This window comes from Lactuca serriola, chromosome 5 (genome assembly GCF_051521515.1).
Source record: "Lactuca serriola cultivar US96UC23 chromosome 5, Lser_US96UC23_V15, whole genome shotgun sequence".
NCBI classification, from domain to species: domain Eukaryota; kingdom Viridiplantae; phylum Streptophyta; class Magnoliopsida; order Asterales; family Asteraceae; genus Lactuca; species Lactuca serriola.
The window spans coordinates 198,143,157-198,215,245 of NC_136412.1; positions in this window are offsets into that span (position 1 = coordinate 198,143,157).

Below are 72,089 nucleotides of genomic sequence, written 5' to 3' on the forward strand. Positions count from 1 at the left end.
AAATTTCGGGCACACTCAGATGATGGAAAACATGGCTCGCAAGTACTTTAATTTTCTACTTTTGAACTGTTATGCCTAACTGTTAAGGCAAACTCGTATTATTATCTTATTACTATCTGTAAGAACTTTGTATGAAAACATAAATATGTAATGAAATGTTGTTTTGTTTATTGTTGTACTTGTGTTGTATATTCAATTTATCTATGACCCATGAACTTAGTCGCACAGCCCGGCATGTTCCGCCGCCTCGGCCGGGGGTGTGACAGATTGGTATCAGAGCTAAATTGGCTATAGAGAACTTGTATCCTCGAAAGAGGAATACAACTATAGCAACTAGCTTCTTATAAAAGTATTATCAATAATAAAACTACTTCTCGACTACATACGATATGGTAGTTGGGAAGTACAAAACAAAGATTAATAATACTACAAACCCCACCAACCTTAATATATAAGAGTTGATATATATACTCTGACCCACGATGAGAACAATTAATAAAAATTCTAAACATCCCTTCAACTAAAACTACCAACTCAACCCTTTAGGTCAAACGCCTCAATTAAAGGTTAGTATCGTACATAAGCCATACCACAAATAAACCTGGAACGCGCACCTATGTTATTTATGGTCGGGTCGGTGCACAACCAACCTTGAGCAAGGAGTTTGACAAGCTACAACGGTTGAGAGTTTTAGAAGTTGAAGAATGTCCACCAGATTCGTTGCTGAAGCTTAGTACCTTAGAATCCTTTTATCAACCTTAAAACACTTACGAAAAACTTATAAAAATTTACTAACCCGGTTGAAACCCTTTTATGTAGATGGTTGGACTACCGGATAACCCTGATGACTGGTTTCGACTTGAGGATCCTGATGAGCCATTTGGAGTTCCTTTGCATCCACATCCACTACACTTAGCTGGGGATCCGTACTTTCCCCAGGACGCTCTTGAGGAGGAGGATCCCGAAGAGGATCCTGAGGAAGATCCCGAAGAGGATCCTAACGAGGATCTCGATGAGGAGGAGCTCGAGGATGAGGGCATATTGCAGGATGCCCAAGAGATTGATGATGATGGTCCTGCAGAGGATGAGGGAGACCTCTCCGAAGAGGAACCTACTCTCCTTACCCCACCAGACTCACCACCGAGACCCTACTACCAGCCGTACCTTCTGCGCGGCATGGGGCCTTGAATGATGAGGACCCCAGGAACTACTATATCTCCTATTTACCACTTGGACCCAGCTACTCAGGTTTCCCGACCCACTAGTGGTCTATTAGGGAAACGGACTTGACCCAGTGAGCCATCTTGTCTCACAGACCTCCTTAGCAGGAGGGATGCTACTGATCTACCACCACAGTTTGAGGTTGGTGAATCTTCACGAGCACCACTCATGTTTAATCCTGAGGATGATCCGATACCTCGCTTGATGACTCGAACTGATCAGACCAAGGATAGGATCAGATCCTTAGAGCAGTTTGTGAGAGGTCCAGGCTCTACTTCCCTCGACCATCGAGTTGAAACACTTGAGGAAAAGGAGAAGGAGAATTCTGATGCGATCCAGATATTATATCATCTCTCGGGTGCTGATCATGATGCAGTGAATGCCTTGAGTGCTCAGGTTAGAGCACAAAACTAGCAGATTCAGATCATGGAGAGCGAGCTTGTTGCGCAGCGAAATCAGCTGGTTATCTCTGCGCAGGAACGACGCTACATCTTGGACCAGTTCGAGGACTTTGTCCTCTATGTGATGACTCGATTTGGGAGGTAGATATCTAGGACAGCTTGTGTCGTAGGATAAGGTTAGGAATTTTGAGGAATAGCTTTTGTGTTGCAAGTGTTTATCACTTCCTGGTTTGTAATAGCTCTTTTGAAAAGCTTTTCTATTTCTAACCTTATATGGTTAATACATTGTAACCAAAACAAGCAGTTCTTATGACAATGTTTTAGTGTTTTGTTAAATGTTTGTATTTATTATGTGTTGCTTGCAAAAATCTATATCAGGTAAAGCTTTCATTTTCTGATTTAAAATCTGTATGATTTCGGAAGAAAAACAAACTGAACTAGTACACACCTATTGTAACTATATGGTTTAAAAACAACTTAACTTACTTATCTAACGTATTAGGATAATGCCTCGACGAAAAGAACCACGAGTTCGTCCGCCACCGACTCCCCGAACTAACAGGAGAAGTGCTCCTGAGATAACTCAAACAACAGAAGAAACTCCAGACCCTGATGAAGCCCCAAGTGCTACAAATAACCACCAAAATTTCTAGATGGATCCCACTATGATGCAAAACATGCTTGCACAAGGGATTGCTACTGCCTTGGCGACTTATGAGGCTGCTCGAAAGGGGATACTGGAAATAGCGAAAGTGGTACTCCTGTAGTTGCCCAAAGAAATCCCAAACACTGATCATACAAAGAATTCATGGGTTGTAAACCCCGATCCTTCTACGGAACTGAAGGAGTTGTTGGCTTATTCCGTTGGATAGAAAAGGTTCAGGTTGTCTTCCACGTCAGCTCTTGCCTCGATGACTGTAGGGTTAAGTACGCTACTTGCACACTGACGAATGCTGCCTTAACTTGGTGGAACAACCATACCAAGACCGTGGGAATTGCGGAAGCCTATGCCATGGGATTGTAACAGCTGAAACTAATGATGGCTAAAGTGTATTGCCCATGGCAGGAGATTCAGGCATTAGAACAAGAACTCTGGAACCTAACCATGCAAGGATCAGAGGTAGCTGCTTATACCTCCCGATTCGAAGACCTTGCAACTCTTTGTCCCGGAATGGTGCCTTCAGAAGACAAGAAGACGGAGAGATACATTTGGGGATTAGCATCGCCAGTCCAAGGTCTGGTTATTGCATCCAGACCCTCAACTTTTGACAGTGCCAAGCAACTGGCTTATGAGTTGACTGAACAATGTATCCGACGAGGCACCATGGCCCCCGCAAAAGAAAAGAACCAAACTGGGAATTCTAAGAGAAGGTTCCAGGGGAAGCCAAAAGGGAACTTCAAACACCGTAAGCGAAACCCAGAGCCTATAACGGTGTATGCTGCAGTCACAACCACTCCCACTCCAGTAAAGCCCTATGCTGGAACTCTACCTCGACGCCCTAAGTGCAATTATCATCATGTTGGAGACTGCATGATCTGTAGCAACTGCAAATTAAGCGGTCATACCGCTAAATTTTGCAAAAAGAACCCAAGCAACACAGCCTCAACTACTACCGCAAGAGAAAGTCGAACCTGCTTCGAGTGCAACCAACCGGGACATTTCAGGAAAGATTGTCCTAAGCTGAAGAGACAGGGTGGTCAAGGAAGGGCGTTTGTGATAGGTGCGGGAGACGCATGCTAGGAACCAATTGTGGTTACTGGTACGTTTCCTATCGACAATATTTATGCCTCTGTATTATTTGACACCGGTGCTGATAAGAGTTTTATTTCCCACAAATTTAGAAAAATGATTAATCATTTATCATGCAAACTCAATAATGCTTACACGGTAGAAGTAGCCAATGGTTAAATAGAAAGCACCTTAGAAATACTCACCAACTGCCTTCTCACCCTAAATAATCATGTGTTCCATGTCGACTTAATGCCCATAACCATTGGAAGTTTCGATGTAATCATCGGAATGGATTGGTTATCAGCCCATCGAGTGGAGATTCTATGTTATGAAGAAGCTGTACGATTACCCTTACCAAACGATGAAGTCCTTGTGATTTATGGAGACAAGGAAGGGAAGAACCTACGAGTCATTACTTGCATGAAGGCAAGGAAGTATTTGCAGAAGAGATGCTACGCTTTCTTGGCCCACATGGTGGATACGCAAGGCAAGGGTAAGGAAATCAAAGACATACCACAAGTGTGTGACTACCCAGACGTATTTCCAGAAGACCTACCTGGAGTACCTCCTATCAGACAGGTTGAATTTCGAATCGACCTTATCCCGGGTGCAGCACCAGTGGCACGGTCTCCTTATCGCCTGGCTCCATCGGAAATGCAAGAATTATCCAGTCAACTTCAAGAACTTCTCGACAAAGGCTTTATCCGGCCAAGCATCTCTCCATGGGGAGCCCCGATATTGTTTGTCAAAAAGAAGGATGGTTCGTTTAGGATGTGCATCGACTATCGAGAGTTGAACAAGCTCACTATCAAAAACCGGTATCCACTCCCGAGGATCAATGACCTGTTTGACCAACTACAAGGATCCTGTTAGTACTCAAAGATCGACCTACGATCCGGCTATCATCAACTTAGAGTTCAAGAAGCAGATATTCCAAAGACGGCATTCCGAACTAGATACAGTCACTATGAGTTTCAAGTGATGCCATTTGGACTAACCAACGCACCTGCCGTATTCATGGACCTTATGAATCGGGTGTGTAAACCCTACTTGGACAAATTCGTGATTGTCTTCATCGATGACATATTAATATACTCACGAACCAAGGAAGAACAAGGCCAGCACTTACGTTTAATTCTAGAACTGCTAAGAAAAGAAAAACTTTATGCAAAGTTTTCTAAGTGTGAGTTCTGGATTAACGAAGTTCATTTCCTCAGTCATGTGTTCAGCAGTAAAGGGATTCATGTCGATCCTGCAAAGATTGAAGCTATCAAGAATTGGAAAGCACCAACAACACCAACCGAAGTACGCCAGTTCTTAGGGCTTGCAGGATATTATCGAAGATTTATCGAGAACTTCTCCAAAATAGCCAAGCCTTTCACCGCACTAACCCAGAAAGACAAAAAGTTCGACTGTGGAGACAGTCAAGAGTTTGCCTTCTAAAAATTGAAGTAATTATTATGCAGTGCACCGATTTTGTCTCTTCCCGAGGGAACATAAGTCTTTGTAGTATACTGTGATGCCTCACGTCAAGGGTTAGGGTGTCTACTGATGCAGAGGAATAAGGTTATTGCACATGCATCCCGAGAACTGAAGCCAAATGAGACGAACTACACTACCCATGACTTAGAGTTGGGAGCCGTAGTATTTGCTCTGAAGATTTGGAGACACTATCTATACGGGACAAAGTGCATTGTATTCACAGACCACAAGAGCCTCCAACACATTTTTGATAAAAAAGAGCTCAATATGAGACAACGGAGATGGGTCGAATTACTAAATGATTATGAATGTGAAATTCGTTATCATCCTGGTAAAGCAAATGTTGTGGCAGACGCTTTAAGCAGGAAGGAACGAGCAAAACCTCTTCGTGTAAAGGCTCTAACCCTAACCATCCACTCGAACCTCACGATTCAAATTCGTGATGCTCAGCTAGAAGCACTTAAACCTGAAAACATCATGGAAGAAAACCTACGAGGCATGGATAGACAGTTCGACCTCAGAGATGATGGAACACGATACTTCATGAACCGAATTTGGACTCCAAGATTTGGAGAAGTCATAGATTTGGTTTTAAATGAAGCTCACAAGTCAAGATACTTCATACATCCTGGATCAGACAAGATGTATCTCGATCTCAAGAAGGATTATTGGTGGCCCAATATGAAGGCATAAATTGTCACCTATGACGGTAAGTGTTTGACCTGCTCCAAGGTCAAGGCGGAGTACCAGAAGCCGTCTGGCCTGCTACAACAACCATCAATTCCATAATGGAAGTGGGAACAAATAACAATGGACTTTATAACAAAGTTGCCCAAGACATCAAGCGGTTACGATACCATATGGGTAGTAGTTGACCGTTTGACCAAGTCCGCTCACTTCTTAGCCATCAAGGAAATTGATAAGATGGAAAAACTCACCAGAACTTATCTCAAGGAGATAGTCAGACTACACGGTGTGCCAATAACTATCATCTCGGATCGACATAGTAGATTCACTTCCAGATTTTAGCAATCACTGCAAAGATCCCTAGGCAAAAAACTTGACATGAGTACAGCATATCATCCTCAAACAGATGGCCAGAGCGAAAGGACAATACAAACTCTGGAAGATATGCTCCGCGCTTGTGTGATAGCCTTTGGTAACGCATGGGATACTCACTTGCCACTAGTTGAGTTCTCTTACAACAACAGCTATCACACTAGTATAAAGGCCGCTCCATTCGAGGCCTTGTATGGGCGCAAATGTTGTTCACCATTATGTTGGGTAGAGGTTGGAGATACCCAACTAGCAGGAAAACATATTGGAGATACACTATTCACTGGACCTGAAATCATTCAGGAGACAACAGAAAAGATTGTTCATATAAAAGAATAGCTAAAAGTTGCACGTAGTCGGCAAAAGAGTTATGCTGACAACAGACGCAAACCATTGGAATTCAAAGTAGGAGACCGAGTCCTACTAAAAGTTGCCGCATGGAAGGGTGTCATTAGATTCAGAAAAAGAGGAAAGCTATACCCACGTTACATTGGACCCTTTGAGATCTTAGCAAGATTTGGTCCGGTAGCTTATAAGCTCAAGCTACCTCAATAGCTCAACAAGGTTCACGATACCTTCCACGTGTGTAATGTCAAAAAGTGCCTAGCTGATGAAAATTTAGTCGTACCACTCGACGAAATCCAGGTCTTCACTTCATGGAGGAACCAGTGGAGATTATGGATCGGGAAATTAAAAGTCTCAAACAAAACTGCATACCTATAGTAAAAGTCCGGTGGGACTCTCGTAGAGGGCCCAAATTTACTTGGGAACGCGAGGACCAAATGAAGCAAAAGTACCCACACTTATTCAACGATGCCCCATCCACTAGTGAAAGAACTAACTACTAGTGTAATGTAGCCGAGAGTGTAATAATTTCGGGACGAAATTCCCTTAACGGGGAGGTAATGTGACATCCTAGAATTTAGGGCATAGATTTCAAACGCCTAAATTACGGCAAATCTATTTCTAATTAACTAGTAACCAAATCAAATCGCTCAATTGCAGCGCTGATTAATGCGTCTGAAAAACTGGAGTTTAGCATTAATCATTTTCGAGCAAAACAAACATTAAAATATGATAGAACATGTTCCCCTGTTTCCGAAAATATAAAGATCGTCAAAAACAGAGTCCATATGCATAAGATACAACCGTTATAAGAAAAACGGACGGTAAAACACTGTTTTCTTTAATCGCGTAAACCAAAACAATCCGTTGAAGCACTTACGCTTTTCCGACGAGATTTCCAAGAGCATTTTTGGAATTAGGATATAGTATATTATTTAAATTCAAACTTGAAATAATTTTTACGAAAATATTTACAAAAGTCGCGAAAACGGAAACCGCGAGCCGTTAAGACGCGAAACTTCAAACGTAAATTCCCGGAGATCCGTAACTCCAAAAATTAATCCGTTTGAAGTTCTGGAATCCTTGAATTATACTCTATAATGATGTTTTTTTAAAAAAAATATTCGATGCATGAATCCCGAGGCATCCGGTTTTTGCATGTTTTGGACATAAAATGGAGACCCCATGTGGGGCCCACATGGAGTGAAGGACTCCAAAAATCTTATCTCTTCCAGCTGGTATAAACCCACGTGCTCTCCTTCCACCTCTCCTTCTTTGTGTACAAGTTTCACCAACATAGTACAACAGATAGGTGTAGGAGTATGGCTTCTCTATATGTGAGTATGCATTTTTAGTATAAATACATGCATAAGCAGCCTCCAAAATCACACAACTCATCAGCCATCTCTTCTTTTCACTCTCTCACTCAATATCTATCTCTCGGGTACCCTCTAAACAACAAAGAAGCCACCACCCTACACCACCACTTAACCATCCAAAACACCTTTCTTATAACCCCCTTAACCACCACCACCCTCCTCAACCTTCAATTTGGCCAGAAAAACAAGAAGAAACCAGCAGCAGGAGGCTGCCGGCCACCACCAAACTCCACTGAAACCTCCACTGCCATCACCCAAGAACTTCATCCCTAAGCTGTCATTGCTATTAATTTTGATCCCCAAAAGCTTCTCCACAATTAATTTGGTGAGTTCATAAGTGATTTAGAAACATTGTATGCCATTCCAAAATGAGTGTATATTTTCCAAGAAAATCCCTTATTTTCTTATAAAAGTATGTAGTGCATGAGAGTATTTGTGTTGAAAAATGTAGATAGTTGAACCAAGAAAATCCCTTATTTTCCTAATAGTTGTTTGTTTAATGTCCAAGACTAAAAATTGGAAGCAATCCACATGCTTTAGAAGATTTTAAACATAGATTTATATAATAAACCTATCAGAAGATTTCAGTTTGTTAGATAAGGAATAACTTTAGTAGCTACTCATTCATCAATCAGAAGTACTATAATAATTGTATTTCCGATGATTTTTATAACCATACTGAACATAATATGCCTGTAGCGACGTTCTTCAGGTGTCGTAGCGTTATGACAAACTATCACCCCAAAGGAAGGACTATAGCTAACAGTCAGGGCGCGGGATCATGACTTCCCGTATAGATCTATACACATTTGACACGTTCTCCGAACGGGAGACTCTGGTTATAGACATGACATGTAGCGATACCTTCTAATAAAAAAGCAGTATTTGAAGATGTACACATATCATGGATTCTCAACTAAGTCTGTATTAAAGTAATAGTTTTGTATGCAAAGTTTATCCTTTTTCACAATGTTTGACAAAGCATAAATCATAAGTTTTTAGAATGTATAAAACAGTTTAGCAACGAAGGATACTTTGGAATTACTAAATACTTTGTATAAATCTAGTGCATGCAAAGTATGACAAGAGTTTTCACATAGTAGTACTAAATCATAAGTGATTCATTTGATAAAAACGAGTAAAGTGAAATTTTATGAAATACACGATAATAACCGTATGTTTACTTGTATTCCTCCCCTAAAAGAGTATAAAAGCATTTAAAATGTATTTAAAGTGTGTTTGAAGGGGGTATGAACTCACTTGAAAGTTTGAAGATAGCGATATGGAAAATCGGGCAGAGTTTCGTCTCGGGAAACGGATTTTTCTCGGGATTCTCGGGAATCTCGGGAGTAAAATCGATCTTCGGGACTTGAGCAAAATGATCAGGGCTTCGGGGTAGTGCGGGCACGGAAATCGAGGCAATATCGTGAGAGAAATGAGAGAAATGGGGTGAATTTTCCGGAACCCTCGCATCTCTATTTATAGTGGTCTGGGAAGCCTCGGTACGCGGGGCGTACTCGTGCGTCACCCGTGACCGAGTCCTCGACTGCTTCGCTTCGGATGGGACGGATCGCATAGACTCGTATAGGGGCGACGTGGATGGACCGAGACCAAGGCCTTCGCATATGCGGGGCGTACGAGGCTACGCAACACGTAACTCAGATGAGGACGCTGACTCCTCCTTCGGATATTACCAGTTTTTTGATTTAAATTTATATATAATTTATTTAATAAACTTCAAAAAATCATATCTTCTTCATACGAACTCCGTTTTCGATGGTCTTTATATCCACGCGTAGGTGAGACTATGCTCTACAACTTTCATTTAGACTCCGTTGGCAAATTATGAAATTATTTTTATTATTTATCTATAAAATATCGTGATTAAGGAATTTCTTTAAAAATTCATAACTTCTTTATCTGACGTCGGTTTTTGCCAGACTTTTTACTGCTGAAATACCATTGTCGAGACGTTCGATTCTCGTTTAGGTCATTCCGGCCAAAAGTCGCTCGATCTCCGATTCGAGTTTTTAGCTGTCTGCTGCTAAGCCGAACATGGAAAGATCTTAACTTCAATATACAAAGACGGATTTGGGCATACTTTTTACGTACGATCCTGGTTTAATGATATTAAACATAGTAGGAATTTAAATAGATACTTTTTGGACATTTTATTATCAAAGTTAATTTTATTAACTCAAAGGTGGTTACAATACTCGACTTTTTAGGTCATTATAAAGAGTTGAAATATCGGGTTGTTACATCATCCCCCCGTGAGAGGGAATTTCGTCCCGAAATTTTAATACAAAAGAGAAGTCTTAGGGGCTGAGGAAGAGGTGCGGATACTTCTGTTGCATTTGGTCTTTGTCACACCCCCAAACCAGAACGGCGGAAACGTTCGGGGGCGGAGGACGTTATATTCTGTATCATAACAGTTTATAGAAAGGGAAGTACACACCAACATATATAAAGGTTTTAAAAATGTTTACATCATTGTATTCATTACATGTTCAAAAGATAAATGCATAAACATCTTTCAAAAGAAGTAAATAATGCCAGCACGTTATTCACCAAAAGTTGATTTCCAAACCTGCTTAACGATTCCCTGAGAATACAAGTTATTTCAAAGAAAAAGTGTCAACAATTAAGTTGGTGAGTTCATAAGTGATTTAGAAACATTGAATGCCATTCCAAAATGAGTGTATATTTTCCAAGAAAATCCCATATTTCCTTATGAAAGTGTGAAATGCATGAGAATGTTGGTATTGAAAAATGTAGATAGTTGAACCAAGAAAATCCCTTATTTTCCTAATAGTTGTTTGTTTAATGTCCAAGACTAACATTTTGAAGCAATCCACATGCTTTAGAAGAGTTTTAAACATAGATTTAAATAATAAACCTATTAGAAGATTTCAGTTTGTTAGATAATGAATAACTGTAGTAACTACTCATTCATTATTCAAAAGTACTATAATAGTTGTATATCCGATGAGTTTTATAACCATACTGAACATAATATGCCTGTAGCGACGTTCTTTAGGCGTCGTAGCGTTATGACAAACTGTCACCCCAAAAGACGGACTGTAGCTAACAGTCAGGGCGCGGGATCATGACTTCCCGTATAGATCTATACACATTTGACACGTTCTCCGAATGGGAGACTCTGGTTATAGACAGGACTTGTAGCGATACCTTTTATCTAAAAGGCAGTGTTTGAAGATATACACGTCTCATGGATTCTCAACTAAGTCTGTATTAAAGTGATAGTTTTGTATGCAAAGTTTATTCTTTTTCACAATGTTTGACCAACATAAATCATAAGTTTTTAGAATATATGAAACGGTTTTAACAACGAAAGATGCTTTGGTGTTACTAAATACTTTGTATAAAACTATTGCATGCAAAGTATAACAAGAGTTTTCACATAATAGAACTAAATCACAAGTAATTCATTTGATAGAAACGAGTAAATGAGATTTTTATGAAATACACGATAATAACGGTATGTTTACTTGTATTCCTCCCCTAAAAGAGTATAAAAGCATTTAAAATGTATTTAAAGAGTGTTCAAAGGGGGATATGAACTCACTTGATAGTTTGAAGATAGCGAGATGGAAAACTGGGCAGAGTTTCGTCTCGGGAAACGGACTTTTCTCGGGATTCTCGGGAATCTCGGGAGTAAAATCGACCCTCGGGACTTGAGCAAAACTGACCTGGGCTTCGGGTTTGAACGGGCACGGAAAACGAGGAAAAACGCAAGAGAAGTGAGGAGAATTGAGCAAATTTTCCGGAGACCCTCGCATCCCTTTTATAGGGGCTGAGAGGCCTCGGTACGCGGGGCGTATGCCTGTACGCAGCGCGTACTCGTACGTCATGCATGACTGAGTCCTCGACTGCCTCGGCTTCGGATGGGACGGCGGGTCGGATGGGACGGCGGGTCGGACGGGTCGGTAGCCTCGCATAGGGCGACGTGGACGAACCGAGGCCAAGGCCCTCGGGTACAAAGGGCGTACAGGGGTACGCGGCGCGTACCTCGGATGAGGACGCTCACACCTCTTCGGATAATACTTGATTTTTGAATTAAATAAATATATAATTTATTTAATAAACTTCAAAAATTCATATCTTCTTCATACGAACTCCGTTTTCGATGGTGTTTATATCCACGCGTAGGTGAGACTACGCTGTACAACTTTCGTTTAGACTCCATTGGCAAATTCCGAAATTATTTTTATCATTTATTTTATAACTCATCGTGTTTAAGGAATTTCTTCAAAAATTCATAACTTCTTTATCTGACGTCGGTTTTTGCCAGACTTTTTACCACTGAAATACCATTGTCGAGACCTTCGATTCTCGTTTAGGTCATTCCGGCCAAAAGTCGTTCGATCTCCGGTTCGAGTTTTTAGCTGTCTGCTGCCAAGCCGAACTTGGAAAAATCTTAATTTCAATATACGAAGCCGGATTTGAGCATTCTCTTTAAGTATGATCCCGGTTTAATGATATTACACATAATAGGAATTTAAATAGATACTTTTTGGGCATTTTATTATCAATGTAAATTTTATTACCCCAAAATGGTTACAATAATTGACTTTTTAGGTCATTACATAGAGTTGAAATATCGGGTTGATACAGTCTTCCCGTTCCCATGTTAACTCGGGTCCTCTCTTAGCATTCCATCGAACCTTTACTATTGGAGTGCGACTCTGTTTAGTTCGTTTAACTTCCCTATCCATGATCTCGACGGGTTCTTCCACGAAGTTATGATTTTCATTTAGTTCGATTTCATCGAGTGGAATTACAAGTGTTTCGTCGGACAAACACTTTTTCAGGTTCGATACGTGGAATATTGGATGTACTTTGTTAAGCTCGATTGGAAGACGGAGTTTGTAGGCCACTGGACCAACTCTTGAAATGATTTCGAAGGGTCCAATGTACCTAGGATTTAGCTTCCCACGCTTTCCAAAGCGTATCATGCCCTTCCAGGGTGAGACCTTCAGTAGTACACGGTCGCCAATCTGGAATTCCAAGGGTTTACGTCTTTTGTCGGCATAGCTCTTTTTCCTATCCCTTGAGGGTGCTATTAGTGACTAGACCTTTTGCCAATTGCGTGTCGCCCACTTCCGTCCAACACAGAGGTGATCTGCACTTACGGCCGTAAAGGGCTTCAAATGGAGCAGTCTTGATACTAGTATGATAACTATTGTTATCAGAGAACTCGACCAAAGGTAAGTGAACATCCCATGCCTTACCAAAGTCGATTACACATGCTCACAACATGTCTTCCAAGGTTTGGATCGTCCTCCCACTCTGTCCGTCAGTTTGTGGGTGGTATGCTGTACTCATATCCAACCTTGTTCCCATGGATTTTTGCAATGATTGCCAGAATCTGGAAGTGAATCTGCTGTCTCTATCTGAGATGATGCACATCGGTACTTCATGAAGTCGTACGATCTCCCGGATGTAGGTTCTTGATAGTTTTTCCATCCTATCAGTTTCCTTGATCGGTAAGAAATGAGCGGACTTGGTTATCTGTCGACGATCACCCAAATATTATCTTGGCCACCCTGAGTTTTGGGCAGTTTCGTTATAAAGTCCATAGAAATCTGCTCCCATTTCCACTCAGGTATTTCGGGTTGTTGGAGTAGACCTGAGGGTTTCTGGTGTTCTACTTTTATTTTGGCGCAAGTCAAACACTGCTCACATAGGTAGCAATCTCCGCTTTCATGTTTGGCCACCAGTAGAGTTGCTTGAGATCTAGATACATCTTGTCTGATCCTGGGTGTACGGAGTATGGAGTCCTATGCGCCTCGCTCATAACTACCTCTCTAAATCCACCAAACTTGGGTGTCCAGATCCGGTTCATGAGGTAGCGTGCTCCGTCACTCTTGATTTCTAAGTTCTTGTCCATTCCCCTAAGGGCCTCACCTGTCACGTTTTCGGGTTTCAAGGCCTCTATTTGAGCTTCCTTGACTTGCGCTGACGGGTGCGAATGGATCGACATGGCCAATGACTTCACTCTTCGGCCAGAGTACTCCTTTCGACTAAGCGCATCGGCCACGACGTTTGCCTTTCCCGGATGATAGCGAATCTCACATTCGTAGTCGTTGAGCAATTCGACCCAACGTCACTATCTCATGTTTAACTCCTTCTGGTCGAAGATGTGTTGGAGGCTCTTATGGTCTGTAAAGATAGTGCACTTGGTACCGTATAGGTAGTGCCTCCAGATTTTGAAGAGCGAAGACCACCGCTCCAAGTTCTAAGTCATGAGTGGTGTAATTGACCTCATGCGTTTTCAGTTGTCGTGAGGCATATGCAATAACCTTTCCCCTCTGCATTAGCACACAGCCCAGTCCTTGCTTCGAAGCGTCGCAATACACCACAAAATCTTCGGTCCCCTCTGGAAGAGAAAGGATGGGTGCACTGCAAAGGGCCTGTTTCAATGTCTGAAATGCAGCATCTTGCTTTTCTCCCCAGTTATAGGTCACACCTTTCTGGGTTAAAGCGGTAAGAGGCTTTGCGATCCGGGAGAAATTCTGGATGAACCTTCGATAATAACCAGCAAGACCTAGAAACTGGCGAATTTCGGTTGGTGTAGCTGGTGCAGACCAGTTTTCGATAGCCTTGATTTTTGTGGGGTCCACGTGGATTCCTTCTTTGCTGACCACGTGATCGAGGAAGTCCACATTTCTAATCCAAAACTCACATTTTGAGAATTTTGAATAAAGTCTCTCAGTCTGTAACGTCTCTAAGACTTGTCTCAGATGTTGACTATGTTCTTCTTTATTCTTTGAATAAATGAGTATGTCGTCTATGAATACTATCACAAATTTATCCAAGAATGGACGGCATACCCGATTCATTAGATCCATGAATACGGCTGGGGCATTGGTTAGTCCGAACGGCATCACTACGAACTCGTATCTCGTTCGGAAGGCCTTCTTGGGAACATCACTCTCCAGGACTCGCAGCTGGTGATATCCTGACCTCAGATCGATCTTGGAGAAGTAGTTGGCTCCCTGGAGTTGATCGAATAAGTCGTCGATTCGGGGTAGGGGGTATCGGTTCTTGATGGTAAGTTTGTTGAGTTCTCGGTAGTCGATGCACATCCTGAACGATCCATCCTTCTTTTTCATGAACAACACGGGTGCTCCCCATGGCGAGAAGCTCGGCCTGATGAATCCTTTTCCAAGTAGTTCATTCAGTTGGCTGGATAGCTCCTGCATCTCTGCTGGGGCTAATCGATAGGGTGCTCTGGCTACTGGGGTAGCTCCGGGAACCAGATCGATTCTGAAATCGACTTGTCTTGTGGGTTGTATTCCCGGAAGATCCTCGGGAAAAACGTCGGGAAAATCACATACGTCGGGCACATTCTTGACGTCCGGGACTTCGCGCTTCACATCTACAACATGAGCCAAAAACGCGTGACACTCCTTGCGTAGGTACTTCTGAGCTTGGATACTTGAGATGATATGAAGAGTGATACTAGGTTTGTCGCCCAAGACAAGGAAGGTTTCGCCGGTTGGCAGATTAAGGCGAACGGCCTTATCGTAACATAAAATGTCCGCATGATGTGAACTCAGCCAATCCATGCCAATGATGACATCGAAACTCTTAATCGAGACTGGCATGAGGTTGATTGGAAAGGGTTTATCGTTTAGAGTTAGGGTGCAGTTTAAGTATATCTCCTTAGTGCCTTCGGTTTGCCCGTTGGCCATTTCTACTATGAATGGTTCACTTAATGATTGTGGTATTGGTTTTAGAATGCCTTTAAAGTCGTGACTCACAAAACTCCTTTCCGCTCCACTATCAAACAAAATACATGCATACGAGTTATCGAGAAGAAACGTACCCGTAACAACAGTAGGGTCCGCAATGGCTTCATCTTGTCCCATTGCGAAAACTCAGCCCCTTCCGCCGGTATTCCTGTTGTTTGCCTTCGGGCAGTCCCTGCGGTAGTGCCCCGTGTCTCCGCACTCAAAGCAGGCGTGGCTTACTCCGGTATTAGCAGTGGGGGCGGATTGTTGGGTTGGCTCTTTGCAATAGCTGGCTGTATGTCCCTTCTTGTTGCACCTAGTGCATTGAAGGTCACGGCAGAGACCGTGGTGGTGGGAGTTGCATTGGTTACACTTTGGAAGTTTCCCATTGTATGAGCTTGTGGGGGCAGAGTTGGTAGGTACAGTAATCGCGTGGGTCGCTACTACTTGTTGTTTCCTGGGGTTCTCCTGGAGGGTTTGTCCCTTCCTCTTGTTCCAAGGCCTACTCTGGCCCTAAGCCTCCTTAGGTGGATTTGCGGTTGCATCAATGGTACCCTGTTTTACTCCGTGGTCGATGAGTCGTTGAGCCAGGTGTTTAGCGCTGTTGTAGGTAATAGGGTTGGAAGCTAGGAAATGCCCTTGAATCTGAGGTGACAACCCCCAAATGTACCTTTCGACCTTCTTTGATTCTGGGTTGACCATGGTAGGGCACAAAGCAGCGAGGTCGTTGAACCTAGCTGTGTAGGCGACTATATCAGACCCAGCCATTTTCAGATTCCAGAGCTCCTGCTCAAGCTTTTGTACTTCGCCCCTTGGGCAGTATTCTTCCAGTAGTAGAACCTTCAGCTCTTCCCAACTCATGGCGTTAGCGACAGTGAGCGTCACTGAATTCACATGGCTTTTCCACCAAGTGAGGGCTCGATCTATGAAGGTGCAAGCAGCGAACTTAACCTTACTTGTTTCTTAGCACGAGCAGATCTCGAAGACTGTTTCGGTCTTTTCGAGCCATTGCAATAGCGCAATGACTCCTCCAATGCCATTAAAAGTCTTTGGATTTGAGTTGGAGAACTCCTTGTAGGTACACTCCCTTAATTGACCATGGCCGGTGCTACGATTTGAATGATTAGTGCTGCTTCCTGTACCTCCATTTGCATTGGAGTTTATTTGAGAGAGAGCTGTTGTTACTGCTGCTGTGATAGCAGCCTGGACCATGGCCGGATCATATGTCAGTGGTGGAGGTGGTGGTGGGGTTGCGTTGGTACGTGTTGATCTACGAGGAGGCATCGCGCTGCCAAAAGAAAAGAATAAGAGATGATAAGTTTCGGTGGTTGCGAGTTGAATGATATTGAGTTAACTTCCTTTAATAGTTTAAGAATTTGGTTTGGCCAACACAGGGTTTTGAGCTTGATTCGTAAATAACGTTTGAATAGATGTACTTATGAATTGAACGGACTATACGTAATTAAAACAAGAAAGAGATATGCCCTATATATATTAAACATATAGTTGTGTTACATCCGAGTTTAGACAAAAAAAATTTTTTTTGACCTTTCTAAAGGTCTCCGATTACAAAAAGTTTTAAAGAAAATTATATTCTTATCCGAAGTCCTAATTTATAACAAAATTTGAAATCCTATCAAGCACTACTTGCGACGTAGGTTGCGCTTGGAGCTTGACTCCGCATCTGATTGCTTCGATTCCATTAGACGCCTATCAAAAGCGGCTTGTTGTTCCCTTAACTCGGCTAGGGCTACAATCATTTGTGCCTGAAATGCCTCAGTTTGGAGTTGGGCATGGTCCTGAATCCTATCTAGCCTATGGATGTCAGAAGGGTGAACCTGTACTTCTACGTTGATCTTGCGGATCCGGTTGGCTTGAACTCCGGATTGATAGCATTGGTTAGCTAGTTTGCCAACCATGACCGGAAGTGCTCGGTCTGCCGATCCCCCGCCTCTGACATCATAAAATTCTTGGCACATGCCGTAGGGAGGGCGTAAGCTTTGTTGTTGGCTCCAATGGTGGAGGTGACTTCCCCACATAGGAGTGGGTCCTTGGAAGTTCCTCACATGGACAAGAGGTTGTGGGGCCGGTGGATTGATAACCTCTGGCTTTGAATCTGTACTAGAGTCATCTCCCTCATCCAATTCTATCGACTCTTCGTCTTCTTCGGGATCTTCTTCGACCCATCCTCCATTACCTTGGTTGGGGTAGTAGGGGTCATTGGGGTGATGGAATCCAGCCATTGAGTCTGTACGAGAATAGGGTTAAGAATTTACTATATGCTAGGGCACATGAAATTTATCCTTACGTTTAATGGCTGATGACAACACAAAAACTCCCCTTAGAATTATGTAATGATGTGCTTTTAGTAAGTTTTAAAATTTTTGTCCACTGCAGACACTCCTTGGCACATGTTAGTCGACTCTCGGACAAATATAGCTGATCAGGCTATATTCTTCCCAGTTCCGATTACATGTCCCAAGGCGTACCTGTGCTGCACAACTTATTTATAATACTTCTAAAATTATCCGATATGAAACTGTTATTAGTATGAAATGAGTGCATGCCTACTTTAAAAAAAAAAAAAACTAATTAAATTTAATTTCAAAAGTATGACTCTTCTCAGAGTGTTTTTGCCCAGTTGAGTTTATAGTTGTATACCAAAAAGAAATGGTTTTGATATACTTAATTCCCTATAAACAAAGCTCTGATACCAATTTGTCACACCCCCAAACCAGAACGGCGGAAACGTACGGGGGCAGAGGACGTCATATTCAGTATCATAACAGTTCATAGAAAGGAAAGTACACACCACCATACATATATAAAGGTGTTAAAAATGTTTACATCATTGTATTCATTACATGCTCAACAGATAAATCCATAAACATGTTTCAAAAGAAATAATTAACGCCAGCGCGTTAATCCTCAAAAGTTGATTTCCAAACCTGCTTAACGGTTCCCTGAGAATACAAGTTATTTCAAAGAAAAAGTGTCAACAATTAAGTTGGTGAGTTCATAAGTGATTTAGAAACATTGTATGCCATTCCAAAATGAGTGTATATTTTCCAAGAAAATCCCTTATTTTCTTATAAAAGTATGTAGTGCATAAGAGTATTTGTGTTGAAAAATGTAGATAGTTGAACCAAGAAAATCCCTTATTTTTCTAATAGTTGTTTGTTTAATGTCCAAGACTAAAAATTGGAAGCAATCCACATGCTTTAGAAGATTTTAAACATAGATTTATATAATAAACCTATCAGAAGATTTCAGTTTGTTAGATAAGGAATAACTTTAGTAGCTACTTATTCATCAATCAGAAGTACTATAATAATTGTATATCCGATGAGTTTTATAACCATAATGAACATAATATGCTTGTAGCGACGTTCTTCAGGCGTCGTAGCGTTATTACCAACTGTCACCCCAAAGGAAGGATTGTAGCTAACAGTCAGTGTGACAACCCGAAATTCCTGTTCTAAATCAAACCATTTCAATCCAATAGTAGTAGAGCAGTTACAGTGAAAATTCAAACTTTTGGAATAAGTTTGGCAGTTTTAGGGTTTTACACCTAAGGAGTTATTAGGAGAGTGGTTGCACTAGGATTTTGTGCAACACTGTAATTCCATTACTCTAGGTCATTAGAATCCATTCTGAGAATAGAAATATTTTCTGCCAAAAATCTCTGGACTATAAATAGAATTCTGAACCAAATTGGTTCATTATTTGATTTCCATTTAGAGAAAAGCCAAATACTCTCTCACGGATCTTCGGGTTTTCATCCCAGATTGTGAGTCTACTTCCCTAAATGTGTTTTAATACTTGTTATATGCCTTATAACATTGTTTAAATGTCCAAATCACAAGATCCGGGAGTTTACCGCCCAAGAACGTTCTTGGGGAGTAAACTCCAAAATCAAGCCTAAAGGCCACCTAGTCCCATTTCCGTGTTAGGCATCTATCTAAGGACTTAGTGTATGATCATTAGAGGCTAGAAACAAATCAAAACCATGTAGTTTGAGGAGTTTACGGCCAAGGAACCACCTCTTGGGCCGTAAACTCCAAGTAAAGGGCACAAATGAGTGCCTTGTGATCCCTAGCCTTAGAACAAAAACCTAGAAGCTTTAAACTCATGTTTAAGACCAACAAAACAATTAGAAACCCACTTTGGAAGGGATTTTACGGCCAAGATGCTCCTTAGGCCGTAAACTCCAAGATTTTGGGCCAAAACCCCTTCAAACTCTTTCCTAGGGCTTAGTCTTCATTTTTAGCAAGCACCTTGATGGGTTTAAGACCTAGAAAAATCATGAAAAGCTAAAGTGTTGGAGAGTTTACGGCCAAGAGTATTTCTTGGGCCGTAAACTCCTTAAATGGGGTCAAAGGACACCCTAGACACTTCCATAGGCCAAGAAACTTTTAGGGCAAGTTCTTAGAGAAGATATGGACTAGTTAAAATTCTTAGGACCTCATGTGTGAGGGATTTTACGGCCCAAAGAGTTCTATGGCCGTAAACTCCATCAAATGGTCCCATTTAGTGCCTTAAACCTCCCTTAATCCAAGTATTGAAGCCTAGACTTGTTCCTAGAATTGTTAGACACTTGAAAAGACAATAAGAACCCTCCCAAGGGAGTTTAAGGCCGTAAAATCCAAGGGAAAAGGGTCTTTGGGCAGTAAACTCCCCAAAGGAGTCAATGTGGTGCCCAAACTCTTGTATAGGCCTTGAAACAATTCCCACTAGAGTTGTAGTAATTCAAAGTACCATTCCAAGCCTTGATTTAGAGTTTACGGCCAGGAGCTTACTCCCCTGGGCCGTAAACTCCAATGAATATGGTCTTTTGACCTTAAACTTCCATTAGGGGCATTGCACTTCCTTGTTGCAACCCATTAGCCTCCTAGCACTTGACCAAAAGTGTTGTCCTTGCGCTTAAATGTTATACTTGTATAATTAGTGATTTAATCTCTAATTATTTATATACATATGTCTTCATATGTAATTAGGATCATTGTGTGTGTCTAAGTCTTCACTTGACACCAAGCACTTGTCCGATCCTTCCATACGATAACAGCCGTTCAATTCCAGTCACATACTGCAGGTGAGTTCATACCCCTTAACTAATGTTTTAAACTGTTTTAAATGTTTTATGGGGGGGGATACATGTAGAATCATGCTACTTTTTATGTCAATCACATGTGATTAGTAAGTAGGATTATATTACTTATTACATCAATCACATGTGATTAATATACAACATTCAAAAGATTTGGCTACTCATTAGCCGTTTTACCAAATAGTTTCCTTCAAATGATTTTTATAAACATTTTATATGTTTTAAACTACTTCTTACACTGTACTCCTTACACTGTTTATCATACTTCAAACTTATTTACAACTGTGTTTCAAACAAATGTTTCTTTATACTCAAAACTGTTTTATTATACTTATGCCTTCAAATTGTTTTATAGATTGACATCAAGTCGATCTTCTCTTAAAATAATATTTCTATTTCAAATGTTTTACAAAACTTACTTATGCTTTTATTTTATTATAAATTGCATGCCTCTATATGTATAGTTATATAAGAAATGTTTAAAAGACTTAGGAAGACTATCCACCCTATTTCCTTTTCGCGCCTTGAGATGTGGTCTGGTGGGACATTGGGTATTCGTCCGAGGGTCGTTTAAAGATTTGTTATATATCATGTGTACATATATAGTCATAAAAGGTCTTTCCAGTTCATCCTATGCCCTTGAGTAGCAAGGGTATACATCCACGTCCATACGTACCACTTAGATTACTAGTAAGCTACCATAGGGGTAGTTCAGGAAGATACTAGAACCATTACTAGAACGCGATATCATACAATGAGTCAGTTCATTCATGAGTCAATACTTTCTAGAACATTACTATACATTACATGTACAATTATACTAGGACGAGAACATATACATCTATACTAGAACGTTTACAATTACTATACTTGCTAGATAGGGAGAACACACATTCTAGCTAGCACACGTAGAACTTTACCGTACTCTACTATAATATTTACATTATTATACTTATAGGAGTACTTGTGCATAGATATATCAGTAGGAGTCCTATTACATTTTATATGTATCGACTCTGTTATCAAATCCGTGTTCTTACCTTTACCTTGTGATAAAATCACATAATCGACGAGATAGAATGGATTATTATCCTAGTACCAAAGGATACGTATTGAGGGATTGACCATTCCTAGAATCTCTGTTAGCTACAGAGGTAAAAGTACATCCACGGATGTCAAACGGTTGGTACCATTACAGGTGCACAATTAAGGGATTGACTATTCCTATACCCAACTGTTAGCAACAGAGGTACGAGTACATCTACGGATGGCTTAAAGTTATCAATGATAGTTACCCTAGTACCAAAGGGTAATATTCAGTTTAGTTATATTATTACCTTTATTTTGTGACTCCTTCACATAACCAAGGAGGTGAATTATATTTAGGTATCCTAGTACTAAAGGATACAATTTCTTATAATGATAATAATAGTAACACAGTTGGGTCTTGGTAGAAGACTACATTCAGAACAGTTAGGTCTTGGTAGAAGACTACATTCAGAACAGTTAGGTCTTGGTAGAAGACTACATTCAGAACAGTTAGGTCTTGGTAGAAGACTACATTCAGAACAGTTAGGTCTTGGTAGAAGACTACACACAGAACAGTTAAGTCTTGGTAGAAGACTTCTTTTTGTTACTAATAGGAATCATAGGGATTTCTAGGGATTTTCACACAATTACAGTTGAGCTACAAACATTTTCATACTTATACTAGCTTTCTTTCAAAGTAATGTCATGTCTTAGAAATTATAAGTTTTCACAAATTAAGACACATTAATACTTATGATCTCACCAGCTTTATAGCTGATACTCGCTTTCAAAATTACTTGTATCCTCAGGTCATCATAGATAGGTACCGATGCAAGGAGAAAGGAAGATGAAGCTTGTTCAAGACTTATCTTTCATTTTGATTTATGCTCTAGTGTTTATCAAAATTTGACAGAATACAATTTTATAATAATTATTTTTTTAATGCAATGGATGATGTTGTTGCTTGTTTACTACTTTACATTGTTGTTTGTTGGGTTGAAGATAGTTTTGGTGTTGCGTCTTTTGGGCTCGTTAGTTTAGCCTTGTATTCTCCGGTTTGGGCCTGTCCAACCGAGAGCCTTTTATGTATTGTATATAAGTTAAATGCTTGCATGCATATTAGGTTAAGATTCTAGAGATTATCGATATAGCGATTGATCAAGAGTACAATATTTTTCAGTAATCGTTCTTGTAATCTTCTAATCCTTTACAGTTGATGTTCTTAATCGAGCTCTTCTAAGGATTTTATTTAATCATTCGACACGATTGATTCAAGCTGTTTTGTTCTTAATATTGCGTTCTGCTTTGTTATTTTTATTGCGTTCTTGCTGTTTCATATTCATATACTTGTTCAAGATCTAATCGATCTTCACAGATTAAAAGTTGTTTTAATCCCATCAATTGGTATCAGAGCAGGAGGCTGTGTAATCAATACACATCTTTTCTGTGAAAAAGATTTCCATTAGGGTTTTCCGCAATCATCGATATTTATTGAGCCGTCATCTTAATTGACGTATCTTAATATTTATTGTTTTGCCCTAATCTGCTTTATTACAAGTCTGATCTTTGAACAGGTTTTTACGATCATAATGGACGCGACGCAATCAAACCCAATTAATATTTCCAACAGCATCGGTTCGACGACAAAGATTCCAATCTTATACACCCATGACTATGAAGTATGGGCGCATCATTTTGAAGATTACGTGATTGGATCGGAGGACAATGGTTTTCTCATATGGGAAGCCATCATCAATGGACCGTTTTCTCATTCTGCGACATCCAAAATCATTAAGACGCAAAAAGAGTACAACGATCTGCTTAAGGACGTGACGAATATTGCGCAAGATGAAAAAGATAAATTCCAGTGCAATATTAAGGCACTAAGGTTGATCAGATTCGCCCTTCAGTCCGACACATTCAGACTGGTCAGCTCATGCACTACGGCGAAGGAAGTGTGGGATAGACTTCGCGAACTGTATTCCACAGACGAAGATCTTGAACATTCTATCCAAACCTTGCTTCTATCTGAGTTTGGAGAATTCAGGCAAGGAGCCGAAGAAACGGTGACCCAGACGTTTGATCGCTTCAATCATCTTCTTAGCAAGATGATCAAACACGACATTGAAAGGAAGCTCATCGAACAAAAGGTTACTTTCTTGAACGGACTGAGATCTGAATGGAGAGCAGTAGTTTCCACAGTCAAAGCCCATGAACAGTTTAAATCGTACTCTTTGGCGAAACTGGTGGGTATTCTAAAGTCCCAAGAGAAGATTGTGGTTCAAGAAAAGAACGTTGTTTCTAGTCTTGGTTCGTTGGCCCTCCTATCTAAAAGTAAAGGTGTGATGGAGGATGAAGAGCTCAACTTGGAAGAGTATCATCTCACAACTGAGGATTATGCCATGATGGTATCCAATCCTAAGAGGTTCATAAAGAAGAGATTCCCCAGCAACAAAAACTGAAACTGGCAGGGGAGTTACAGCTCTGAAAAAGCAAACAATGAACCGCAGGCTGAGGAGCCCAAGAAGGAACCGAAGGCAGATGGCGATTCCGGAGTAAGCTGTTTCTACTGTGGGGGCAAGAACCAGTATGCTAAGGACTGTGTTCTTAAGAAGATGGCTGAAAAGGACGATGGAAAGGATGAGGAAGCCGTGCTGCAGAAGAGATTGGATGAGTTGAGAAAGAAAAAGTCTACCGCTAACCCTTCTATTAATGCTCTTATTGTGCAGGGTTCGGTTAATGACGATGAGTTCGGTAGCACAGAAGCTTGGTCTACTGACTCAGAAGACGAAGAAGTGAGGAAGCCTACTCATGGAAAGGCTTATATGGCTAAGGAGGAAAGTAGTGGTGGAAAATGCTTCATGGTGACTGACGTATCTCAAATGAGGGGATACAATACCGATGGAGGAAGCAATGGACCGAAGGTGCAGGAGGATATGTGCTTTACGGCCAAACCACTCAGCCAGCAGTTCAATGAGCTCGATGAACTGATAAAGAAGGTACAATCTGTTTTTATTTCATCTAAAGTACCATCATCCTCATATGAGAAAGAACTAAAAAATGTTAATACAAGAATTTCTCATTTAGATAGTAGCTTAACTCAAACTCGAGTCACCAATTCTAACCTGACTGATCAATTAAGCAGGGTGGCGTCGAAGAGTGAGGAGCGGCGAATGTGGATTGAGTTAAAAGAGTCGGAATTAGTTAAAGTTAAAGACGAAAACATTTATTTGCAGAGAGATAATTTGAAATTGTTAAAACAATGAAATGTTTTTTGTTTAATAGCTAAACGTTTATATTCCAATATTACTCAACTTCACTTGGATTGTGAGATAGGCCAAAAGATCCATCGCATGATTTTGCCCTTCCTAGAATTTAAGGAAGATGAAATCGATGCCGAAGCTTACAATTGTGAGAGTGTGATATCGTCTGATGATGTCAATCCGACCTACATGTATGGACTGGACAAAATTGAGTCCTTCATTAAATCCAAAGACCACAAGGACATGCTCAAAAATCTTTTGGACGAAAATGACAGACTTAAACTGAGAACTGAAACCATGCAAAAGTTTGACTCTCTAAACGCCAACTTAAGCTCAGAAAATAAAATCGATGTTGAAAATGCATCTGAGTTTAACGAGGACGAAAACATGAGTGCAATTTCTGTAGAGGATACGGTTGACTGCTCAGAATTCATTAAAAGCGAAACTGAAAACCACAAAAATCTTATCTCTGAAAATTCTGTGGAATTCGCTGGACTGTCCCAACAAAAGTCCCCGAAATTAGTAGAAAAAGTTGTCGTGTATCAAAAGGTCAGGACCACTCCGAATCAGGTATACAAGGTGACTGGAGTAACCAAACATCAAACAGCTGAACTCACAACTATTGTTAATGAAGACAATGCTGATGGCTGTGATGAGTACTTCTGGGAAGCTCCTATTGATAATGGAAACGAAACCGTTGGCCTATCTGAAAGAACCTCCTGGATGAGAAAAGGGAGATACATACCTGAACCCTTGAACAAGCCCGATAATTTCAGTGAACCAAGCACTAGTGGTACGAAAGAAATTCCTCAAGAGGATGATCGTTCAGCAAAAGAAGACATTCCTTCAACACCAACAGCTCGAAGTGAAACTTCATCAGATACTCCTTCCACTTCCTTAGGGCAAACTGAATCTTCTTCAGATATTCCATCTACTCCCTCGGCTCAAAGAAAAACTCCTGAAGTTCAAAAGGAACCAGCCAAGGTGACAACAAAAACGAGAGCGAACGTTCATCATCAACCTAAGCAGATGAGGGATAAGAAGATAGAGAGGAACCAAAGATACAGGAAAAACCTTTCAGAAAGAAAACAATTCTGGCACTCCCAGAATGCATACTATTCACACAAAGACAAGAATCTGAAATGTGAAAACAATCCTGTAAGAAGGCCTGAAAGTTCCAACAACCGAAAGCCAAGGTTCGGTTCGCAAGAAAATACCAACCGAAAGCCAAGGTTCGGTTCGCATGAAAATACCAACCGAAAGCATAGGTTCGGTTCTGAAAAGGATTTCAACCGAAACCAAAGGTTCGGTTCCAAGAACAACTCCAACCGAACTCAGAGGTTCGGCTCTGAAGTCAAAAGAGAACAAGACTCGAAGGTCAGCCCCTCTAATGATCAAAAGCAAAAAGGTCACCTAGAGTCATCAGCCAGGAAGTCCTCACCATCCAAATTCTCTCATTCTAATTCTTCTCGTTCTTCTACTTCCACTCATTCATCTCCATCTTGCTCCAAAGCTAATCTCGTATGCTCTCAAAAACCTCATTATTCAGCTGAACAGAAGGGAAAGCAGAAGGTCGATGAATCCAAACCTGTGTCTAAAGCGAACAAACCCAATCCTAACAAAATAAAAGTCTTCACCATTAAAAAGAAAGATGAAACAACTCTAATTAAAAGAACATATCTAGTTGACATCTCTCTTACTATTCCCGTTTCCATGAAAACCTCACATGGACCCAAGAAACTTTGGGTTCCTAAATCTGCTTAATTTTTGCAGGTTATAAGTGACAAGCAGTTTGACGAAGAATGGTACATCGACAGTGGCTGCTCGCGTCACATGACAGGGAGGAAAGAGGAGCTCAGGGAATACAGATCTCTTACAAATGGTGGCAACGTTAAGTTTGGAAATAACTCTTTCGGCACCATAAAGGGATATGGGATGATAACAAATGGTGATTTTACCATTAGGAAGGTGGCCTATGTAGAAGGACTTCAACACAACCTCATCAGTGTATCTCAGCTTGTTGGAGGTACAGGTCTCAAAGTTTCATTCGATGATGAAGGTTCTGAAATCATAGAGAAAAAGACAAAGAAAGTGATTCTGAAGTCAGAGCGAAAGGGTGAAATGTTTCCTCTGAACATGAAACCCATCAAAGGAAACCCAGCCATATGTCTGCTATCAAAAGCTCAATCTGACGAAAGCTGGTTGTGGCACCGAAGGCTCTCTCATCTCAATTTCAAATATATCAACCGACTTGTCACTGGAGGTCATGTTAGGGGTCTTCCATTGCTCAAGTTTGACAGAGAGCATTTGTGTGCTGCATGCGAAATGGGAAAGCAGAGTCGTCAAAGTCACCCATCCATAATTAACACAAAAGTTGTTGAACCACTCGAATTGCTTCATATCGATCTGTGTGGTCCTTCATCTATCGAAAGCATCGATGGTAGCAAGTATATTCTTGTTATCGTTGATGACTTCTCACGATTTACATGGGTGTTCTTTCTAAAGTTCAAATCTGAAGCGACTCAAAAGCTGAAAGTGTTTATCAAGCAAATTGAAGTCCAGCTCAAGAAGGTCGTTCGAAACATCAGGAGCGACAATGGTCTCGAATTCAAGAACAGGGAGTTTGAAGAGTTTCTTGCAGAAAAGGGAATCAGTCATAATTTCTCAGCTCCCTACACACCACAACAGAACGGAATAGTCGAAAGACGAAACCGATCCTTGTGTGAAGCTGCCCGAACTATGCTAAGTTTCGCTTCCTTACCTCTTTATTTTTGGGCTGACGCTATTTCTGCTGCTTGTTATACACAGAACAGGTCCTATCTCAATAAGCGATTCACGCTCACACCATACGAGATAATAAATAACAGAAAACCCAATGTGAATTTTTTCCATGTGTTTGGCTCTAGGTGTTTCATCTTTAACTCTAAAGAACACCGCAACAAGTTTGATGTCAAAGCAGACGAGGGAATCTTTCTGGGTTACTCACTCACATCCAAGGCGTACAGTGTCCTAAACAAACGTTCAAGAAGGATTGAAGAGACATACTATGTGACCTTCGACGATAGCTATGTCAAGAAGCTACAGGCCATAGATGACACTGCTAGGGAAATCTTTCCTCATACTGGCCAAGTCACAGTCTCAATCGCCAATTTGTACGAGAATTTTCTGGAACTCTTTGACGAACCGGAAAAAGCTTCTCTCTCAGAAGCAGGTGCAGCTGACAACAAAATAGATCATATGAAGCAGATTGTCGAAGATGCTGCAAGAAGAATGCATGAAGGAGAATCGCCCACTGATGAATCTCCAACCAACAATGCTTCAGTCGAGGGGGAGCCAAGTACTCAAGTCGAGGGGGAGCCAAGCTCACAAGTCCAGGGGGAGCCAAGCTCTACTACTTCAACCGAAGGTCCTTCACCAACCGAAGGTACCTCTCCAACCGAAGATGCCCCTCCAAACGAAGGTGCTTCAATGCTTGAAAATCCAGCACCACAAGAAACCCTTGAACCTCATGTCTCTCAAGACTCATCAATTGAGGGGGAGCATGATGATATGACGCTTGATTACGATAGCCAATCTGAGCCAGAAGAGATGATCAACGCTGAACTAGATCCAACCTTCGATCCGAATTACCCTCCTCTTACCAAATGGACCAGAGATCATCCCATCTCTCAAGTAGTTGGTGATGTATCTGAAAAGGTTCTGACCCGATCTCAACTGAAGGCAAAACAGACATCCTTATTTTCAAAGGTTGAGTTTTGTATGTTTAACTCATTCGTATCAAAAGTTGAACCGAAGACAGTGAACACTGCCCTCGATCACTCTGATTGGGTTCAAGCAATGCAAGACAAACTGAACGAGTTTGAAAGGAACAAAGTCTGGCGCCTCATTCCAACTCCTCAAGATGCTTCGGTTGTTGGTCTTAAATGGGTTTTCAGAAATAAAATGGACAAGGAAGGTAATGTCATAAGGAACAAGGCTTGTCTGGTGGTCAAGGGATATTGTCAGGAGGAAGGAATAGATTACGAAGAGACGTTCGCTCCAGTAGCTAGGCTAGAATCAGTTAGAATATTTTTGGCCTATGCTGCTCACAAAAACTTTGAGGTTTTCCAAATGGACGTCAAGTGTGCATTCCTCAATGGAGAACTTGAAGAAATTGTGTATGTGGAGCAACCTCCTGGGTTCGTGAACGAAAAGTATCCAAATCATTGCTACATTCTGGATAAAGCTGTGTACGGCCTCAAACAAGCTCTGAGAGCCTCGTATGAAACGCTTACAAAATTTTTAAAGATGTCCAAATTCAAACAAGGTTCGGTTGACCCAACCTTCTTTCGCAAAAAGGAAGGTAACCACTTTATGATAGTTCAAATTTATGTCGATGACATCATCTTTGGCTCCACGAATCCCAGCTTAACAGCTGAATTCAGAAAGTTGATGGAGACTAACTTTGAAATGAGCTCAATGGGTCCTGTTAACTTTTTCCTTGGTTTAAACATCAGACAGGGACCCGAAGGCATCTTTATTAATCAGGAAGCTTACACAAAGACTCTCCTAGCGAAGTTTGGAATGATGGGAGACTCAAAAGTCAAAGTCCCAATGGCATTCGGCACCAAACTGACCCCTTCACTAGATAAACCGGCTATTGACATCACGCTCTATCATCAAATGATAGGCTCACTGATGTATCTAACTGCTAGCAGGCCTGATATCATGTTTTCTGTGTGTTATTGTGCTCGATTTCAGGCTAACCCACGCGAACCTCACATGCTGGCAGTAAAGAACATCCTACGCTATCTCAAGCGAACCGCCTCCTTAGGTCTATGGTATCCATCCAATTCAGGCTTCTTCGTTCAAGCCTATTCTGATGCTGACCTTGGAGGATGTGGACTCGATCGTAAAAGCACAACTGGTGGCTGTCAATTTCTTGATGGGAAATTGGTCAGCTGGCAATCCAAGAAACAAACGTGTGTGTCGCTGTCCACTGCCGAAGCGGAATACATTGCCGCTGCATCCTGCACATCACAAGTGATTTGGATCTAGAGTCAACTTCGAGACTATGGACTCAATATGAAGAAGATCCCACTATATTGTGACTCTGAAAGTGCAATTAGGATCTGTCATAACCCAGTGCAACACTCTAAAACCAAACACATAGCACTGAGGTATCACTTCATCCAAGATCATGTGGAAGATGGAAATGTCGAAGTTCACTTCGTAAGAACCACTGATCAACTGGCTGACGTCTTTACCAAAGCTCTTCCAGAAGCATCATTCAATAAAATATTGCAAGGGCTAGGAATGATGGAATCAGAGTCAGTACCTCACACTACCTCTCAATCTCAAACGTAAGAAGCGAAACCAACCGAACGTTCGGGTTCGGTTCAATCATCTGACTCGCTCATCACTTCAAAGGTAGTTTTTCTGTGTTGTATATTTGTTGTCCTATTTTGGTTTTCTCTATGTTAACAGTATTTATTTCTTGTGTATCTAAATTTCTTATTTTCTCAAAATTTTCCAAAACCGGAACCAACCGAAGGTTCGGGTTCGGTTTTTCAAAATTTTGTGGAACCGAAACCAACCGAAGGTTCGGGTTCGGTTTTTCAAAATTTTGTGGAACCGAAACCAACCGAAGGTTCGGGTTCGGTTTTTCAAAATTTTCCTGAACCGAAACCAACCGAACGCTCGGGTTCGGTTTTTCAACTTTTTCCCAACCGAAACCAACCGAACGTTCGGGTTCGGTTTTTCAATCTTTTTCCAAGTTTCTTTTTAATCGTATTTTTTTTAACTCTTTTATAATTTTTTTTAGGTCTTATTTTTATTTTTTTTTATCTTATTTTTTATTATTATTTATTTTTATTATATTTTTTTTATAAATTTCAAAAACTCCAAAAATATTTTATTTAATTTTTCTTTTTGTGCTCGTTCGTTCATGGGGATATATTTGATAAATTACTTAAGTGTCCCTAGAAGCATGCTGCTGTATGTGTCCCAAGCCTCATAAGATTTTGAATAATAGCCTTCATGACCTGGTAAACACAAACCTTGTCTTCCCAATAAGGCTAACTCATTTATTCTAATCGTGAGCTACCTCACTCTCTTCTCACATGAGTTCAGAGTTTCCTGCTTGGTCCTTATTTTCGCAGCAGAGGTACTATGTTTTCTTACACCATCCCTATTTCCCTTCTCCATTACATTCGTTTCATCAACGTAACCCTTGAGACTCTCAGGACCTACCACTGAGGTTTATGGTTACACAACATCTGTGTTTATGATCTTAGTTTCGTGCCACTACGAGCTGAGTGAAACCCAAAATTCAACACCAACGAATTGACGGTGAACAATTAACTTGATCAAGTTTTCACCAATGAATTGACGAATGTACCTTCATGGAATCTCAATTTTTTTCTTTTTGCGTGATTCCAATGAAATTGTTACACACCATAACATTTCTTCCCAAGGGATCTAGTTTTAAAATTTTTATCTGAGATTTCATATTAATCCAAGCCACTACAAAATCAACTCCAACCTACTTGTTCAACAGACTACACCGGTCTCACAAGTACTTTGTTCACATTCGTTCTTATATCAAGAATTGAATTGTTGAATCAAAGCGAAACTACCCTTAATTAGCCTAATTAAAAGAAGCCTTTCAACATTTCTTAATAAATGTTTGATCGTCATTCAACGGGATTCCACACTAACACTTTGAGGTCTCTCTTGACCTTGAAGGAAGAGATTCGTGCCCGGGATCATCAGTTTCGTGTCTTATGGACATCACAGATTATCCTAAAAAGAGTTGCTTTATTTCTTTTTCTTTTACACTCCTTGCACGAAAATCCTAGATTTTCAAAAATTCCGTTACTAATTATTTTACAGGCTGGATTATTACTGAAGGGTTACTAATGAAGTTGTGGTCAAAAATTAGCCACGTGGGTCATTAATTGGATACAGCTGTTTAAAAAGGGGAAAAGACAAAATGTTGCTGACTCGGCGGGAGTTAAATGGATAGAAATTCAAACGACGGTAAAAAGGAGGGCGTGTGAATTTGAAATGGTCACGCTTTTTCTGACATTTAAGGACGCGTGTGCTATATCGAGGCGTCATCAATCTGACATTATAGGCGCGTGTGGAAATGGAAACGGTTCCTTTCTCTGAACCGGCGCTTATTGGGCGGCGTAATCCTAGGACTCTGACACTCTCTCTCCTACGTGATCATCGCACGCCCCAACTGTCACCAATCAGTCACTCCTATAACCCGTTTCGTATTTCCATAAGAGATTTGAAACGATTTTTCTCTCTCCTATCTCCCACTATAAAAACCCATGAACACCACCTTTTACCTCTTTACTGCCCCCATAATTCCCAAAGCAAAAATACTCACAAAACACTCTCCCGTTCTTCTTCTTCTCCACACCTGCAACAATGGCTGAATCTTCATCTGTTCATGCCACTTCTCAGATTCTTCCCATCAGACCTCAACAATGCCTAGTCATTGATCTGAACCCACTGGCGTATGATCCCTACATGTCGCCGGTCATCGAATGCCTCAAGTACTCCCAGCTTGCTCCGACATTGTCCAGAATTGAAACGGTGCCAATGGTGGCTCTATCTCAGGTCTATGCGACGGCCTACTACGACAAGGGCGTCGACCGGGTATTCTTTGAAGTGGGAGATCACAAGACTTCAATTTCTCGCCCCCGTTTCTGCACTTTGTTAGGGTTTGCCGCTGACCCATCGCGAGTTAACCCGGAGACGATTCCGGTTGGAATGTTCTACAGCATGTTTTACAACATGGGCTACACGGAAGTTCTCACCTCCGTCGCCAGGTTCAAGAAGTCCTGCCTACCGCCCCAGTGGAATGGGTTATTTACAGTTCTCTTCAAAGGACTGTCAGAGAGGAGCTCAGGATCTGACGGTGCAAGTCGTCTTTTCCTTTCTATAATGTACGGCGTGTACAATGGGATAAACGTGGATTATGGGTTTGTCCTCTGGCAACAGCTGCTTCAGAGCCTCTCTTCCACTTCCCGACACTCCGAGGTGTCGCTGGCCCGGTTCTGGATCTTGATCACAAGATGGGCCATGGACAGGTTTGATGTCCCAACTGCTGATGGTGCATCGATGTCTTCTATTGGTACGTTCCATACCAAGAAGATCATCGTCTCGGATGCATCAAAATTCACATTCATTGGCTCCATCCCGGAGACTATGTATGGAAGTGTGCCCTCAGACAGCAGTATGATCAGGGCGATCAAGGAGTTAGGGCCATCTGGTCCGAGGGAACTGACACCGGACATGCTGCGATCGATTCATGATGCCGACAAACCGGTGGCCAGGGGTAAGAAGGCAGACAAGGGGAAGAAACCATCCAAAGCCCCAAAAGGACCTTCTCCCAAGAAGCGCAAACAAGCGAAGGCTGCTTCATCCCCACAACCGAAAAGGAGTAAGACCCAACTGAAGCGAAAGCTCGTCATTCCCTCCTCTTCAAGCGAATCCGAAGGTGGGAGTTCGGACTCTGAGGGATCCCAAGGAGACGAATCTCCTCAGCGAGGCAACACACCCCCTCGGTCCCCAACCCCGGAGATGGAACTTCATCAATCCCCAGTTCCTTCCCCTCCACCCACAATACCTATTTCCATTCCCACCATAAACCCCACAATTCTCCCAACCTCTATCCCTATTCCTCCACCCATATTCACCACATCAACCGAAACACCACCTGTTACCGAAACCCCTCCTGTAACCGAACCTCCTCAAACCGAAACACAACCACCACCCGAAACTAACCCCCCACCCACTCAACCAGAACCAACCAAACCCATAACACCCCCAGCTTCTCCACCACCTCAATCTCCAGAAGACGCCTCCGATGGCGGTGATCAATACCTTGGTGGTGATCACATGAACTTCGATTCAGTCTACTATAGTCCGTTTCAAGTTCAGAGTGATGAGGAGGATGATGCTCCAGTCACACGGAAGCATCTTCGTGAGCTTAACGAGAAGATTGATCAACTTCTCGCCCCCTCTTCAAACCAGCAGTCATCTTTGTCTGAAGCTGGCCTTCAGAAGATAGTTGATGCCTTCTCCAAGGCTCAACATGATTCAGTGGCCTCAGCAACTGCTGCGATAAACGCCTCCACCCGAGCCTGTGAGGCAGCGACCGAAAAAGTCGATAAACTATTCAATGACGCTTCTGTCCTGCTGCAGTCTTTGCAGGAAAGCGCCGAAGCCACGAAAACAACTCTGGAACCAGTTGTTCATCAATTGGCCCAGTTTGTAAAGACGGAGTTATCTTCGTTCGCTACCCTCGGACAAAATCTTAGCGACGACAACTCGGCACTCCGTGCCTCCATCGATGCCCGCCTGGCAAAGCTTCAAGAGGATCTTGCAGCTGAAAACTCACTGATGGACGTCTTGGCGAGTAAGACTACCGCCCTTAAGGTCAAGAGCACGCAGCTTTCCAACTCCCAGCAACAATTGGAAGCTCTTCGATCCGAGAGGGAGGTCATAAAGACGTGTGTTTCGGATGTCCACGCCGCTCTCTCAAACATCCTGGAAGCACACGACCCCATCCTTAACCACTTAGTGAGGCGTACCCTCGCTGAGAAACTCTCTCCGGCCATGGACCTCTTAAGTAAAATTGAAGGCCTACCCAGTTTCGTGTCCATTCCGAAAGAAGGGGGAGATGAGAAGAAATGATCGAAACCACCCCCAACTGGTCATGCCTCGGGTTCGGGTGTGAAGAACAAGGGCAAAAACATAGCAGAGGGAGGAGATGAAGATGAAGATGAAGATGAAGACAAGGAGACTATTGCGGACATGTTAAAAAGAAAGAACAGTCGCAATGCTGAAGACGATGCCAGTCGTGTGGCACGTGAGGCTGAAGAAGCCGAACATAAACAAAAAGAAGCCCACGATCTCCTTGAGAGCCGAAAGCTGCTCTTCCCTGCCTGGACCAGGGATCGCATGATAAAAGAGGCCATAGAGACTCCAAGCATTCTATGGCTCGAGCCGGTGATATCATTCGACTGCAACAACTCGGTCGATTCGCAGTTTGATATGCCGCTGACTCGAAAGGCATTCATCTTCCACGCCTTCTATAACATTTTCGAAGTCCCGCATCCGAACGATGAGCTTGACAGGGAGCTCATTGACTTCTATCTGGAGGCCGCTCGCCCTCAGTACCTTACATGGAGCGCCCAGAAGATCGTCAGTGTTCGGGTGCTGAAGCCTTATGCCGTGGGGAGATTCACAAACGTTAAGTTCAAGCTCATCCGAGGATCTGCAAGAACTGCCCACATCATCTCCCTAGCGGATCTGCCCAATCTGAACCCTCATGATTGGATAGTCTTGTACAATATCCTGCTGACAAATGAATCTGAATATGGTCCCATCATAGACCATGTCAAAAGGATGCTGGCATGCTATATCATGGAGGTGGCCCTAATGGATCAGGAGGTCGCCACAGTTTTTAAGAAGAAACCGAAAGTCAAACCTGTAGGATCGGCCAATGATCTAAATCAAATGCAAATGGGCAAGATAGATCCGAGGTGAAACTCTGTGATGTTCACTAGAGCCGAAGGATAGAAATGTCTCTTCGCTTTAGCTGACAAACATCTTTACACTACAACTTGCTTGGAGCACGTCTTATTCATCATCAAGCAGTGTAAAGACAATTCGGTTGATGACATCAAGTACTTCAATGATATGATCAACTGGTACATCCGGTTTAGACAGACCATCCTCTCCATAACCAAGTGTCTGTTTAACACCGTGAAGAAGAAGGTACCAGCTTCAGCCGCCGGCCCAAGTAAGAAGTGAAGGTCTCGCTCCAAATTGACGCAAAGGGGGAGATTGTTGGGTTGAAGATAGTTTTGGTGTTGCGTCTTTTGGGCTCGTTAGTTTAGCCTTGTATTCTCCGGTTTGGGCCTGTCCAACCGAGAGCCTTTTATGTATTGTATATAAGTTAAATGCTTGCATGCATATTAGGTTAAGATTCTAGAGATTATCGATATAGCGATTGATCAAGAGTACAATATTTTTCAGTAATCGTTCTTGTAATATTCTAATCCTTTACAGTTGATGTTCTTAATCGAGCTCTTCTAAGGATTTTATTTAATCATTCGACACGATTGATTCAAGCTGTTTTGTTCTTAATATTGCGTTCTGCTTTGTTATTTTTATTGCGTTCTTGCTGTTTCATATTCATATACTTGTTCAAGATCTAATCGATCTTCATAGATTAAAAGTTGTTTTAATCCCATCATTGTTGATACTATACATGACGTCCTCCGCCCCAGAACGTTTCCGCCATTCTTGGTTTTGGGGTGTGACAGATTGGTATCAGAGCATTGTTTATAGTGAATTAAGTATATCAACCCATAAAAGATATACTAACTATAAATACATAAGGGATTAAAAATACTCTGACCAAGAGTTTATACTTTAAATAGTAAAATATTTAATAAAGTATACGTGCTGCATTCATACTAAAATCAATGTCATTAGGACAGTACAAAAGAATTATGATTGTTGGGCAACACAAGTGGGCTTAGAGACATATGGTCAAAACTGGGAAGATATATCCTGATCACCTATATTATCCGAGGGTTGACTAGCATGTGCCTAAGTTTAAGTGTGTGGTTGCAACAATGCTAAAATCTTACCAACCCTACCACAATGAGAACAATAGAACATAACAATAAATTTAAAATACTATAGGAGTATTTGGTGTTACTATAAGTACTTTATACTTGAGAATTAAAATGGGATCTTCATTACTAGATTGAATAGTTGCTAAGTGGATACACTGAGGCTACATGTAATTAGGATGTTATAGACTCAGAATCTGCGATAATTTTGCCTTACCCCTATTTTGTGTGAATAAGGAATTAAGGTCACTTATTCGAAGGTCTATCCTGTTTAGATTACACATAGCTGGTATGCACTTCACAAATAGCGATGTAACTAATGAAGGTTTCCTAAATAATTATCTAGATAGTTCGTCTAATAATTATATTCTTACCCTAAATTCTCGCATAGAAATCATAACTGGACTCCATCCCCTTGACAACCAGCATCTTCCGAATGAAGTCATAGCTGGTTGGTTTGGAGAAGAACCAGAGAATGATCATCCTATTCCCTGGATGATCACCGTGATGAAGACCTTTCCTATGATACTAACCTCGAGCCAGAGGTTGAGAACCTACCCCAAGCAACTCCTTTCCAAATTCCTAACCCTCTTCCAGCTTTTCATGGCCCGACCCTGAGTGAGTGGAATGCTTGGAAACATGGAGCCGAGGACAAGATCAACCTATGCCAATTAATAGCGACCGAAGTTTTTACGACTTGAGCAACGAGGGCTTAGCAGATATAGTCTTGCCAATCTTGGTCCGCAGAAAGGCCAGAAATGAGATGCAAGGCAGGACAGCCCTACATCAGATTACAGAAGTAGTCGCCTATGCTAGAATGCATATCCTCCACACCATTCATCTAGAGGATGCTCGCGAGAGGTCAAAGAGAAACCATGAAACCATGTTGCAAGCACTGGCGGAATCGCGAGCCAAAGTCTTAGAACTCCGAGTACGCCAGATGGTGTGCGAAAGACACCTACTTGACATGGAACGTCAATTGGTTAAACTGAGAGTTCACCAGAGGGATGACCGTCGCCCGTAGTAGACGCTTTACTTTATTTCCCTTATAAAAAGAAATCGTGTTTTTCTGTCTATGCCCGATGTGGTATTTTCTATGAAATTATCTTGTTCCGTAAGTACTTTAGTTAGGTCTTTATGCTGTCAGGAATTATCTTCTGTGGATATGATGTAAGACCTTTACAAGGTCATTTTCCCGAATCTTTACATCGTGAATATCAAAAATATTGACAGCCGGCTAACTTCTGTGTCATTCTTCATCCAAGTACTTCTATCTTACTTTCATTGGAGTCTACCTGAATCATACCTTAGTCAAGTCATTGGACTATGATGAGTTATTCCAAGAGACACTTCCAAGTCTCTTTCAGTGGTTGGATCTTGTTGTTCACCAACCCACGATACCTCAGTTCGAACGACAAACGTCTTGAGACCATTCTACGAACATACTACCCTACAGTACCAGGACTGCATCATAGGGATGTAGGTCAACCCTTAGCGAACATACATTCATTCAATACCGGGACTGCATCATAGGGATGTAGGTCAAACTTTCGAGATCATACTCTTACTCTTTTCATGAGCAATCTAAGTACATCAGGGTCAACCAGAATCGCTTACAAATCTTTACTCTTTCATGTTACAGAATCATGTCGTCATCCGGAAACAACCAGCCAAGCAACGAGACCTCTACTTTCCCCATGGATGCCGCTACCTTTCAAACGGTATTTACAGCTGCCGTAGTGGCTGCCGTAACCGCGGTCATTGCGCACCGTAGCACTATCAACACGGTCAATACTGCTGATGGGAATGAAGTTCCCAATCATGATATCCATCCAGGAAGTCACCCAGCAGTAACAGTTCCGGGCTCGCAAAGCCAGAAAGCAGAGAACAAGAAACGAAAGCGTCAAGCCCGGAAGGAACGCAAGAGAGCCCAAAAGTTGGCTATACCACAGCAGCAGGTGGAAACCCCTGCCGTTCCCATACCGCGCAGATCATATGAGGGAAAACTCCCGAAGTGTGAGAAGTGTAGTTCCCATCATCATGGGACTTGCCATGAGATGCAATGTTGCAATTGCCTGAGCATAGGACATCATGCTCGTGACTGTGGAGCACCGAAACGACCTGTCACTCAAGTCCCTTTCATCGAGACTAACCCTGCGCACAAGTTGAGTTATAGCGCAGAACGATTCAAGAAGCAATTTTCGAGGTGGAGTAACGAGGAAGGCACTCATGTCCACATAACACTAGCTAAGCACCGAAATCCCGTCACCAAAGCCGGTACTAGCCAGTCATGTCACCAATGTGGTGAGACAGGGCACTTCAAGAGAGATTGCCCGATAACGCAGAATTCTGGCGCAGATGGGAAAATTCTCAGGATCACAGCTGCGGGAGAGCCTGCTCAGGAACCACGTTAATGTATTTAAGGCGTTTCGTTGTAACAGACTTATAAACTAACTAGGACTAGTGCAACTAGAGTCTTACCCTTTTGCGAGATCCTGTCTGTATAGGAATTCTCGTGCTGCATATACTTGTCTTTTGTAGTATATCTTATTCGCAGCAATAGTCTTATGGTAAACCTAAAGTACTGTAACTCTGTTCATGGTTGCATAGTTGTGTTTTGTCTGTAACCGTCTTATGTTTAATTCTAATGTCTTTAAAGTTTCTGTATGATTCCGACATTATCATAAAATCAGATTCCATTTGATCGACGCGAAAACAACTTCATGCGTACGTCCCTACCTTCTAGATCACCTTTCCAACGAAGACGTTATATCAGAACCTCGAAGTACTCATTCCAGGAGTACCTCTTAGTTATTTTCTTTCCGAAGAAACCCCCGAAGAAACCCCCGAAGTACCTCGAAGTACTCATTCCAGGAGTACCTCTTAGTTATTTTCTCTTGTTGTTCCACCCTTTCTTACCATCACCCTCCTTTTTCTTCTCAGTCTCCACTGGCTTCTCGCCCTTCTTGTTGTTATGATCATATAGCCTCTTTGCCAATCTCTTCGCACTGTCAAATGTTTCAGGGTTCGCAGCTATCACATTCCCCTGAATGGGAGGTGTCAGTCCCCAGGTGAATCGTTCGATCTTCTTTCCTTCTGATGTAATCATACCCGGGCACAACAGAGATAGTTTGCTAAATCTCGATATTTAGGCATCGATGTTCGCATTCTGCACAGTGAGGTTCCATAGTTCCTGCTCCATCTTTTGTATTTCGCCTCGGGGGCAGTACTCAGCCATTAACATTTCTTTCATTTCTGCCCAGGGGATAGAGTTGGCGACAGGGAGCGTCATAGCTTCCACGTGTCCGTTCCACCAAGTGAGTGCTTGGTCCACAAAAGTACAGGCCGCGAACTTCACCTTCATCTGCTCGGGGCACTCGCATATCTCGAATACCGACTCTACTTTCTCGATCCATCGCTTCAGAGTGATCACTCCTCCAGTGCCGTTGAAAGCTCGTGGTTTAGCGTTGGTGAAGTCCTTGTAGGTGCACGTTTTAGTGGGTCCTTGGTTCGTCCCGTTGTTCGAACTTCCGGATCCTTGCCCGTTACCTCCTCCGTTGTTCCCTCGGTGAAGTTGTGCCATAGCTGTTGTGACCGCAGCAGACACGGCTGCCTGGAAAGCAGTGGTGTCAACTTCGGGCGGGGTTGGTTCGGGATTTCCGCGAGTAGCTCGGTGAGGCATCTTTCTGTCATGAAACGGAAAGATGTTGAGTGTACGTGGTTCTTGTGAGGTTGTGATCCTACTAACTAGGTGTATGGTACGAACCTAAACTTTACTACTATCGGGCATACAATCATAACGTCTCAACACATAACAACTGGTAATATCATAGCAAAACACACAAAAGTTCATTAATATTATCCGCATGTAATACAAGAAAATTTGCTCATAAGAGCATACATAAGTGACACTAATCCGACAGCATAACGGCTCCATGAGTAGTGTAATCAGTTAAACGTAGAGCCGGAGTACATAACATAGTTCCTAATGACCTACTATGATAAGTCTATCCCTAACCGTGATGAGCTGCGTCAGGAGGTGGTGCCGAAGATGTGGATGCTCCCTGAAGACGAGTCACCAAGCGTTCTGCATCCTGAAGTCGAGACTCCCACCTGACCTGCCTCATGTGAAACTCCCGGAGGCGTCACGCGTCTCCTGTTCCGCACGCTCGACCCTAGTCCACAACTGGCGTACTTGATCAGCAGTGCCCTGAGCAAGGTCGCCGGTGTCCCGTAATCGTCTCACCATGACCGGTAGGGCTCGGTCGGCCGGTCCTCCGTCCCTCAAGTCAAAGAACTCACGTGACTTGCCAAACGGGGGTCGCTGTCCCTGATGTCTGCTCCATCTCCAAAGATCAATGCCCCAAGGAGGGGTAGGTCCAGTGGGACCCACACGATAAGCAGGCACCCTGATCGGGTAAGGGGGGTTGATGACCTCGGACTCCGCGTCCGAATCACCCCTTCGCTGTCATCGAGCTCCTCTTCGAAATTCTCTTCGTCTCCTTCGGGGTCGGCAGGCTCGCCCTCGACTTCGACCTCTGGTTCCCCGTCAGATTCCTCTTCGGGGTCTTCTTCAGGTTCCTCTTCAGGCTCTTCCTCAGGCTCCTCCTCCTCCAGCCACCCGTTGTTTCCCTGATTAGGGAAGTAGGGGTCTCCAGGGTGATGAAAACCAGCCATGCTGTCTGCGCGAGTACGTAAATATGCTAACATTATTCCTAGGTGCTATGACTATTGTACAGACTAAGCGAACGTTCTCTTTCTGGTGATAAAGGTATAGTTTTAGGTTCCCTAGCTGTCCCGATCTCATCAAGATGTGTGTTAGTTATACTTTGGAGGGAATGTAGTTGATCAGGCTACATTCACTCCTTGGTATCACTAAGAATAGTCCCGAATTAACCGAGATGCCAGCATTATTGTGTTTGATTCGGCGTTAGGTCCTTATTTCTAATGCAAGCAAGTGTGTTTTATTTACTTGTTTTGTTCAGAGTTATATTAGTCCCTCTTTTGGTTTATAGTTGCATGTTAATGTGTGGCTCGACATGCTAGTTCACTATAAACAAAGCTCTGATACCAACCTGTCACACCCCCGAACCAGACGGCGGAAACGTCCGGGGGCTGTTGTGACTCAATTGAATACCATAACATTGAATATATATGAAACATAACAACATTCGTCACCATGCATTAATATAGTACAACCAGTAGCGTTTACATGAAATACATTGTTTAAACATTACATTCCCAAAAATAAATTGTTCGACTCGTACATAAATAAACTGCAGGCCACCACTGAATATAATTTCCTTTGTATCACTGGTTCCCTGAGAATACAAGTATTTTGAAAAACGTCAACATATGAAATGTTGGTGAGTTCATAAGCGGTATTTGAAGAAAACAATGTTCATATCGTTTGAAAACCACCAGAAAATCCGATATTTTCTGAAATGAAAAGCTTTCGAAAATGTTTATGAAGATCCATAGGTATGCTTGTTTGTTTCTATACTTATAAAAATCATTTATTAAAGTTGTGTGCGTTTCGAGTCCGTATGTATTGAAAAACCCTAGGAAAACCCGATGTTTTCCTAATCCTTTGAGTCCCATGAAGTTACATTGAAACCATTGCAAAAAGAGTAGTCTCATTCCCAGGCGACGTTGGATTATTTTTGAGCATGATTATTTGCTACAAACACGCATTACACAAACGACCAGTTTATAGCTATACTAATGATCCCGAAGGCGTCGTCCGTACTAATCACGTTATCCAACCGCCCTGACTACGTGTAGTCCCACATCCGAAGAGAAAGAGGACACGAAGACCTCGATGACTCCATTAACCGGTTGGGGATAAAAAAAATGTGTACGAGGGGTCCCCGACCCGCCTCGCATAAAATGTAGACTTTACTAGCAATACCAAAGGACCCTTGGGGACCAGTAGTATACAAGCCATTGAAAGTCCCACTACGTTGTGCCAAGTCGGTGAAACCCAACACTTCGTAGAATAAAGGTCTTCGGGCCTTAAGATCAGGTCATTGGGGTAGCTAGGCCCAACAAACAAGATTTTACACTTTTGGGGCCCAAAGATGGTGCGTAGACGTCTGTGCACACTCGCATGTATATTGAATTCCCAAACGTTATTTGTATGAATCGTAGTGTCGTCGTGTTAGTAGTTTCGGATTTTCATTGGTTCGAGGCCGAACCAATTCGTTTCACAACGATTTTGGTATTGTAGTGTATTGTATTTCGTCGATAGTCGCGGTACCATTGTTTGATCAATTGCATGTATTGAATTACCCTTGAAAGTTTTCTGTTTTCAGCCCCTCATTGTTTGTAAAATTTACTTTTTCAACCCTTTGGTTAAATACTTTCCGGTTTGGTCCTTAAATCAATTTTCTTGACATTTTAACACCAAAAATCATTGAAGTTGAGGTTTTTCAGCATATTTTTCAATGAAAACAGTTTAAGTCCCTGAAATTTTAGTTTTCTCGGTTATACCCCCTTCTTTTTCGAAACTTGAAAATTTTGGCCCAAATTGTAAAATTTTTGCAACTTTGGTCCTTTTTAAATTTAAAAAGCATTTTAAACCTTTGAAAAGGATTTGGAACACTTATAGTCCACTGTTTTACAGAAAAATACAGTTTTGGCCCTCCAAAACAGAAAATCTCGCATAATGGGCCTCATTGGGCCGAAAATGTCATTTTTAGCCCATTAAGCTTGAAATTTATATTTTTAATCCTCTAAATGAGTATATTTCCAGAAATTGTTTTATTGAAACTGTTTTGGCACACCTCATCCATCAGAATTCGTGATATGTCAATTTGGACCCTCAATTTTGTATTTTTCACATTTTAGGCCCAAAATTTGTGTTTTTAGCCCAAAGAAAATTGTTACTAAACCACTTAGCCATTTTTCTTGAAACACTATGTATGTAGAAATATATTTGATGCTAAAACCATTTAACATAAGATATATCTCGGTTTTGAGGGGTTTTATGGCTAGATCCAACATTATAGCACACAAAAGCATACATGTAAGCATGGAAATCATACAAGGCATACAAAACACATATAGATCTACACTTTCACTTGTATTCCCCCCCCCCCCACAAAACTCATAAAAACAGAAAATAGGGGGTATGAAGCTCACCTTGGTGTGTGATTTCGGTTTTTGAAGAAAAGATGGAAGAAAACTTGGTGATTTTTGGCCTTAGCACCCTTTTCTTGAAGATCTCGTGTTTGGTATGCTTCTAAGAGGTAAGATCACGATTTTTGTATAGATTAGGAAAGGATTTTGATAACAAAAAGAATCTAAGTCATAGATCCAAGCATAATCTTACCTTAGATGAAGAATTTTGTGGAAATTTCCTCTTGAATGCTTCCTAAGTTTCGAGATTTTTGAGTGGAGAGGGAGGAGTGTTCTTGAGTGTTTTTGAGAGAGTTTGAGAGATTTTTGTGGTGTGTGTGTGTGCTTGTGGCCGAGAGTGAGAGAGAGAAGAGAAGAAGAAATGATATTTGAGGTGATGTGCATGGAAGAATGAGAAATAATGCATGGATGTCCAATGGATAATAATGAGGTGGCAATGGTAAAGTCAACTCTTCCATTTCCTCTTGGGCTTGGGCATTGGGCCGAAAACATGGAGAAAAAAAGGAATTTGGGCCTTTTGCTCCTAAGCCCAATATTTGAGTTAGCCTTGGGTATGTTTTAAGCCTAAAAGAATGTGGTAGGATTTTTATATTTTTATTGGACTAATAGGAATCATAGGGATTTCTAGGGATTTTCAAATAATTACAGTTGAGCTACAAACATTTTCATACTTATACTAGCTTTCTTTCAAAGTAATGTCATGTCTTAGAAATTATAAGTTTTCACGAATTAAGACACATTAATACTTATGATCTCACCAGCTTTATAGCTGATACTCGCTTTCCAAATTACTTGTATCCTCAGGTCATCATAGACAGGTACCGATGCAAGGAGAAAGGAAGATGAAGCTTGTTCAAGACTTATCTTTCATTTTGATTTATGCTCTAGTGTTTATCAAAATTTGACAGAATACAATTGTATAATAATTATTTTATTAATGCAATGGATGATGTTGTTGCTTGTTTACTACTTTACATTGTTGTTGATACTATACATGACGTCCTTCGCCCCAGAATGTTTCCGCCGTTCTTGGTTTTGGGGTGTGACAGTCAGGGCGTGGGATCATGACTTCCCGTATAGATCTATACACATTTGACACGTTCTCCGAACGGGAGACTCTGGTTATAGACAGGACTTGTAGCGATACCTTCTAATAAAAACACAGTATTTGAAGATGTACACGTCTCATGGATTCTCAACTATGTCTGTATTAAAGTAATAGTTTTGTGTGCAAAGTTTATCCTTTTTCACAATGTTTGACAAAGCATAAATCATAAGTTTTTAGAAATGATCAGGGCTTCGGGGTTTTTTCTCGGGAATCTAGGGAGTAAAATCCATCTTCGGGACTCGAGCAAAATGATCAGGGCTTCGGGGTTGTGCGGGCACGGAAATCGAGGCAATATCGTGAGAGAAATGAGAGAAATGGGGTGAATTTTCCGGAACCCTCGCATCTCTATTTATAGTGGTCTCGGAAGCCTCGGTACGTGGTGTCACATCCCTGAACCAGACGGCGGAAACGTCCGGGGGCTGTTGTGACTCAATTGAATACCATAACATTGAATATATATGAAACATAACAACATTCGTCACCATGCATTAATATAGTACAACCAGTAGCGTTTACATGAAATACATTGTTTAAACATTACATTCCCAAAAATAAATTGTTCGACTCGTACATAAATAAACTGCAGGCCACCACTGAATATAATTTCCTTTGTATCACTGGTTCCCTGAGAATACAAGTATTTTGAAAAACGTCAACATCTGAAATGTTGGTGAGTTCATAAGCGGTATTTGAAGAAAACAATGTTCGTATCGTTTGAAAACCACCAGAAAATCCGATATTTTCTGAAATGAAAAGCTTTCGAAAATGTTTGTGAAGATCCATAGGTATGCTTGTTTGTTTCTATACTTATAAAAATCATTTATTAAAGTTGTGTGCGTTTCGAGTCCGTATGTATTGAAAACCCTAGGAAAACCCGATGTTTTCCTAATCCTTTGAGTCCCATGAAGTTACATTGAAACCATTGCAAAAAGAGTAGTCTCATTCCCAGGCGACGTTGGATTATTTTTGAGCATGATTATTTGCTACAGACACGCATTACACAAACGACCAGTTTATAGCTATACTAACGATCCCGAAGGCGTCGTCCGTACTAATCACGTTATCCAACCGCCCTGACTACGTGTAGTCCCACATCCGAAGAGAAAGAGGACACGAAGACCTCGATGACTCCATTAACCGGTTGGGGATAAAAAAAATGTGTACGAGGGGTCCCCGACCCGCCTCGCATAAAATGTAGACTTTACTAGCAATACCAAAGGACCCTTGGGGACCAGTAGTATACAAGCCATTGAAAGTCCCTCTACGTTGTGCCAAGTCGGTGAAACCCAACACTTCGTAGAATAAAGGTCTTCGGACCTTAAGATCAGGTCATTGGGCTAGCTAGGCCCAACAAACAAGATTTTACACTTTTGGGGCCCAAAGATGGTGCGTAGACGTCTATGCACACTCGCATGTATATTGAATTCCCAAACGTTATTTGTATGAATCGTAGTGTCGTCGTGTTAGTAGTTTCGGATTTTCATTGGTTCGAGACCGAACCAATTCGTTTCACAATGATTTTGGTATTGTAGTGTATTGTATTTCGTCGATAGTCGTGGTACCATTGTTTGATCAATTGCATGTATTGAATTAGCCTTGAAAGTTTTCTGTTTTCAGCCCCTCATTGTTTGTAAAATTTACTTTTTCAACCCTTTGGTTAAATACTTTCCGGTTTGGTCCTTAAATCAATTTTCTTGACATTTTAACACCAAAAATCATTGTAGTTGAGGTTTTTCAGCATATTTTTCAATGAAAACAGTTTAAGTCCCTGAAATTTCAGTTTTCTCGGTTATACCCCCTTCTTTTTCGAAACTTGACAATTTTGGCCCAAATTGTAAAATTTTTGCAACTTTGGTCCTTTTTAAATTTAAAAAGCATTTTAAACCTTTGAAAAGGATTTGGAACACTTATAGTCCATTGTTTTACAGAAAAATACAGTTTTGGCCCTCCAAAACAGAAAATCACGCATAATGGGCCTCATTGGGCCGAAAATGTCATTTTTAGCCCATTAAGCTTGAAATTTATATTTTTAATCCTCTAAATGAGTATATTTCCAGAAATTGTTTTATTGAAACTGTTTTGACACACCTCATCCATCAGAATTCGTGATATGTCAATTTGGACCCTTAATTTTGTATTTTTCACATTTTAGGCCCAAAATTTGTGTTTTTAGCCCAAAGAAAATTGTTACTAAACCACTTAGCCATTTTTCTTGAAACACTATGTATGTAGAAATATATTTGATGCTAAAACCATTTAACATAAGATATATCTCGGTTTTGAGGGGTTTTATGGCTAGATCCAACATTATAGCACACAAAAGCATACATGTAAGCATGGAAATCATACAAGGCATACAAAACACATATAGATCTTCACTTTCACTTGTATTCCCCCCCCCCCCCACAAAAATCATAAAAACAGAAAATAGGGGGTATGAAGCTCACCTTGGTGTGTGATTTCGGTATTTTGAAGAAAAGATGGAAGAAAACTTGGTGATTTTTGGCCTTAGCACCCTTTTCTTGAAGATCTCGAGTTTGGGATGCTTCTAAGAGGTAAGATCACGATTTTTGCATAGATTAGGAACTGATTTTGATAACAAAAAGAATCTAAGTCATAGATCCAAGCATAATCTTACCTTAGATGAAGAATTTTGTGGAAATTTCCTCTTGAATGCTTCCTAAGTTTCGAGATTTTTGAGTGGAGAGGGAGGAGTGTTCTTGAGTGTTTTTGAGAGAGTTTGAGAGATTTTTGTGGTGTGTGTGTGTGTGTGCTTGTGGCCGAGAGTGAGAGAGAGAAGAGAAGAAGAAATGATATTTGAGGTGATGTGCATGGAAGAATGAGAAATAATGCATGGATGTCCAATGGATAATAATGAGGTGGCAATGGTAAAGTCAACTCTTCCATTTCCTCTTGGGCTTGGGCATTGGGCCGAAAACATGGAGAAAAAAAAGGAATTTGGGCCTTTTGCTCCTAAGCCCAATATTTGAGTTAGCCTTGGGTATGTTTTAAGCCTAAAAGAATGTGGTAGGATTTTTATATTTTTATTGGACTAGTTTAGGTTATCCATGTATCAAGGCTTTTAATTCATTTCATTCTAGGCCCAATATGGCCCAAAATGTTGAAATAAATTAGTGTGGGTCCAATTAGAGCCCAATTAGGGTTCTAAGCCCATGATAGTCTAATTGGAAGCTTATTGGTCCTTTTGGATCCAATAAGGAAGTCCTAGTCCAAAACGGACTTAAACAAGGACTTCTAGGGTTTCCAATTGTTTGATGACTATTTGTAGTACTTGTATAATGTATTTGATTGAAGTTTTTGAAGTCATAATCATAGGTGTCAATCATGTTCTTAGGTTTTTGATTCACATTAGCTTGAATGTATAGATTACATGACAAAAAATTTCTAGTTGTGACACGTGGGGTGTACGCTCGTACGCGGGGCGTACTCGTGCGTCACCCTAGACCGAGTCCTCGACTGCTTCTCTTCGGATGGGACGGATCGCATAGACTCGTATAAGGGCGACGTGGACGGACCGAGACCAAGGCCTTCGCGTACGCGGGGCGTACGAGGCTACGCAGTGCGTAACTCGGATGAGGACGCTGACTCCTCCTTCAGATATTACCAGATTTTTGATTTAAATTTATATATAATTTATTTAATAAACTTCCAAAAATCATATCTTCTTCATACGAACTCCGTTTTCGATGGTCTTTATATCCACGCGTAGGTGAGACTATGCTCTAGAACTTTCGTTTAGACTCCGTTGGCAAATTATGAAATTATTTTTATTATTTATTTATAAATTATCGTGATTAAGGAATTTCTTTAAAAATTCATAACTTCTTTATCTGACGTCGGTTTTCGCCAGACTTTTTACCGCTGAAATACCATTGTCGAGACCTTCGATTCTCGTTTAGGTCATTCCGGCCAAAAGTCGCTCGATCTCCGATTCGAGTTTTTAGCTGTCTGCTGCTAAGCCGAACTTGGAAAAATCTTAACTTCAATATACGAAGCCGGATTTGGGCATACTCTTTACGTATGATCATGGTTTAATGATATTAAACATAGTAGGAATTTAAATAGATACTTTTTGGACATTTTATTATCAAAGTTAATTTTATTAACTCAAAGGTGGTTACAATACTTGACTTTTTAGGTCATTACAAAGAGTTGAAATATCGGGTTGTTACATACTCGTTAACCACTCGATAAAGTGAGAGTTACGGCCCCTTTTTCAATATTTTATTTATTTTTGGGGGGAGAATACATGTGCTAAATAGTATTTATTATGCAAATACATAAGTCTTATAAGATATGCATGCTACAAGTTTAAAGTTATAAAGACTTCCATATTTGAATACTATCATGCATAAGGCTTTTCATACTTATGCAAGATCGTTATGTTAAAATACATATCTCTATAAGAGCGAGTATTTTATGCTTTTATAAATACGTCAACCATACTCGACTTTACAAATACTATACTACGAAATTCATCATGCCCGGTACTTATCTATAATTAAGTTTGGGCTGAGAGTTATTCACAAACTTGTCGTTAATGGTTTTTGAGTGAGACGCTACTATTCATTAGCTGAGTTTAATCACTTAGCCTGCCCCACACTGATATAATTGTTAATCTTCGGAGGGAGGTACATATATATAGATCTATATGGGGTCGACAACCCCACCTGCGGTTGCTAGCTACAACCATCGACTGATCAATCGAAGCAGGTGATATGTGTCTACGATCGTTACTACGACATCCAATGAAGCGTCGTAGGGAGGGTTACTTTTCGTCTATAGCTCGATTATAGAACTCACTAAAAACATTAACACGAATCTCTCTCACGTTTTCACTACAACCATAGGTTTGGTTGCTTTCAGAATTATTTTTAAGTATAGTGGTTACTTATACAATGGATATATTTAAACTTTCATGAAGTTATATCAAGCACGTCTTCTTTAAAAGCATAGATTTATTTATAAAATTACTTTTTGGCTTTTAAAGACTCATGACAAGCATTGTTTCAACTATTGTTATACAAGAAAAATATACTTTTGGACTTTTGAAAGTATTATTACTGCGGCTAGAAGAAAACCTGTAACTCTCACCAACCTCGTGTTGACTTTTAAAATACATGTATTCTCAGGAAATCAGTGAAATTTCGGGCACACTCAGATGATGGAAAACATGGCTCGCAAGTACTTTAATTTTCTACTTTTGAACTATTATGCCTAACTGTTAAGGCAAACTCGTATTATTATCTTATTACTATATGTAAGAACTTTGTATGAAAACATAAATATGTAATGAAATGTTGTTTTGTTTATTGTTGTACTTGTGCTGTATATTCAATTTATCTATGATCCATGAACTTAGTCGCACAGCCCGGCATGTTCCGCCGCCTCGGCCGGGGGTGTGACACATCCCAACCACTTGCTACAGGTCGGTTCATACTGCTTTAATAAATGATTTAAATATTTTTAAATGCTTTTATGTGGGGGGATACAAGTTGAATCATGCTAGTTAATATATTAATCTCATGTGATTAATAAGTAGCATACAAAAGGATTTATTACTTATTTAGCTGTTTTACCAAACAGTTTACTTCAAATGGTTTTACAAAACTTATTTTATGCTTTTATATTGTCAATTGAATGTCTAGAGATGTATAGTTATATAAATAATGCTTGAAGGACTTAGGAAGGCTTACCCACCTTATTTCCTTTTCCCCGTTGGGATGTGGTCTGGTAAGGTATCGGGTATCCGTCCAAAGGTCGTTTAACTATTAATTATATATCATGTGTACATATATAGTCATAAAGGTTCTTCCAGTCAGTTCAATACCTTTGGGTAGTAAGGGTACACTCCCACGTTCATTTGTACCAGTTACATTACAAGTAAGCTACAATATGGGTAGTTTAGGAAGACACCAACACGATTACTAGAATGCGGAATCATACCACGAGTCAGTTCATTCATGAGTCAATACTTGCTAGATAGAGAGAGAACACACGTTATAGTTAGTACACACAGTACATTACTATACATGCTAGACAGAAAGAGAACACACGTTACAACTACGTTACACCCCAACACCAAGAACGGCGGAAACGTTCTAGGGCGGACTAAAGTATAAACAAAATGAAAGATGAGTCTTGAACGAGCTCCATCTTCTCGAAACCTTGCATCGGTACCAGTCTACTATTGTCACACCCCCAAACCGGAATGGCGGAAACGTTCGGGGGCAGATACCCGATACCTTACCAGACCACAACACGGGCTAGGACGGCGTGGTACCTCCTGTGTAGGTACTTCTGAGTCTTGTTGTAAAAGGTGATTCGGGGGATTATGTCCGGTTTGTCGCCATAGACAACGAGGGTTCTATTACTCGATGGGTTTAGGAAAATGGCCTTTTCTTAATATATGATATCGGTATGGTGAGGAAACTAACTAAGACGTTGTTAAAATGAAAATGTTGTAAATTTTTATTGTGACCGGTGTTAGGATGATTTGAACGAATTGGTTGATTTAGTGTTAGAGTGCACCCTATGTACACGTCTTTAGTGCTTTTGATTATTCCAATTCTACTGTAAATATTTCGATTAAGTTTTTGAGGTTTTTTTTTGGTTGAGAAATTGATTAAATCTATGACTCACAATACTCCTCTCAAGACCAATGTTTGTTTCTAAAAATGTATGTAAGTGTAAATTAACCAATATGTTTGAAAACCTCGTAAATCAATGCATTTTTAATACCCCATGTGAGTTTTATAACCATACTATTGACTCGGAATACCTATACACAACGTTCTTCAGGCGTTGGAATGTTATGACGTTTGTCACCCCAAATGATGGACTGTAGCTAACAGTCAAGGCGCGGGTTGTCAAGCCCGTATAGATCTATACATAAACACCATGCTCCCCCTCCAAGTGATTTTGGTATATAATACAGGACTTGAAATGTGTACTCAAACGTACGTGAAGTTAATGTCTCACAAACCGTGGTATAAAAACAGATTTACGTGTTAAAATGTTCGTTTAAATGATCATCCCCTAAGATTGGGATAGCTATGAAAAACGACGTGAAATCTTTAGATATGCATTTGACAATATTTTACCCTTTGCTCAACAGGATACAAATGGAGTAGAGTTTCGTAAACTAAATATGTATATTTTTGATGTAAAAGACAAGTTTGTAAACAAAACATATATATATATATATATATATATATATATATATATATATATATATATATATATATATATATATATATATATATATGTATATTTTCGATGTAGAAGACAAGTTTGTAAACAAAACATATATATGTATATTTTCGATGTAGAAGACAAGTTTGTAAACAAAACATATATATGTATATTTTCGATGTAGAAGAAAATTTTGTAAACAAAACATATATATATGTATATTTTCGATGTAGAAGACAAGTTTGTAAACAAAACATATATATGTATATGGTTATATATATGTATAAGTTTTAAAAGATGATTTGGTATGTTTCGTAATTGTTTTTCATATTCTTACGTATTTATTAGAAACTTTGCATGAAATAATCCTTAAGTTTGATCCTAAAGACCTTTTTGTACTTATTACTTTTGTAAAAATGGTAATTAAACATATTTAAATGATTGTGTTTTAACTTCCTTAATGTATAAACATTGCTCAAAATGTTAGAAGGTGTTAATAAATCTATAACCCACTTTTGACAGTTTTACCCTTTACTGTCCCTGTTTTTAGAAAACTCATAGAAAAATCATTGTAAGTCAAAAACTGAATCCGTCACCTCTGAGAGTTTATAAAACTGCTTGTCATTTCAAAAGTGATTTCGGACCAGTCTGTGAAGATGTTCATTTTCACACTAGTTTGAGACTAGTTATTTAGTTAGTTAGGAGTTCTAGTTAAGGAGAGGGAAGGTCTTAATCTCGAAAATTAGAAGAGGGATTAAGAAGCATTCTTAGTAAAATGTCTTAAGTGATTAAGCACTTATTAATTAAGTTGACACTTATCTCCACCAATTCTCTTATCTTAATTGATTTAGACATCATAAAACTTACATGAAATCACTTTAAGTCATGACCCATAACTAGTCATTCACTAGATCATAATACATATATACAAATACATACATGTATATTTAGTATAAAATAACAATGTAGATTTTGTGTATTTGAACTTTAATGTTAATGTTTTATTCTTTTTATACAAAAACACTTAAATACATTCTAATTATACCTTATAATAATTCATTTTATATTTTAATTTATTTAAATATAAAATTTATTGACCAATGTATAATTTCGTGACATTTAACCGGTTAACCATATCGTTAAACACGTTTTGTCACTCTGGTTCGTATATTTGTCGAATTTAGATCCTACACAACTATTAAGCACACGTTTTACATAGAACCTAACTTAATTATCAACTAGATACATGTTGATACAAAAATTAAGTTTGTTGCGTTCAAATGATGTTATATGCTAATTTCACAAACCGGTGATGGTTCGTAGCCATACATCATAACGAAATTTATCAATAGCTACTTATTTTATATTTCACGGTAACTTATTTAAATAAAAGAGGTTAAATTCCTTCAACCATTCTTGATGAAATACTCATATTGCTTAATAATCAAAACATAGCATCGTACGATCGTTCCTATTTTTACCAATTGTTACATTCTCCCCCCGTTAAAAGAATTTCGCCCCGAAATTCAACTTGTAGACGGGATATGACTAAACAATTGGGGGTATTTTTTTTATTTGATCCTCGCATTCCTTAGTGAATTTTGGTCCTCGCTTGGCATTCCAACGAGCCTTCACTATGGGCATGCGACTTTGTTTTGTCCTTTTGACCTCCTGATCCATGATTTCCACCAGTTCTTCGATGAAGTTTAGACTCCCGTTGATTTCAATTTCATCCAGTGGAATAACAAGAGTCTCATCAGACAAGCTCTTCTTCTGATCCTGGGATGCCTTCAATCGTTCACGGGTTTGAACAATCTTCTCTGTAGTTTCTCGTGTGATCTACACTTTCTTCTGCAGAGAGCTTCGAATGATGCGACCTTGATGTTAATGTAATAGTTGATGTTGTATAAGGATTCGATGAATGGTTCTTCCTCTTTGTCTTTCAGTTTGAGGGTGATAAAAAGGACTTCTTTAACAACTATTGAAAACACGAGGCGAATCGCCTGTCCCTTATCCAAAGTGATAGATAGTGGTATACTATGCAGTCTTGCAATTTTCTTATGATATGCTCCTGTCAGCTTTTCTATTTTTCTTTGTATCCTTGGTTGGTAGAAAGTGTGTGGGTTTGATTGATTTGTCTATGATCGCTCAAGTGGTAGCATGTCCATCCTCTGTCCTGGGTAACTTGTCATGGAGTTCATGGTATGACTCATAACTGATTCATCTATCATCTCTTTGTGTTTATAACTCATATATAATTAAGATTGAAAAGACTGTCGAATTGCTGATTCTATTCTAAGCCCACATCCAAACAAGGAAAAGGATTTAAAGCGGAATTTCCAACCCTAAGTCCGTAGAATCTTAATTATGTAGGGCTCCAATATATAAACTTAGGAATCATAGATTCACTAGTGTAACAACCCGAAATTGTTCATCGTTGAAAAACCCATTCTACCCGTATAACTCGTCGTAGATCGAAATGTCCCGATATTTTTTTTTGGATTTAGTTAGTAAAATTTATATGTTTATTTTAACTCAATGAGTGTCCAATCCATTTAGGAACTCATGAATTTAGCCCAAAAACATTTATTTCATAAGTTTTAAAAACGTCCCCGCCGGGTGACGGAAACTTAATCGGGTGCGACCAAAAGCCTCGTTTAAGGCCGGTATCGGGTAGAATTCCACCGTGTCCAAGTTTTGTGGACTATATAAACATGATAAACCTTTCATGTGAAGCTTTTTCCTTCTCTCTCTACTCTCTCTCTCTAACCTCTTTCCTAAATCCAAAGTTTAAGGGTCCAAAACTCAATTTTAAGGCCTCAAATCCCTAAGGTAGCTTCCTAGCCTTAATCTATAGCATATTTGGCTTCCAAATTCGACATTTAAACATGAAATGGGACACAATATATGAGTTTACGGCCCAGGAAGCTACCTAGGCCATAAACACCAATTTGAAGGGTTTTAAGCCCTTAAACTCCTTCCTAAACTCATTTGGACTTTAGATATGGCTAAAGGACTTCAAGATATGGACTTAGAACATTTAAAACATGGATTTTATTGGTTTTGAAGGAGTTTACAGCCAAGGCACAAGCTTGGGCCGTAAACTCATATTTAAGGGGTTTTCTTGACCTTAAACCCTTCCAAATCACTAATATGGCTTAGATATGATTTATAGAATATTGGTTTTAGCATTTGGACACTTGAAACATGATTTTTGGGGGACTTATGTGAGTTTATGGCCAAGCCATGTGCTTGGGCCATAAACTCTTTAATACATGGCATAAATTCAATTTTAAGATGTTAGAAAGCCATCTAACACCACCAAAAGCCTTGGAATAAATCATAGGACCAGCCAAAAATAGTTTAAGGACCTTAAACACATTATTTGAGGGAATTCTAAGAGATTACGGCCAAGACTTGTGCTTGGGCCGTAAACTCCTTGATTCATGGTGTTAGAATGCCAACTAAACACCCCTAAAGCCCTTAGATGAATTTTAGAAGCCCTTCCATGCAAGTTTATTAGCCTTAAAACACCTTCTATCACCCTATAGAAGAGTTTACGGCCATGAGGGGGGTCTCATAGGCCGTAAACTCCAAAAACCCTTCAAATGTCCCATACAAACTCATGTTAGGCCTTGGAATAATTCTACCAATCACATGTGATTTGTTCTACCTCCATTTAACACAATTTTCATGAGAAAATAGGAGTTTACGGCCATGAAGCCATGCTAGGCCGTAAACTCCCATAAGAGGGTCTATTTGATGTTTTGAAATCATTTCAAGTCCTTAAACCAAATCTAGAAATTATCCACTAAATGTTTGAAGTCATTTTACACCATAAACCACCCCCACCATGAGTTTACGGCCATAAACTCAAGGGGAATGGGTGTTTTAGACCAAAAACTCTTATATTAGTTTACTCATGGGGAGTAAACTCAAGTCCCAAGTCCCTAGTGTCATTTCACGTCCTTAAACGCCTCCCGGGTCCCTCCAAACACTTGTATCGGAGTGTTTTCGCGACTAGAAACAGTTGTCCTTATCAAATAACCAATATAAGTCCTAATTAGATACAAATGTGTATCTTTACATTATAATTAGGAACCTCGTATATTTACAAGCCCCGGATCCACTCTTAGCGTTCAAATCGACACATTTCTCGTACAGTGAGTTCATACCCCTACGCCTTTTACGTGTTTTTCAATGTTTTCAGGGGGGGAATACAAGCAAACTATAACTGTTTTCAAATTATAACATTAAGGTGTTTCAAATAATATCTGGCAAACTTATAAATTCTTTTACTCCTTATGTATTATGTTGAGCATAAGGAATGATTTATCAATTTCAACTAAATGGATTTTAGTTAAGAAAATAACCAAACAAATCAAATTATTATGGGAATAATTTGGGGTTCTATATTTCTCTTTATATCATGTACTGATATCTGTATAAAGTTATTAGAAAAAATATGTCTGATTTAGTTTATCTCCGTATCATTTCAATGTATTGCCAGATAATTTCATAGTATGTATCTATTTACATTGTATCATGTCTAAAATCTTTGTATGTTTGGTATCGTATGAGAATTATGTGAATAGTTTAATACTAGCTTGTGAGATAGTCACTACCCTTTATGGATGATCAAGTAAATCCTCTTCGGAAGTGTAACCAGAGTCTCCTGGAGGGAGAGCGAGGAATTTGTGAATAGATCTATTCGGGACTGACAATCCCACACCTTAACTGCTAGCTACAGTTAGGCGGACACGCCTGAGGTGACAAATTATGTATATCGTCCGACGTCTGACTAAAGTCAAGGAGGTCTTGTTGTCGTATCAACATGGTTACCCGACTCACAATACGTATTAATATAAACTTATTCACAGCTAGGATTTTGTTTAGAATCTATATCTTGTACGGGATGATAATCCCATGGTTTTATGTCTATATCTCGTTCGGGATGATAATCCCATGATCTTGTGTCTATACCTCGTTTGGGATAATAATCCCATGATCTTGTGTCTATATCTCGTTCGGGATGGTAATCCCATGGTTTTGAAACTAACTCTTATACGGGATGATAATCACATGATTTTATCAATCTATCTTATATCTAGTTTCGGGATAGTGATCCCATGGTCTTTATCGAACTATGTTATAACTGGTTCGGGATGTTAGTCCCAAGGTTTTCAAAATACTTTCTATTTATAGTTCGTCTAAATTATAGTTTTGTATATTAAACTATACTCTGTGTTATTTAATCAATCTTGCATTTAGGAAAATATGGGATTTTCTTGGGGTTAACTTATAACGTGTAACAGAACTGTAACGAAAGATAACTAAACTAACATTACATAAGAAAATATGGGATTTTCTTGGATAACAAACCTTTTCGGAAAACTAAAGGAAACCGATACATTTTTCATAAAACGAAACCGCTTATGAACTCACCAGCTTTATGCTGATTTTCAAACTGCTTGTATTCTCAGGTCCAAGTTAGACCGGTACCCGGCGATATCTTTTGGTGAAGACGGAGTGCTCTGAAGACTCGTCTCATTTTGTTTATATGATATATGTATAACTTTTGTACAATTTACTTTTGAACCAAATGTAAACTTTCAGATATATGTAATGTAATGGTTGTTACTGTGATTACTATGTACATTGGATTTGATACACAACATGGAGTCAACCCCGGGAACGTTTCCGCTTTTGGTTTTTGGGGTGTGACAGATTAGTATCAGAGCCCTTGTTTATAGTGAACAGAGTATACCAAACTTTACATGGTATAAAACTATAAACATTAAGGGGCCTAAGTGCTCTGAACTAAAAGTATCCTACAAAAATATAAGTATTTTCAAAAGTATTTAAGTATGCCGAGCCGTCGAAATCTGTAACTATAAGTAGAACAAAATATAAGTAAATAGGTGTTGTACGCTGCGGTTAAACCTGCGCAGTTATGTAGTCGTGTCTAGGGTCAATATAGCATGGCCAACTATATTCATTCGAGACACGGCCAACATGTGCTTGGGAGTGACTGTGGTATGCGGCATACCTAAAACTTACCCAATATTCCCAACAACAAATCGTCGCTGCAGCGAACCATGAAATACTATGGGAGTATTTCTCGAGCCGATCCTTTGTCGAAATCCTCGTATACGCGTTATTCCTGGATTATTTCTCTAGCGATAAAATGTTCTATCTTAACTCCTTTCTGCTTTATCGCTTAGTATGATGCTATATTTTTCTTGATGAGATATCTCCTGTCCCATATCTCTTGATTCAATTCAGAGGACTTATGATCCTCTCTTTCCTGATCTTTTTAGATCAAGATGCCTCCAAGAAAGAGACACAACACAAGGAACAACAGCAACCCTCCTCCGCCACCACCTCCTATACAAATTGATTTGGAAACACTTCGTGCAACCATTTCCGCTACCATATCAGCTCTCTTACCTCAACTGAACTCTAGGGGTTCGGGAGGTGAAACCTAAAACCCAGATGATAGCCAGGGACACCAAAAAGGGGGTTCCTATAAAGACTTCATGAACGCGAAACCGACATTCTTCGATGGCACAGGGGGTGTCATTGCTTTAACCCGATGGTTCGAGAGAATCGAATCAATCTTTGAAATATGTGGCTATTCGGAGTCTGATAGAGTCAAGTTTGCCGCCTGTACCTTCCTAGACAAAGCCCTGCCTTAACCTTACCTGTAGCCAATGCTATGGGTTGGGAAGCTATGAAGGAGCTTCTTCTCGCAGAATATTGCCCTCGGGGCGAACTTCAGAAGCTAGAACACAAACTTTGGAACCTTAAGATGAAGGGTTCCGACATAGCTGCTTATACCTCAAGATTTGACGATCTGGCGTTACTTTGTCCGGGAATGGTTACCCCAGAGAGTAAAAAGATAGAGAGGTTCATCTAGGGGCTGACCCAGCCAACAAAGGGGAATGTCTTGGCTGCAAAACCAGACACATATGACAATGCCAAATGTCTTGCGAAAATCTTGATCGATCACGAAGACAACTCCGATGAGGAAGCTACCACCCTCGAGCCGGTCGCCAGTGGAGGCGGAAGCAAAAAGAAATCCTGGAACAAAAGGAAGGCTCAGAGTATGCAAGGGACTTTTAAGAAACAGCAAACGGTAGCAGTTCATGCTGCTACTGCCCCTGTTGCTGTTCAGCTGTCGGTTCCACATCCCAAACTCCCGCCAGTGGATACACTGGTACCCTTCCTAGGTGTAGTAAGTGCAACTACCACCACCGCATTCCTGGTCCATGTCGCGAAAGGATCTGCGACAACTGTGGCAATAAGGGCCATCTTGCTCGAACCTGCAGAAAACCAGCCAAGCCAACGAACCAATCATCTGGAGCGGGAATTAGTCCGGCCTGTTACAATTGTGGTGAAGCTGGGCACTTTAAAAGGAATTGCCCCAAGACAGCTACAACCACCGATCCCTCTGCCGCCGCACGTATATTTCTCTTTGATAATTCTTATACTTGCAACTCTTTTCGATTTTGGGTGCAAAAAGGGAAACCTGTTATCTATCTATTTCGAACATTTTCTAAACTCAATCCTTCGTATGTAATCGAAATGTGTACCGTCGAGATGACTAACCGGTGAAATAGAGAACACTAACTTCGTACCTATAGATTGAATCCTCAGTCCGGAGGACTATTCTGTTCCATTTCAACTTAAAAGGGGGAAAACTTTCCATGAAAATACTTTGATGCTATGTTTAACATGAAATGACCGAGTCTCATTCATGTCGTTATCCTTGATTTCAAAAGGGTCGCTCGTCTAGATATCTTCCTCGACCCTATTCTCGTGATCTTCGGCATCAAACTTTCGTATCATTCTATTGCTTAGAACTCAAAAGTTTTCCCGATATGAATTACCACGCATCCCTCGTTTCTGTGATCATCGAGAAACGGGAAGTTAACAGCTCCTTCCTCTAAATGTCTAACCCGAAGGATTTCCAGGAGTTTCTTTTGAGCGTCTAAGTTTAGTCTCACATTAGACCTTTCGAGATCTTCGTAGAGATCGATTCTGCAACCTTCAAGTTTTGGATGCCCTTAGAGCTTGGTAACATCTATCTAGACCATCACGTCTCGAATCCTTAGAAGCGTCTGCACAACGAAACCCTAGTGATTCGTTGAGGAAACCGAATTCGTCCAGGGTTGAAACTTCCACGAGAAAACAGATTGATATCGTAGATTGAGAGAGAGTCAAAAAACGTAACCAAGACATGTCCCGATAATGAGAATTTGCTGGAACGCCCAGTAGAAACCTAATTCCACTTGAGAAAGTGATGATCCGAGGCAACAAATCCATTCGTGTCTCATTCCAATCCATAACCTATATCTTATTCTTTGAATTTTGGGACGAAATTCCCTCTAACGGGGGGATAATGTAACAACCCGAAATTGTTCATCGCCGAAAAACCCATTTTACCCGTATAACTCGTCGTAGATCGAAATGTCCCGATATCGTTTTTGGGTTTAGTTAGTAAAATTTATATGTTTATTTTAACTTAATGAGTGTCCAATCCATTTAGGAACTCATGAATTTACCCCAAAAACATTTATTTCATAAGTTTTAAAAACGTCCCCGCCGGGTGACGGAAACTTAATCGGGTGCGACCAAAAGCCGCGTTTAAGGCCGGTATCGGGTAGAATTCCACCGTGTCCAAGTTTTGTGGACTATATAAACATGATAAACCTTTCATTTGAAGCTTTTCCCTTCTCTCTCTACTCTCTCTCTAACCTCTCTCCTAAATCCAAAGTTTAAGGTTCCAAAACTCAATTTTAAGGCCTCAAATCCCTAAGGTACCTTCCTAGCCTTAATCTATAGCATATTTGGCTTCCAAATTCGACATTTAAACATGAAATGGGACACAATATATGAGTTTACGGCCCAGGAAGCTACCTAGGCCGTAAACACCAATTTGAAGGGTTTTAAGCCCTTAAACTCCTTCCTAAACTCATTTGGACTTTAGATATGGCTAAAGGACTTCAAGATATGGACTTAGAACATTTAAAACATGGATTTTATTGGATTTGAAGGAGTTTACGGCCAAGGCACAAGCTTGGGCCGTAAACTCATATTTATGGGGTTTTCTTGACCTTAAACCCTTCCAAATAACTAGTATGGCTTAGATATGATTTATAGAATATTGGTTTTAGCATTTGGACACTTGAAACATGATTTCTGGGGGACTTATGTGAGTTTACGGCCAAGGCATGTGCTTGGGCCGTAAACTCCTTAATACATGGCATAAATTCAATTTTAAGATGTTAGAAAGCCATCCAACACCACCAAAAGCCTTGGAATAAATCATAGGACCAGCCAAAAATAGTTTAAGGACCTTAAACACATTATTTGAGGGATTTCTAAGAGTTTACGGCCAAGACCTGTGCTTGGGCCTGTAGGGTTTCAAAGCACTCCATGGATGATGGCAATGGGCCCCTTTGATGAATTCTAGGTTAAAAGCCCAAGACTTGTCTTTTCCCTATAAATAGTCATGTAATATTCATTATTAGGGTTAAGAGTGTGAGGCAAAAGAAGACATTCCTTCATCAGATACTCCTTCCACTTCCTCAGGGCAAACTGAATCTTCTTCAGATATTCCCTCTGCTCCCTCAGCTCAAAGAAAAACTCCTGAAGTTCAAAAGGAACCAGCCAAGGTGACATCAAAAGCGAAAGCGAACGTTCATCATCAACCAAGACTGAAGCATTGGTTTCGGTTTTGTTGGTTTCGCCCATACATCCTGATCTTTGGAATCGCATATTGCAATTGACTAATCTCAAATTTGTGATTATCGTTCCTTCAAATCCATTGTCCTTCCGTTCTTGAGTCGATATTCATAAATGATGCCTTTATCAAGATCGATTTTGATTTTGTCTAATTTTGTGTTCGATCTAATTCAGTAGATTCATTCATCAAATATCAAATTTGCTTCTTGATTATATCATTCGGTGAATATTAGAGTTGATTTGGCGAATCAATGATTTAGGGCTGTTGTTTGTACCAATGTTTGTTAGAAGTCAAGAACAGATGTTGGGTTTCGCAATCGCAATTGAAACTCAATCGGAATGGTTTGTGTATTAGTTCGTAAATGCTTGTCAAAGATACAATCAGATCAAGAAGGATTGATAGAAAAGGAATGAAGAACGATGAATAGAATTGGTTTTCATTTAGTCAAACCAAATAGTCAAAATCAATGATGAAATTGGATCGATGTTGCAAGGGTGTTGCTTGGAAAGAATGAAATCGTGATTGAAACTTAACTGGGATTATTTTGGGGTGTTCGTCATTTGCAGGTCATACCTCAAAAGTCAAAATTGCCTTGAAAGTTCTTCCCGTGAACGTCCGCTTTGGGGGTATAATCGATGGACTTGGAACGAACTTGGGTTTTATGCTTGTGATTTGGAACGAACATCATACCTGCAACTGTTCGGATGTGAAATTGATTTCTGGGTTCACACAAGCAGTCGTTCTTCTCCCACGTTCGTTTGATTCATAAGCAAATCTATGACTGGGTTCATCTGTTACCTTAGAACGAAAGAGGGGAAAGCGAACATGTGGGTCGGCTTGGCTAAGGTTTCACTCCTTGTCCACATCGTGATGCTTGATTTCGCTTTTGTATCAATGGCCTTGGAATGTACCTGGAACGAACTTAAGTTCGGTTGGTAGCTCTTGGAACGAACCTCGATCTTGGATTCGCGTGTTTAAGCTGGGTTCGGTTGTTAATGGTTGGAGCGAACAAATGATGAACCGAAAGCGAAAGGGGTTTCGCCTGATGAAGCTTGTTATGAAACGAACCGAACGTTCGGTTCGCGTGAATAGATGGCAATCTTGAAACGAACCATGGTTCGGTTGATTGTGCTTGAAACGAAAGTCTACAAGGAGTTTGTGAACGCTCGTATGATCCCCTTCCAGTCGTGTTCTTTAAATTGGGGAAGATGACTTAAAGTTTCTTTTTTTGTCCCTGCAACTCCTACGATTTGTCAATTCCGGTCCCTGTATTTTTCATGGCTTGGCGATTATGGACCATATCCAGAATTTGTTACAAATGAAGAGGCATTTGATGCAGAATTACCTTTTCAGTCCTAGATCTTTCAGCAAAGTGACAGTTTCGGCCCAATTTTCAAAAAAGTTACTACATTGAGGGCCGGTGAACAGTTTTGGATTCTTTAACGCTCATATTTTTTTGTGAACAGAAAAATAAAGATTCCATCAAGTCTTGGCGGTTCGGAAAGTCGTTTTTTTTTAACGTCAAGTTTTCACGATTTTTTCCGGATTTTTTTTTTGTGTATATCTTTTTGTCGCGGGGGAGCATAGTAAATTTTTATCCATTCAAGATCATTCTCATGACCATTTGAAGGCTTTATAATCATGTTTTTGATTATAAATCGGGGGAGAATTTGGTATGGCCATTCGAAATTGGATTTGTGACTTTTCAAAGTCGAAGATTTTTGATAAAGCTTGTGGGAAAATTATGAAGGTAGCTTTTTTACAGAAGTTCTTCATCGAGCTCTACTAAGGTTTTTACAGAGAAGTATCCTTTACAGCAAGAGTTCTTCATCGAGCTCTGCTAAGGACTTGTTATATCTCCGACTTCTTGTATTTTCTCGATCAAGTGGCGTTACGAATCTTAATGTTTGGATTGTTACATGATATTTTTTGATGGCTTATATCATTAGCTTATTTGAAGATCGTTGTGAATTGGAGAGGGAGCTCTTCAAAGACAAGAAGTGATTCAGTTTCTTTATTCTGAAATGGGTTTTATGGCGGGTTTGGTTTTCATGAAGATTCTTTGGGATTACATTCGAAAATGAAGTTTAAAGACATTACTTCAGTGCTTGATTTATATATCCTAGAGCCCGTGTTTGAAGACTATTGAAGAATCAAGATTCGTGGATTGCTTCATATATTCCTCGTTGCAGATCTTTTTATTTGCTAGATGCTTGTTTTGGAAGTTAAAGCATTGTCATCCATTCCATACTTTGAGGGGGAGATTGTAGGGTTTCAAAGCACTCCATGGATGATGGCAATGGGCCCCTTTGATGAATTCTAGGTTAAAAGCCCAAGACTTGTCTTTTCCCTATAAATAGTCATGTAATATTCATTATTAGGGTTAAGAGTGTGAGGCAAAATGTAGCCACCACGTGAGGTTTCTTATGTAGTGTTAGATTCTTTAGTCTATGCTTTAAGTGTAATTTATTCCTCATATTTCAATAAATCGAGTGATCATTCGACATAATCTTCATTATTGTGTTTGTTCTTATTTTCCGCATCTTATTCATCAAATCTCAATTAGGGTTTTAATCCCAACAGGGCCGTAAACTCCTTGATTCATGGTGTTAGAATGCCAACTAAACACCCCTAAAGCCCTTCGATGAATTTTAGAAGCCCTTCCATGCAAGTTTTTTAGCCTTAAAACACCTTCTATCACCCTATAGAAGAGTTTACGGCCATGAGGGGGGTCTCATAGGCCGTAAACTCCAAAAACCCATCAAATGTCCCATACAAACTCATGTTAGGCCTTGGAATAATTCTACCAATCACATGTGATTTGTTCTAGCTCCATTTAACACAATTTTCATGAGAAAATAGGAGTTTACAGCCATGAAGCCATGCTAGGCCGTAAACTCCCATAAGAGGGTCTATTTGATGTTTTGAAATCAATTCAAGTCCTTAAACCAAGTCTAGAAATTATCCCCTAAATGTTTGAAGTCATTTTACACCATAAACCACCCCCACCATGAGTTTACGGCCGTAAACTCATGGGGAATGGGTGTTTTAGACCAAAAACTGTTATATTACTTTACTCATGGGGAGTAAACTCAAGTCCCAAGTCGCTAGTGTCATTTCACGTCCTTAAACGCCACCCGGGTCCCTCCAAACACTTGTATCGGAGTGTTTTCGCGACTAGAAACAGTTGTCCTTATCAAATAACCAATATAAGTCCTAATTAGATACAAATGTGTATCTTTACATTATAATTAGGAACCTCGTATATTTACAAGCCCCGGATCAACTCTTGGCGTCCAAATCGACACATTTCTCGTGAGTTCATACTCCTACGCCTTTTTCGTGTTTTTCAATGTTTTCAGGGGGGGAATACAAGCAAACTATAACTGTTTTCGAATTATAACATTAACGTGTTTCAAATAATATCTGGCAAACTTATAAATTCTTTTACTCCTTATGTATTATGTTGAGCATAAGGAATGATTTATCAATTTCAACTAAATGGATTTTAGTTAAGAAAATAACCAAACAAATCAAATTATTATGGGAATAATCTGGGGTTCTATATTTCTCTTTATATCATGTACTGATATCTGTATAAAGTTATTAGATAAACTATGTCTGATTTAGTTTATCTCCGTATCATTTGAATTTATTGCCAGATAATTTCATAGTATGTATCTATTTACACTGTATCATGTCTTAAAATCTTTGTATGTTTGGTATCGTATGAGAATTCTGTGAATAGTTTAATACTAGCTTGTGAGATAGTCACTACCCTTTATGGATGATCAAGTAAATCCTCTCCGAAAGTGTAACCAGAGTCTCCTGGTGGGAGAGCGAGGAATTTGTGAATAGATCTATTCGAGACTGACAATCCCACAGCTTAACTGCTAGCTACAGTTAGGCGGGCACGCCTGGGGTGACAAATTATGTATATCGTCCGACGTCTGACTAACGTCAAGGAGGTGTCGTTGTCGTATCAGCATGGTACCCGACTCACAATACGTATTAATATAAACTTATTCATAGCTAGAATTTGTTTAGAATCTATATCTTATACGGGATGATAATCCCATGGTTTTATGTCTATATCTCGTTCGGGATGATAATCCCATGATCTGGTGTCTATACCTCGTTCGGGATGATAATCCCATGATCTTGTGTCTATATCTCGTTCGAGATGGTAATCCCATGGTTTTGAAACTAACTCTTATACGGGATGATAATCCCATGATTTTATCAATCTATCTTATATCTAGTTTCGGGATAGTGATCCCATGGTCTTTATCGAACTATCTTATAACTGGTTCGGGATGTTAGTCCCAAGGTTTTCAAAATACTTTCTATTTACAGTTCGTCTAAATTATAGTTTTGTATATTAAACTATACTCTGTGTTATTTAATCAATCTTGCATTTAGGAAAATATGGGATTTTCCTGGGGTTAACTTATAACGTGTAACAGAACTGTAACGAAAGATAACTAAACTAACTTTACATAAGAAAATATGGGATTTTCTTGGATAACAAACCTTTTCGGAAAACTAAAGGAAACCGATACATTTTTCATAAAACGAAACCGCTTATGAACTCACCAGCTTTATGCAGATTTTCAAACTGCTTGTATTCTCAGGTCCAAGTTAGACAGGTACCCGGTGATATCTTTTGGTGAAGACGGAGTGCTCCGAAGACTCGTCTCGTTTTGTTTATATGATATATGTATAACTTTTGTACAATTTACTTTTGAGCCAAATGTAAACTTTCAGATATATGTAATGTAATAGTTGTTACTGTGATTACTATGTACATTGGATTTGATACACAACATGGAGTCAACCCCGGGAACGTTTCCGCCTTTGGTTTTCGGGGTGTGACAACTAGTATGGGTCCATAGTCTCTACTTGAGTGGGGTGATTAGCTTGGGTGATATGGCATTTACAACAACCCTTTTCCACAACTACTGCACTTAGGTTGATTTTTGAACTCGGGTTGTCGTACGGATGGTATCCCCAGGAGATCTTCTCGGAATATATCGAGAAGGTTACGGGCTTTTTCAACATCCATGATGTCTTTCTCTTCTTGTTTCTTATCCATAACACGGGCTAGGACGGCGTGGTACCTCCTGTGTAGGTACTTCTGAGTCTTGTTGTAAAAGGTGAGTCGGGGGATTATGTCCGGTTTGTCGCCATAGCCAACGACGGTTCTATTACTCGATGGGTTTAGGAAAATGGCCTTTTCTTAATATATGATATCGGTATGGTGAGGAAACTAACTAAGACGTTAGTAAAATGAAAATGTTGTAAGTTTTTATTGTGACCGGTGTTAGGATGATTTGAACGAATTGGTTGATTTAGTGTTAAAGTGCACCCTATGTACACGTCTTTAGTGCTTTTGATTATTCCAATTCTACTGTAAATATTTCGATTAAGTTTTTGAGGTTTTTTTTTGGTTGAGAAATTGATTAAATCTACGACTCACAATACTCCTCTCCACGTTGCTATTGTATAGTATCCATGCATATATGCTATCGGGAATGAACGTACCGGAATCTCAGCGGGGTCTATTACTTCTTTCCCACGCTTTATTGCTAAAACACTTCCGACGCTCCTGACATCTTTGTTTTTAGTCTTCGGGAACTCCTTTATAAAATGTCCTACTTCTCCACATCTGTAGCAAGTACGACTCATGTCAGCTTTTGTGTTTTGGGCGGTCTGTTGAGCCGGCACCCTACATAAATTTGTGGTATGGCCCTTTTCATTACAGTTCTTGCAGTACATTTCCCTGCACTTTCCTTTGTGATGAAAGCTACACTTGGTGCATTTTGGCAGGTTTCCAACATATGGTCTTGTCGGCATTGAGGTAGTAGGGATGGTGGTGGTATGGAATGTCACTGTTTGTTGTCTTTTTGGTAGGTCTTTGATTTGGGGCGTCGTTGCAGGAACATTCTCGGGGTGTCCCTGGTTGTTATTACGATTGGAACTTTCGGCGGCGTTCCCGCTTTTGTTTGTGTTGTTAGCGCCGAGGTGTGCCATGACTGCTGTCACGACGGCTGTTACCGCAATTTGAAATGTTGTAGGGTCTATTTATAGAACTAGTGTTGCACCAGTATGCTTATTACCTTCATGTGTCGGCATGATTCTATTTTGCAAGTGGCCTCCTCTACTCTTAGTTCTGTGATGACTGTCCAAGTTGTAGCTGTAAGGGTTCTTTGTCCTATAACGACTGTCTCCTGTTCTAAGGAGTGTAGGTGATCCGTATTGTTCTCTTGATCTACTTGCCGGTCTATGGGTGCTATGGCCCGAAGTACGGTGTAGTGAGTTTATGTCGGTTATGGATCATCAGTTGTCCTCTCCAGACTATATGTGTGGCTAGGTAATTAATTGCGGGTTGCTTCCTGAAATGAGAGGTGGAGGTTCTAACACTCCTCTTGATAGGGTAAGGTTTATTGATGGTATCTCCCGAACTTCTTTCTCCATCTGGTCCCTTCTCGGAAATCTTCTTCCTCGTATTTCATCTATTGGTACTCTTCGAAATCTTCTTCTGGATCCTTCGTGATCCATCTATTGGCTTAGGTGGCAGGATAGTAGGGGTCAATGTGGAGATGAAGTCTAGCTGATATGCCTATGCGAGAATAGGGGTAAGAAGCATATGAAGAATCTAAGTGTGTGGTTCTATTGTAACGCAAAATAATCCTATAGTATTTTAAATTTGTATGTTAAATTTTTCTTTGTATGGTTTATTGGTAAGTTTTAAATTTGTTGTCCACTGCAGACACTCCTCGGCACACGTTAGTCGGCTCTCGGACAAATATAGTTGATCAGGCTATATCCTTCCCAGTTCCGATTACATGTCCCAAGGCGTACCTGCACTGCACAACTTATTTATAATAATTCTAAAATGGTCCGATGTGAAATTGTTATTAGTACGAAATGAATGCATACTTACTTTACAAAAACTAAATAAATTTAATTTCAAAAGTATGACTCTTCTCAGAGTGTTTTTGCCCAGTTGAGTTAATAGTTGTATACCAAAAATGGTTTTGATATACTTAATTCACTATAAACAATGCTCTGATACCAATCTGTCATACCCCCAAACCGGAACGGCGGAAACGTTCGGCGGCGGATGACTTCATGTGGTAACGTAACAAATGAATACATAGTAAAGAAAGCAATACAACCATCATATATATAATTGAAAGTTTACATTGTTAAAAGGTACATGTTCAAAACCAATTACAATATGATGCCAAAATATAAATTTAAACTGGCGCCGCAGTGTCCCTTCTTCAAAAGGTGTTTGTTACCTGTAATTACTGAATCCCTGGGACATACAAGTAGTTTTGAAAGAGTAGATCAGCATTTAAGCTGGTCAGTTTCATAAGTATTAAATGACAATGTTTGTATGAAATGAAATGTTTTGTCCTTGCTTGTTTGTATCTAGAAAATCCTATATTTTCTACTAGTATAAAAGTAGCCTTCTCTCAAGACCAATGTTTGTTTCTAAAAATGTATGTAAGTGTAAAATAACCAATATGTTTGAAAATCTCGTAAATCAATGCATTTTTAATACCCTATGTGAGTTTTATAACCATACTATTGACTCGGAATACCTATACACAACGTTCTTCAGGCGTTGGAATGTTATGACGTTTGTCACCCCAAATGATGGACTGTAGCTAACAGTCAAGGCGCGGGTTGTCAAGCCCGTATAGATCTATACACAAACACCATGCTCCCCCTCCAAGGGATTCTGGTATATAATACAGGACTTGAAATGTGTACTCGAACGTACGTGAAGTTAATGTCTCACAAACCGTGATATAAAAATTGATTTACGTGTTAAAATGTTCGTTTAAATGATCATCCCCTAAGACTGGGATAGCTATGAAAAACGACGTGAAATCTTTAGATATGCATTTGACAATATTTTACCCTTTGCTCAACAGGATACAAATGGAGTAGAGTTTCGTAAACTAAATATGTATATTTTTGATGTAAAAGACAAGTTTGTAAACAAAACATATATATATATATATATATATATATATATATATATATATATATATATATATATATATATGTATATGTATATTTTCGATGTAGAAGACAAGTTTATAAACAAAACATATATATGTATATTTTCGATGTAGAAGACAAGTTTGTAAACAAAACATATATATGTATATTTCCGATGTAGAAGACAAGTTTGTAAACAAAACATATATATGTATATGGTTATATATATGTATAAGTTTTAAAAGATGATTTGGTATGTTTCGTAATTGTTGTTCATATTCTTACGTTTTTATTAGAAACTTTGCATGAAATAATCCTTAAGTTTGATACTAAAGACCTTTTTGTACTTATCACTTTTGTAAAAATGGTAATTAAACATATTTAAATGATTGTGTTTTACCTTCCTTAATGTATAAACATTGCCCAAAATGTTAGAAGCTGTCAATAAATCTATAAACCACTTTTGACAGTTTTACCCTTTATTGTCCCTGTTTTTAGAAAACTCATAGAAAAATCATTGTAAGTCAAAAAATGAATCCGTCACCTCTTAGAGTTTATAAAATGAGTATACTTTGTTCCTAATTTTTATTATGATTTTTAGTGGTCTCAAACTAGTGTGAAAATGAACATCTTCACAGACTGGTCCGAAATCACTTTTGAAATGACAGGCAGTTTTATAAAAATCGCCATAAATTGTAGAAAAATCGTATGAACGCGTGCGAGTAGTCCTTAGAAAGGTATAAACTTGAACTATTTTCATATTGTACAGTTTTGAAAGATATTAATCTTAAGATGGTCAAAACAGTCCGTGAACAAGACTCAACTTTTCTGTAGAAAGCTGTCATTTAAATTTAAGTTATGTTTAGTGTTTTAACTTGTATTCCCCCTCTTAAAACTTGAAGAAAACATGAAAATGTAGGGGTATGAACTCACCTTATGTGAATACTTGAAGAATGGAAGGTTGAAGATGAACTTTTGGTTGTTGGTTTGATGCTCCAAAACAGCCACTCTTTTGGCTATGTTGCTGTCACGAAAATTTCACAGCAAAAGAGCAAGAAAAAGGGTAGTTTACTCATTGTTTTGAATCAATAATTTTGAGTATCATAACAAGTAACTTCCAGGGGTATTTTGTGGTAAAAATATCAAGCAAAAGGAAGGTGTAGATGGGTGAAATGGTGGCTGAAACACAAAAGGGACAGCAACCCTTTTATTCATGGTTTTGATGGCTTTGGAAGGAAGTTCTTGTTCTTGAAAATGAGATGAAGGTTGAGAATAATTCCTTGGAGTATTGGCTGGTCAAATGAGGGTAAAATGAAGAGTAAATTTCGTGGATATGAAGGAGGAAAGAGTGGAAGATGATAAGGGGACAAAACCTAGATTAGCTTGTGATGGGATGTGAGTTTAAGTGATGTGATCTTGTCTAGCCACTTGCTTGGGTGGTTGCTTAGAGATAGAGTTAGTTAACTAACTAACTACTAGTTATTTAGTTAGTTAGGAGTTCTAGTTAAGGAGAGGGAAGATCTTAATCTCGAAAATTAGAAGAGGGATTAAGAAGCATTCTTAGTAAAATGTCTTAAGTGACTAAGCACTTATTAATTAAGTTGACACTTATCTCCACCAATTCTCTTATCTTAATTGATTTAGACATCATAAAACTTACATGAAATCACTTTAAGTCATGACCCATAACTAGTCATTCACTAGATAATAATACATATATACAAATACATACATGTATACTTAGTATAAAATAACAATGTAGTTTTTGTGTATTTGAACTTTAATGTTTATGTTTTATTCTTTTTATTCAAAAACACTTAAATACATTCTAATTATACCTTATAATAATTCATTTTATATTTTAATTTATTTAAATATAAAATTTATTGACCAATGTATAATTTCGTGACATTTAACCGGTTAACCATATCGTTAAACACGTTTTGTCACTTTGGTTCGTATATTTGTCGAATTTAGATCCTACACAACTATTAAGCACACGTTTTACATAGAACCTAACTTAATTATCAACTAGATACATGTTGATACAAAAATTAAGTTTGTTGCGTTCAAATGATGTTATATGCTAATTTCACAAACCGGTGATGGTTCGTAGCCATACATCATAACAAAATTTATCAATAGCTACTTGTTTTATATTTCATAGTAACTTATTTAAATAAAAGAGGTTAAATTCCTTCAACCATTCTTGATGAAATACTCATATTGCTTAATAATCAAAACATAGCATCGTATGATCGTTCCTATTTTTACCAACTGTTACATCTATTGACCTGAGGATACAAGTTATTTTGAAAGAGAGTATCAGCTTTAAAGCTAGCGAGATCATAAGTATTAATGTGTCTTAATTTGTATGTAAGTATTTGTTTGACATGTAATGAAAGACTTGAAAATGTTTTGAAAGAAAGTTCGTGT